The following is a 72,089-nucleotide window of genomic DNA, read 5'->3' as shown; positions in this document are numbered from 1 at the left end:
GTCCCCCATGCCTGCCAGGAGCTATTTCTGAGCAGACAGCTAGGAGTAACCCCTGAGCATCGCCAGGTGTGGCCCAAAAACCAAAAAATAAAAAATAAAAATAAAATAAAATAAAATAAAAAAGAACACATTCTGTTCTGTAAGTCTTGAGCAGGGCCTCAAACTTTACTTTTCTGACTAGCTCTCTGGCACAGCCACTAGGCAGTTAGGCATAGGAGAACAAGTTATTTTGCCTTTTTTTTTTTTTAATTCTTCCAAGTTTTCCCATGTCACATATTGCTTTTCTTCTCTAATGTGTATTTGTGGGTTTCAAGTCCAGGAAAAATGCATTATATTCCTTTTTTCCCACTATATTTGTTCTCAGTCCTACACCTATTTATTTAAAATGTATAGGGACCAGAGATGTGGCTCAGTGGTATAGCACTTGCCTTATATATGTGAAAACCCGGGATTTGATTCTTAGCTCTGCAAGTTCTCCTGAGTAATGAGAGCACTGAGCAGGAATTATCACCCACACAGAGCTCAGAAATATATATCTCCAACCCCCCCAAATAAAACTATATATATTAACTAAATGTCAAAATAGAGTTTTAAAGTGATAGTATGAATATTTACATTGCATTTATCAGTAATCCATATCTCTTCAAATTTAATATATGATCTTATTCAGAAAGAGAGTCCTTCTGCTATACTCTGAGTGTAAGACCTGGGTGATTTGCCTTCCAGGCTCAGTTGTGTCCCACCCAAAGTAAATTGAATTATTTATGCAGAAGACTGATAGTGTCCTACCAGATCAAGGTCATGCTCTGCCAGGTCAATGTCATAATGCCATGTCTAGTCTTTGAAGCAAAGTGATCAATCTCTCAGCTTGAACTGTACTAAAGTCAGGCTTGGAGATATGGTGGGTATAGACAAAGACCTTGGTTGATTAAGTTTCTGATAACCAGTTGATAAGTGGGACCATGCCTTCATTTGCTCTGTCCTATTTCCTTTCCAATACAACAAGAACAGCAAAGTCACAAAATCAGAAATATCAAATGGACTGGTCACCAGGCTATTCAAGGGGCTTGGAAATGAGAAATCAAAGTGTCATGTGATTCCAATAGATTTTGCAGTAGCCATGGTGGAACGTTCTGTTCACCCTAATGTGTAGCTGAAACTATAGTCATCTCCTTTTGTCAAGTCATTTGAGGCCAAACGTGATCACTCATTTGTAAACTGGGCTTTCTGCCTGCTGAGTACCTTTCAAAAACAGAAGCTCTCTCCTAATTGCCTGGGTTGACCTATATTTAGAAACCTGAAATGTGCTGGTGTAAGTGCAGACGCCAGAAAAATGTTGGAGTTAATCACTAAATCAATTTGGGCTGACCCCAGGAGGACAGTGTGCACCAAAGGTTGTTGGTCAAGGAGCTTTTGGAGGCTGGACTTAAAAGAACTTTCTCGTTTCTCTGAAACAGGGAAAACTGATTCTAGTTGCAAAAAAGATAGCCTCAAAATAGAATCTGGCCTGTTCTAGGAGAGCCTTTTGAATGTCTCAGACCAAATCAAGGTGAACTTTGTTTTGCTGTTTTTGTTCAGTATCCAATGATGGAAGGTACTTTAGATGGAGAGATAAGAGCAGTATGCTGATTCTTAAGAGACATTCACAGAGCCTTCTTTTCTTTAGAGCCCCTTCTCACTGATAAAATATTTTTGTTTTTATTAATATTCTGGCTTATTAAAATTTATATTTTACATTATCTCTGTGTGTATTAATCAGATTATATTTTCTTCTTGCTGTTCCTTCAAACAACATGGTCTTGAGACTGCCATAAAGTTTCCACCTAGAGTTCTAAGCTTATGCTTTATTTTAAATTTAAAATGTCTTGAGTTCAAAGAAACACTAATATTGCTCTTCTTTCCCACATTTAATGCTTTTAAAGTACCTTAATGCTTTCAAGTGGGGTTTCTTTTCTTTTATAGAAGATCCTTCAATATATCTTGCAGAACTGTCTTAGTAGGCATGAATTTCTTCAATTGTGACTTATCTGAGAAGCTTTGTATAATTTCTTTGAGTATGAGTGATAAGCTAGTTGGAGAAAGTAGGCATAGTTGGAGATTTTTTTCCATGCAACTTTTTTTTTTTTTTGTATATTGCCCTCTGGCCTGTTCAGAGTTTCAACTGAGAATTGAGTGAGTATTCTGAGGGTTCCCTGGTATGTGTCCCTTTGCTTTTCTTTTGCTGCTTTTAGGATTCATGCTCTATCTTTGGCTTTTACTACTTTAATTTTTTGATATGTCTCCAATCTTTTTAATCTAGCTAGTGGCAATAACCATTACTTAAAATTTCAGAGTTGGAAATATTGGAGTAGATAACCAAAGTATTATCTATTTTTATTCTACCTAAAATTAACTATAGATGACATTTGGAAATGGGGATGAGGTACCTAGAAGGCTAGTAATTACCACTGTAGGAACACTGAACAGGAAGTTTAGGAGCTATCTGATTTTGTGGAGCCAGCATTCACCTCAATGTTCCAGCACCCATGACTTCTGCAACTTATGTTGAATAGTGTTGAATATTCAGTTTATGTTGAATATCGTTATTTTAAATAATGATATAAAGGGTATAAACAGCTATCAGGCCATTGGGGAGTACATAGAACTGTGACAGACTGACACTGAACATTTGATTCCTGCCAAAAATACTTGTCATATAGATGAGGGATGGAAAAAAAATCGTATCTAGTTTTGTAAGTTGAGTTCATTAATTTTAAGTCTAAATTAAGATATCTGGGTGACACACACATTTTTATTCTTGCATTGAATTTGACAGATCTAAGCTAAGAAATTAAAAAACTGAGCAATGTTGAAACAGAAAAAAAGTGATGCATTTATCATCAGTTATTTCTCAAATTATTTATAGACATTTTTGGATGATATGCAAGTCAAATACATTTTTGCCTCTAGGAAACCTATATTCTAGTCGTCAGGATGGTACTAAGTTATGAAAACAACCAGAATGATATAGATATGTTATGTATTAGAGGTTAGGACAAATGATATAGCTCATACAACAAAGCAAAGTATAGACACTCAGGATCAACAAGGGATCTAGAATCCAAAATAACTTAAAAAGGTTTTTTAATTGTGATATATTTTTAAATAACAATTTTAATGGAATCACAATGTTGTTAATTATTGAGTTTCAGTCATACAATACAATGTCCAACACCCCTCCTTTTACCAGTGCACATTTCACACCATCAATATCTCCAGTTTTCTTTCTGCCATCCCCTTCTCTGCCTGCCTCAATGGTAGACATTTTTCTTTCTCTCTTTCAGTCAAAAAAGATATATTGAGGCTGGGTTTCTGTAGAAATGAAAATTTCAAAGAAATGAAACAATAAGTGCATAGCCAGGAAGAGCAGCAGGGAGATTGGTTCCAGACAGCAAAAGCAACTGGTCAGTGACTGACTGGTAGGAGATCCAGAGGAACGGCTTACCTCCATGTCAAGTCAGTGTTCATATCCATCAGCAGGAAAATAATGAAATGTATCTTAAACAAAGGAGCATAAATATGGGAGCATATTTTAGTAAGCTTGGGAAGATGCCCTAGGTCTCCATGGTCAGGGAGCACTTGATTCTATCTGGGAGGCATAGTACAGACTAAGAGAAGGGGGATTAATTCTTAAACTTGATCTAGTAAGAAAATGGTATATATGACTATGAGTATAGCAACCATCTCTTGGCCCTGTCCCATATGGTTTTGAGATATGTGACTATCAGGAGAGCTATAATCATACATGAAAGAAAGAGGAGAAAGAAGGTAAGAAAGGAAAGATGGGAAGGACATGGTAGGGGGAGGGAGAAAAAGGAAAGGAAAAGAAGGGAAAAAGGGAGAATAGAAGAAGTGAAAGAAGGGGCCGGAGAGGTGGCGCTAGAGGTAAGGTATCTGCCTTGCAAGCGCTAGCCAAGGAAGGCCCGCGGTTTGATCCCCTGGCATCCCATATGGTCCCCCCCAAGCCAGGGGCAATTTCTGAGCGCTTAGCCAGGGGTAACCCCTGAGCATCAAATGGGTGTGGCCCCCCCAAATAAAAAGAATTGATAGAAGGAAAGGAAAGGGAAGGAAGGAAGAAAGGAAGGAAGGAAGGGAGGGAGGGAGGGAGGAAGGAAGGGAGGGAGGGAGGGAGGGAGGGAACAATAGAGGGAGGAAGGAGTGTGAGTAGGAAAAAAGGGAAGGAAGGAAGGGAGGACAGGAGAGGGGGGAAGGGATGTGGGCAGGAAAAAGGGAATTGAGAAGGGAAGGAGGGAAGAAAAGAAAGAAGGGGAGAAAGAAGGGAAATAAGTAAGAAAGCAATTTGTTTAAGATTCTGTGAACTTTGAGGAATATAAACATTAGATTTTGAGGGCTTTGTTTAATAGGCAACGGAGACACCACATAGACAGGTGGTATTTGAGAGAATGATTCCTTTCCACCTGGCAGAAAGAAAAATTTATTAGCAACACTATTGGCACATGATGATTAAAAAGGCAGACCAATTCTAGTTTTTAAATTTTTTTTTTATTTTTACTGTTTTAAAATGCTCTACTGGCAATCTACACTTTGGGTAGAAAGTGTGTCCTGTCTCGTGTCTCCCAGACTCCATATGCAATTAAAGGAAACAAAGACCAGCAGTTCTCTTTGGAGACCAATTCTGTTTCTATGTAGGGGAAATTTAGCAAGGTTGAGAGACATTTTTGGTTCTTAGAACTTGGGGGGTGGTGGCAGTATGCTACTGATAACTGCTAAGTTAAAGGTCAAGGATGCTGCTTAACCCTCTCCACTGCAGTTTTACAACAAAGAAGCCTCCAGACTCAAACATCTTTAGTTCTGAGGTTCAGAAATCTGGAGAAAGACAAAATGTTTTTGCATGTTTTGGGACCATACCTGGTAAAACTCAAGGGTTATTCCTGGTTTTGCACTCAGCAACCACTCCTAGCTTTGCTTGGGGGACCATATAGGATGCCAGGGATCAAACCTGGTTGGCAACATGTAAGGCAAATGACTTACCCATTGGGCTATCTCTCTAGCCCCTAAAGCATCAATTATAACATCTAAATATTAGAAATCATCTCCATTTTCAGCAGTAGGAGAATGCTTAAAGGAATGCTTATTAAAGGAATTCAAACTATCTACAATGTAATCCTAATTTTGTAACAGCAAGCATAGAACAGACATGCCATACAGATGAACAACTCTAGAAACAAGGTTGAGATGAAATTCTCAAAATGCCAACCATGGTTATCTTCAGATGAGGGAAAACTATTTATTCTCATCTTTACACTCTTCTGTATTTTCAAGTGTCTTATAATAGGTATGAGTCAAATGTTCCCTTAAATCATCTCAGTAGTTCGAAACTTAGGCCACTGTTCTCCATTAAAGACTAACTCTCATCTCACCACTCTTTGTGGCAATTTTCTCAATGGACTGGTTCTTCTGTCCCTCATCAAATGACAATGATAGTTGGAACTTATTACTCTGGGCAAGAACTGGGTACTGAAAGGAGATAAAGTGGCATGCATGGTACACCTTCATTAATGATAGTACAAATCAATGTGTCAAAAAGGAGAGAGAGAAGCAAAGTGTCTGCTCCAAAGATGGGTGGTTGGGAGGTAGGAAGGGAACTGGGGACATTGGTGGCAGGAAAAATATACTGGGGAAGGCTGGTATACATTCTATGACTGAAACTCAAGTATGAACAATTTCAAACCCATGGTGCTTAAATAAATAATTATATTTTTAAAAAAGGAAAAATAAACTTTGTGTCATGAGTCAGTTACATGAAGATGCTTAGACTTAAGGGTCCAAGGCAAAGGATAGTCTTTCATATGTATCAAGGACAAGAGTCAAATGAAGTTCAAAATCAAACCCAAAGGGCCTGTAAGTGTTGCTCCCCGAGCTATAATAAACCTCAGAAATCCAAGTTAATAAAGATGCGCAGGAATAAGTGGGCAGCAGACCTATAGGGGGTAGGGCAATGCGACCCATCAGGAGAGCTGTGTGCTGAATGTGTGACTTTCTCTAAGGTGTCTACTGCAAGTCTGGAGGAGGGCCAGCTGAGAGCAATCAATACAGTCAAGGGTTAGGGAACTGTGTTATGTGACCAAAGGGTGAGAGAACAGATGTTTAGTCTAGTGACAAAAACACTAAGGGAGAAGTGAGTGCCGCCTTCAGATACTTGGGGGCTGTCAGAGGGAAGAGGGGCACAATATACTTAGCATGGACCCTGACTCAGAGTTGGCACTAAGCACCAGTGTTCACAGATAACTCATCTTCTTACACACAACCCCCCCCCAAAGGGAAAGAGAAATAAAAACCAAAGTGTTGTCCAAAAAACGGGGTGGTTAATGTGGGACCTTTGACAGTCCAAACTTGCCTTCAGGATAGTGTTGTCAGGGTTGCTGTAGAAAAGATCGGGATGGGGGAGGGAGATTTGAGAAAGTAAGGGACCAGTTCTGCTGCTGCTACTACATTTTCCATGTGTTCGAGTCTCTGAAATGTGGTGTGACCAGCTTTCAAAAAGTGCAGTCTGGGGCCAGATACCCTGCAACCATCTAATCCATTACTCACAGTAACTTTGCAAGGAAGATTTGATCACACAGAACCCTAAGTCCCAGATGCGGGAATGCAGACTTGGGGACCCAACAGCCTTGCTTTTACCAAAATCTGATAAATGAACAGGTTCTGCAGGATTGTTAATATTAGTAATAGCTGCCATCACAATAGTCCCTAGAGTAGCAAACACTCTTTATAGTGTTTGAGTGAGCATCAAAAAATAGGTCAAAATGCTGTACTCGGTCCTCATTTTATAGAGCTCTTGCTTATATACACACAAGTATATATGCATTTGTATTTATATATTTGGGCCATATCAGGTTGTGCTCAGAGCTTACTCCTGACTCTGCACTCAGTGGTAGACTCAAGGAACAATATGGGATTCCAGGGATTGACATAGGTTGGCCATGTGCAAGGCAAATGTTCTATCCACTGTACTGTATCTACTTTGGCCCTGGAGAGCTATATTTTGGGGGGAGGCACACTTGATTCTGTGTTCAGGAATCAGTCCTGGTGGGCTTAGGAGATCATAAAGGATGGCAGGAATTGAACTGGGGTTGGTGCCATGCAAGACATATACTAGCAGAGACTTATTTCTTACATCTAGTACTTTTGACAGAAAAAAACAAGGAGCCAGAGACAAAAAATTGTTTCCTCTAAGTCCCTTGACTAATAAAGAGGTGAGCCAGGGTGCAGGGCCCTACAGTATGAACTCTTAGGTGAACTTCTTTGAAATTCTTTGCTCTCCACTGTTGTTCATTTCACAACTAGCAGGCATAAAATTAGAAGACACAAAGAGGTATCTTATGGCAGGAAATGGTAGTTGAAGAGAAGAGATGGCCCATATGGGTTCCCTTTCCCCAAATGGCCAGTTCCTTTCTTTAAGACAGACCCCATGACTGTGAGACTTTGAGAAAAATTCTAAGGAAACAGGGGGCACAATTCCTTTACTTTTAGTCCTTTATCACTCAATTTAGTGGAGAAAGAAGTCACTGAATTATTGTCTCTTTTTAATAGGTCAGAGGAACCTTTCTTGCCTCTCCCTAACCACATAGTGCTGGGTTGAGATTCCAGTGGGTCAGGCACATGGTTGACCTGAGTTCCATCACTGGCATCCCATATAGCCCTCTCAGTCCTTCTAGCATTGATCTCTAACCACAGGGTAGGAGTAGGCCCTGCATACTTCTGGGTGTAGCCTATCTGCACCTCCCACCTGGACTCATTTAACCTATTCCATTTCTTCTAGCTGGTACAAAAGTGAAAGTGTTTACATTGCCATGCCAAAGTTTTAGTCTCCCATGATCTCAGTAATATCTACCATAAAATTTCTACCTTTTGGTGGATGAATCTCTTCACTCACAGAAAATAAAGACCATATTAACTTTAATATCATTTTGCCAGATTTCTGTAAATCTCAGTCTCTCTCTCTGGTCCACCAAAGCACAATATCTCTTAGTGATTCACCTTCCATATAATTTCCAATCCAAAGACAATACAGACAAAAGCAGCATAAGACTATGCCTGGTAATGAGTATTAAAAGTAATAATAATAATAAAGCATGAAACTAGACCCAAACAGAAAAATGAAGGCTTTGTTCCTGGAGGCTTTGGCCATATGTAAGGAAGAAAAAGAAAGCAAGGTTATCAAAAAGAGGGAAGGTAAACAAAATGACTAACAAACTCAAAGTGCCTAAGGAAACCTGGTTTTCTTTGTAGCATCAACAAAAGCTCAGAGATGATTTCCCTAGGAATGTGTTGCTGCCTGTACTCACTCCCCATTCACAGTTTCACATTCCAGAAGCTTTTAAATCCATTTGCAGCCCCCCTGGGAGTTGTGAAGAGGAAGGTGTTACATCGAAAGGAGGTGATGCCAGGGCTGAAAGTCAGAGAAACGCAAGGCACCTTTACCCAATTCCTTACAGTGTTGTTTTGGGGTATTTCCATATGGCCTGCTCTGGGGAGAACTCAAGTGTGGGCACACTCTGGATACCCCCAAACTCTCGGAGGTCAATTGTTCTTTTCTTGGATATTTTACTACCAAGGAGGTGGGTAAGCAAAGAAAAACTATGCTGGGAGCCTCTACTCTAGCCTAAATTTTAGGCATCTTCTTCTCAAAGCTAAGCACATTCCTGGGTAAACCAACACCCCCACTGCTGGTCCATAAACACCAACAAGAAAAGCATAGCTGAAAACAGAGTTGAAAGAGTGTAAAGCGAATCAGTGAGACGGTGATGAGGTCTTGGACCCAGGCCCATGTGAACATTTTTCCTGCAGTCCCAATCTCTCTTTTTCTGATGGACTCTGTCCATTGTCCAGTTCTAACACCCTGTCCACCTAGTTACAATCCAATGAGCCAAACCAGCCTTCTTCAACCTTTCAATACCTGCATACTGGCACCTGTATTATAGACTAGTCTGTGAACTGGTAATTATAACCAAGGTGGTAGACTGGTGTTTTCAACCTTTCTATACCTGTGATACATTCTTGCTGATAAGGTCTGGAGAGAGCTCAAAGGACTGGACACAAGTATTACATGTAGGAGTTTTAGGTTTGGTCCCCATGTGATGCCAAGAGCAACTTGCAAGGACCACACAAGGAATAGCCCACAGCTATCGATCCCCAAACCCAAAAGCAAAGAAAAGATGAATGCATACTAGTAAATAAGTCTTGCTTCCAGGAATGAATTTCTGCTCAGGACTAAGCATTTACACCACGCCCCTCAATCTGTAAATCAGATACCCAACACACATAATCTTGTCTCAAAAGGATGTCACAGGTGGGGGGGGGAGCAGTTTCTGCATTAATATTTATTTTTGTGGAGGGGGATAAAGGGAAGGGAAAGCTGAGGAGTTGAGGGCCAGTTCCTTGGCCTTTTCATCCAAAGACCAAAACCATTTTGCTCAACCAATGAGAATAGTTGACACAGAATGCACAGAATGAGGAACCTTGAGACTAGACACACCTCTTTCCAGTAAACATAAAATATATATGAAAGACTTGCTAAGTGAGCAGGTCCAGGGTGATGGGAAGAGGTGATGCTAAATTTGTTTCTCAGAAAAGATTATTCTTTGAGGAAGGGAGATGTGTGAGCCATAGGATGGGGAGTTTCTTATTGGCTGGCAATTGCTGGGATTCAGGAAGATCCCAGGATGACATGCCAGTAGTTCCAGGTCTTAGGGTTGTTTTTCCTCTTTAAACAGAAGCAGGATGTGGGTTCGACAGGCGTGGGATCGCTATGGCATCATGATGAGTCTAGCTTCTTGTTCACCTGCCCTAGCTACCTGGAAGTCACTGCCATGCCTCCTTCCCCACTCCCACCCCCCAGTTTATTTATTGTGGCTATTTTACCAGCTATTGGCTCAACACACTCCACTCAAATATTCATCATTTAGCTCTCTGGGTAAATCGTATTTAATCAGCACAGGAGAGAAAATAGCATAATTATAGATGCCGGATGCCATTACACTCAGGAGAAATTAAACCCTGTCTCAGGCCAAACAGCGGTCGCTGTGATGGCATCACCGCTGGGGTTATAGAGAGGTGAGTGGCCATGCAGGGCTGGTGCAACCTTGTCAGAGGCCTGATCCAGCCATACTAGAAGGAGACAAACATGGGCACCTACTTTCTCAGCAGCAAAATTGCATCAAACACCTCCCAGTGAATGAGTCTTGTCATTATTCGAAGGGTGATCAATGAGAAGGCAAGGAAGTCCAGTTCTCACAGGGAGACAGGATGGCAGGCAAGACAGACTCATAGAATCCAGCCCTCCCAGTGGGCAGAGAAGAATTCCCAATGCCAGCCTCCTCCAGATTCTGCCCATCACACAGTGAGAGGAAAGGAAGAAGGGACATTTTCAGGGAGCATGAGAGCTGGTGAAAGTTCCTCCCCTCTCCAAAAGTGCCAAAGAAAGGACCCAACCAAAGTACTTCTCTGTCTGGGCTCATCCCACCAGAACATTTGATTCTTATATGAGCCCAAATGCCCCATTGAGATTGCCCATAAAGGGTTTAGTTTTGGGGAAATGGACAAAGTGGGAAAGTTGTTTAAAATAAAGTAAGCAAAGCTCAGCAATAACCAGGTCCTACCTGCCTCCTGTCTCCTGACATGGGTTTCTGGAAAAGGTTAGAACCTTGGGTCGCTTCCTTCCAGCCATGCAGGCCCAGCCCTTCCACTCCCATCTCCAGGGCTACCCGCGATTGTCCAAGGGACAGGAAAAGAGAGACTTTTCATCTCCCCACAAAGCTTTCTCTCCCCTGGACCTAAACTCAGGTCAGCCGCCCTTTCCACTGTGGAGCGCTGTTTGTAAAAATTCCAAACTGTCCAGAGATGCAATTAGACTTTACTTATTACTATTGGGTGATTGGTTTCGGCTTCATCCCCACCCCCGCCCCTGCCTCTCCTTTATTTTTTTCCTTTTGGCTAATAATGCTTCTGAGGTTTGGATAAGTAACTAAGAGGAAGGAGAGCTCCTTCTAGTCCATCCTGCTGCCGACAATTAAGAAACCTCAAAGTAATTTTTGAAAATGTCAGCGTCTCATTTAGCAAAAGGATAAATAATAAATGAAGCGTAATCACTGTCCTGCGCTGGTGGTAGAGCCTCGCCGTGTCATTAGTAAACTAACGGTATAATATCTTTGTGTCACAGTTTAATTATATCTTGTAATTAGTTTCAGCAATGGATTGCACCGAGTCAGGGCCCCTGAGCTAAACAAAAGGTAATAGAACTTTCAGCGCCCCTGCATAAATCAATTATGAAAGTGTCCCGAGTTATTGGAAGCTTGTTTGCTGTAATTTTATGCACGGAGCTGAACCAGTATTTCTGGCTGAGGGAGGGTGGGTATTCAGGTCCTTTCCTTGCCACCCCAAATCCCTCAGCCTGCTGGAGGGCCCCACTTAGCATGGCCTGTGGGGGCATCAGTCAATCCACTCTGCAGTAAAGGCCAGGGAAGGGGTGCCAGGTTAGGTGGAAAGGGCTGGGGGGGGGGCAGAACAGGTAATAGATATGGAGAGAGCACGAGAGAGAGAGAGAGAGAGAGAGAGAGAGAGAGAGAGAGAGAGAGAGAGAGAGAGAGAGAGAGAGAGAGAGAGAGAGAGAGAGAAGAAGAAGTGTGTGTGTGTGTGTGTGTGTGTGTGTGTGTGTGTGTGTGTGTGTGTGTGTGTATTTCAGGGGGAGGGACTTAAAATGGGGAAAGACTAGATTGGAGCCCTGGAAGAATGATTCTCTCTGCTTCCCTGGACAAAGATGAGGAACTTCAAAGGGTGCACAACGCTGATGTATCTGGGCAGGCAGACATGACCCACGTCCCTTCATCATTCGTCCTTCAGCATTCCTGTTCTTCCCCAAGCGGTTGGAATTGGAACCAGTACAGGGTTCTTGACCACAGGGGACAGGGAAGGAGTAGCCCTGGGTTTTAATTGGGTCTAATTCAGATCCGACCAAGCTCAGAAAGCTGCAAAGAGCTTCTGAGCCAAGTGAAGGGCTTAACTGTGGTCCGAGGCTCGGCAGAGAGTTCCTGGTAAGGGCAGCTAAAAAGAAACTCAGGGGCTGAGGTGTATTTGCCTGTGTGTGTGTGTGTGTGTGTGTGTGTGTGTGTGTGTGTGTGTGTGTGTGTGTGCAGGGGAGGGGGGTAAAGTACAAATGCCACCCTGTGTGTCTTTTTTTTTTAAATCTCACTGTCAGGCATGCTGGAAAGTGGGGGTGGGGTCCCCATTCCTCGTGCTCATCAAGTCATCTCTGAAAGTAAGCCTAGTGCCTTGCTGCCCTTTCTGTTTATCCAACAATTTACAGGTTTAAACGAACCCCCGCACACCCCCCCCCTTGAAAAAGCAGACTGAATCTTCCTATTGTGAGCACTTCAGCAAATTTAACAAAAGAAAGAGCCCAGGCGAGGAAGGTGGGGGTGGGTGGGCTGGGGGGGGGGTTGGGGAGGATGAAAAGGTCCAGTTCTCAGACTGGTGTGCTGCAATCTGGCTGGTTGCTATGGTGACGTGATGGCTTGTTCACATGGCAACATACCTTAGGTCCACTATTAAAATGATGAGAGTGAACTCGGTTGCATTAAGGAGAGCACACTGTATGCTAAAGCGAGTCTTTATCTCCGCAGAGAGCTGGCCAGAGACTAGCAACCAGTACAAATGAGGGAGGAAAGGAGGAGGAGGGAAAGGTTGGAGGTCTGAGAAGGGGGGAAAAAAAACAGGGAAACAATAACTAAGAAAACAAAGCGCCTGGGCTCTGAGTCTAAGTTGAGGGCCTGTGATACTATGGCTGGAGAATTGAGTTCTGCTGAGGATAGACTGCAGCACGGTTCAAATTAGCATCTGTCTGATGCCCCTGATAAACACACACACACACACACACACACACACACACACACACACACACACACACACACACACACACACACACAGTCCCACCATACGTGGGCTTCGAGCAATACTTGGCCAACCCCAAAACTAATCCACATGCACAGCCCATCAACAGCTACTTGAGTCTAACACACTCCTATTGACCATGGGGGCAACACACTGCTTTGTCTGAGGGTGGAAACCCTGGGACAGGATAGGTAAACCATAGACCACGTCAGTGTGGGCTGGTGCGTCCCTTTGGAAACTGGAGTTTCTTTCTCTCTTGCATGGTGGGGCCAAGTTCTCCAGCAAGAGATGGTTTTAGAGTTAGATCCCTTCCTGCCTGGCATGCCAGGTTTTTCTCTGCTGTCTAGCAGCTACGACATGTGGCCACTTCTTTCTCCCTGAGATAGGGGGCTTTGGGGGAACTGGTAAAACATTCAGGGATGCCTGGGATCCCCAAAGACCTGCTCTGTTCACCCATTTTCCCATCCCTGCTGAACTCTCTCTCTCTCTCTCTCTCTCTCTCTCTCTCTCTCTCTCTCGCTGGCTGTGCTTTATTTGAAAATCTCATTACCATTAAGTGCAGCAAAAGCCTCTTAAGCAGCAAATATCTTCTGCTTTGGATTGGGGCAGAAGAGAAGATCCTTGAGGTTGTTTTTTAAGTTTTTTTTTTTTTTTTTTTTTTTTTTGGTTAAAAGCCCCACTTTTCTCTTACCCTTATTTGTAGTTCTGTGGCTTGAACACAGGTTTTTAAACCAGTGAGGCAGAAATGGCTCAAGCATGGAGCCATATTTCTGGCCCTATCCTATGACTGGTTGATAATTGCCCCCTCCCCTCTGTCAGCCATTGACGTAATACAAGCTGGGGATCAACAGAGGGACTGGGAATTTTTGTTCTGGAAGGAAAGTGGAAGCACAAACCCTGGCAGAGACAGCCAAGTCCAAGAGACAACTCATACATTCATTCCCTTCTCTCCATGTTATGTTTCTCTCAAGTCCATGGAATATTGCACTCTGATATTTCTTTGGGGAGTCTCTCTCATTCTTTCTGTGTCTACAGATCAAACCCAATCCATGTGAGGAAACAGTAGATCAGGGGTTAAAAACTTGGATTTTTTTTTTTTAGCAGAAATGTGCTTTGCCCCTGGTCTGATAAGGAGACCTTGCGGGGCTTCCGTTTGTCCATCAGAAGAGAGGAGGGTCATAGCAGCCTCTGACACTCCCCCCATACACACACAGTTGGGAGAATGACATGAGGTCAGCAGAGATGCTCCATCCAGGCTGTTTCCGTGTCTTAATTACTGCAAGTCCCCATTGCGTCAGTGGCAGGCGGTGCTATTTCTATGACTATTTTAACAACAGAGAAAAGCCTCGTTTTAAGCTGATAAACAACACACTAATAGCCTTTACACCTGTTTTTGTTTTTTGTTTTGACAAGTCACAGCTTGGACCTACTTGTTCTAAAATCGTCCTCATTCATTGCCTCTAGAGAGGCAGGCCTGGCTTCGAGAACTAGCAGCCTTTCCTGGCTACAGGCCTTTACTTGGATTCTATATTTTGATGATTAACAGACTAGCTGTCACAAGGGTATCAAACTCAATTTACCTGCGGGCCGCAGGAGGCAAAGTCGGGGTGATCCTTGAATGCAAAGTCTTGAACATTGGGGGCATGTGACCCAAACAACTAAAACAAAACAAAACAAAAAAAGATTCCTCTAGGGCAGGGCCACAAAATGTTGTATGGAGGGCCTCAAACGGCCCGAGGGCCTGCTAGCCTAGCAGCTCTGTTCCTCTCCCCAAATGGTGGGGAAGCATACCATATTGTGGGGTTCAGTTTTTTTCTACTTCTGTGAGCATAGACACAGTCAACGGAATACATGAAAAGAGAGAGTAGAGAAAGAGAGGAGAGATAAGGAAACAGAAAGGAGGAAGAGAAGAGGAGAGAGAGAGAGGAGGAGAGAGGAGAAAGAGGAGAGAGGAGAAAGAGAAAGAAGAGAGAGGAGAAAGACAGAAAAGAGAGTGAAACCGTGTGTGTGGGAGGGAGGAAGGAAGGGAGAGGGAGAGAGAGAGTGAAAGAGAGAGAGAGTGAGAGAGAGAGTGAGTGAGAGAGAGAGAGAGAGAGGGAGAGAGAGAGAGAGAGAGAGAGAGAGAGAGAGAGAGAGGAGAAACTTATGGTACCTATCAGTTTTCCATGACAGCTGTGTTCGTGTTTTCCCCTGAGGACCAAAATAACTGCAAAGTGTATGAAATTGTCAGGCACATAAAAATCTTAGAGGTAGAGGCTGAGAATAAAACTTGTGATTTCTTAGCCTAAAGGCATCAAACCTGGCCCTCAGTTTCCATGCTCCCCTCTGCCTCACAGAAGCAGACTGGACTTTGAGTGAGGGAGCATGGTGACAGGAGGCATGCCAGGCATTCAGGAGCTGGGGAATAGGATGGTGTTGGTCCTGGGCTGTACCCTCTACTCACAGAGGCCCAGGCAGAGAGAAAATCTGTCAGCAGATACTGGAGAGTCCAGATTTCTGGATCCCTGAGACTGCCTGCAGCTGACAGATGGCCAGGGAGGCGGCATGGCAGAACCAGACCTATTGCCACGTACCTTGGCTGAGTATGATAGTGAGGCCATAGGATTGACGGTGATGCCATCTAGGAGCATGGGCTAGAAGGGTGCTGAGAAAAAGCGGGGATGGCAAACTTACTGAGGCCAAGTTCTGAGGTCAGGCCAGCTGCAAACGTCATGAAGCTTTTTGTCCTGTGTCCTTCACTCATGAAGGAATACAGGGCTATGGACCCTGATTTGGTTGGTTAATGAAATGAGAATAGGTGAGACCTATCTCACTTCTTAACTAGGTCACTGACCTCTTAGTAGGAAAGACTCCAGTATTCTTGAGTTCATGTTGGCATGCAGGGAAGAACCATGCTGAGATAGCTTATAGTTTTGAGGAGGTGTGGCCATTCCCTCACCTTCTGCAGGCTTTTGGGGGAGAGTGGTCAGCTGAGGCTGGAATAAATGTATAGTAGGTGTAAGATGACATCCCACTATTAACCTAAAACAAAGGCATTCCCCCATCTCCTATTTTCTGTAAATCTCTCCTTTGATATGTAAAAATCCACCTGGATCACTCTGCCCTGCCCTAGTGGATTTTGTTCTGGGATAATAAAGAAAAGTCAGTTCTGGCTTTTGGCTGATGAACAGAGACATTGAGACAAAAAGCAAACTGGCTTCATGGCTCTTTCCTGACTGGCTTGGCTTATTTCTTTGCAGCTACCCTGCATCTTCAGACCCTTACACCTAAGGGGTTAGAAATGTGGCATGTGGGAGGAGCTCCCAACTTGGGGATTTTTATTTTACAGTGGGTACACATGCATGCAGCCATGCATGTGGCTGACCTGGGTTCAATCCCCAGTGCCACACATGTTCCTTGAGCCAGAAGTGATCCTTGAGCAGAGAGCCAGAAGTAAGCTCTTAGTATCACTGGGTGTTGGCCCCAAACCCAAGCAAAAAAAAATTCAGGTCAACCCTAATCCCAGTATCTAATGTGCTGGCACAAGGTCTTCACAGAGATGAGGGGCAAATGTGAAACCATATGTCAGTCTCTCATCCAGCCATCCAGTGAGAAGACAGATGCTGCTTCCAAACGAAGGGGAGAACCTCAAGAGAAACCAGACCTGCCCAGGGTTTGGCCTTCTGACCTCTAGAGGGAAGTCAATGGAACAGAAACAATGTCATGTTCTTGACATGACCCAGCTTGTAGTACTTGGCTTTGTAATTTGTTCCTGTTAAACCACAGAGATGTTGGGGTTATCTGGTCTCATAGTTAAACCTTAGTCTAACCAATGCAGAGGAATGCTGTAGGGGGGTGGATAAAATATTTTCTTTGAAAAGATACTTGTATTCAACAACATCATGGCAGGTATAAGCTAGCTTGCAGAGTCTGTTTGGAAGTAGAATATGTCTGGAAGAAGGAAGAAAGAGATCTGAATTCCTGGTTGACTCTAGCAGGAAATGGTTGTTAAGGTGAGGCAGAAAGCTGCCAGCTACAGCCATGTCACCCAAAGGTCAGAGATGAGGTTAGGGTGTTGGAACTCTGTTTTATTAATATGGGGAGACATTATGTGATTTCAAGCAACGGAATGTCTTGTTTTTTTTTTTTTTTTTTTTTTTTTTGAGAAGACCCCTCGGAGTTTTGTCTGAGTATAGTAGCTAGAGAGAATGCCAGGGATGTGACCTAGTGGTATAGCGCCTACCTTACATGTGTGAGATACTGTTCTTCCTCCCTCCCAGACACTATAAAAATGGGGTATTCTTGTAACACGGAGCAAAACCAATGGATGTAAATGTGCTAAACCCAGCAGCTTTTTCCTTTGATAGGTATATCAAAGTTGGGGTCCCACGTATAGGCCACATCATCTAGTCACAGTGTTTATTATGAGAGGATGCCAGTCATTTAGGAATAAGAAAGAGTTTGGTGTTTTTTCAGAGAAGAGTCTTCACAGAAGAAACAGTAAGTGATATGCATTTAGGAGCTTTCCTACAGCAACTGTGGAGGGGGCACAGGAATGGGGGAGTGCTATGATGGAAGAGGCCAAGGAACCTAACCTGTCCTGCAGGTTAGGCTGGGTGGGTAGTCAGTCACACAGAGTAGAGAAGGTGTAGAAATCAATGGGGCTTGTGATTTCAGGGCTGCAGGCAGGACTCTGAATTCTCCTTGGAGATAATCACAGGAGATAATCGCAGAATATATCCATAAAGACTGGGAGGGAAAATCAGAGTTTCCAAGCTCCAGGTGTGGAGCAAGACCTGGGAACTCCTTTATGCAGCCTAGAGCTCCAGCTCCAGTCCTATGGCAACCCAGCATTCTTCCAATGATGTTTAGGGAGGCAACATGTACCTTCCTCTTGATCACTTTTATGCTAAGCTTCAAAATCAGACAGGCATAAAATTAAACAACTCAAACCCTTCTATGCAGTCAGTGCTGTTAGAATTTTCCAATCTCTTTCATGTATATGAGGTCTCTTGACTTACACTCTCCCTGAAATCTCAGTGTCAGATGGATTACCAGAGGGGAAGGGGAAAAATGGAGGTGAAGTGGGTGGAGGAGAGGCAATATGGTTGCCATATAAGTTTGGTAATCAGAGCACTGAGTCATGGACCATGTGGTAACTTTTCCCATGAATGAGTTAGTCAGTATTAACCAATATTTATGGGACTTGGGGCTATCTTTTAGCCGTAGTGCATGGATTTGTGTGCTGGCAATGCTACCCAAGAGGATTGCCCAAGATTTGGTGTGGGTGGTGCTAAGGCAGAGATGGAAACAAATAATTATGGCTTGATAAGGTAATGACTCTAACTGAAGCATGAATTAAGTGCCCTAGGGACTAAGGAGAACCTGAGATGTGTGTGTGTGTGTGTGTGTGTGTGTTGTGTGTGTGTGTGTGTGTGTGTGTGTGTGTGTTAGGGGCATGGAGGAGAGAATTTAGAGAACTTTCCTCAGGTGATCAGGATACCTACCTGTACAGGGCCTAAAAGGAAAAAAAAATTATTCTGGAAAAAAAAAGGCAGGAGAATATGTCAAAGGTAGGGAGAAGTACATCCAGGGGTGAAATCAGAGAGTTAAATCCAATTCTGGGTACTCTCAGGAGAAATATTACTGGTCAAGTAATCAGAGACTATGCTATAAGAACTTCAGTTGAAGAGATAAGAAGTTAGCATTTGGTTCCCAAGCATGCAGGTACTGTTGATGGGCAAAGCCAAAAGAGTTGGTTATTTTGCAGCAGAATTACAACGTTTAGACTCTACCTGATGGACTTATGGTCTTGGAGTCTGTAGAGGTGGGAGGAATTATAAGGTGGAGCTCACCTTACTCTGGCTCTTAGCACTTCTTTTCCCTCACTGAACTGCTTGAGGTTTAATTGCATGTCTAATGGTGGTAGTGGTGGTGTGGTGATGGTGATGCTGATGGTGGTGGTGGTGGTGGTGTGTGTGTATGTATGTGTGAGTGTGTGTGTGTGTGACATTTCTGGAAGCAACTTTATGTGAAAAAAGCTCACTAAATCTAGATATTGGGACAGTCAATCTAAGCATTTAGATCAAAGATGCTTTCTTTGATGATGTTTAGAAAATAACAATATATATGAGTCCTAAAGAACTGCTCCTTTGATAGAAAAGAGCCATTCAAGAGTGTGGGAATCTGGGTCCAGAGCAGTGGTGCAGTGGTAGGGCATTTGCCTTGCACATGGCTGACCTAAAACGGACTGCGATTTGATCACCCCAGCATCCCATATGGTCCCTTGAGCCAGGCGCGATTTCTGAGTGCAGAGCTAGGAATAACCCCTGAGCATCACAGGGTGTGGCCCCCCCAAACAAACAAACAAACAAACAAAGAGTGTGGGAACCTGGGAGGGATCTGTATGACAGGCCAGAAGACACAGAATAGGATAAAGTCTCAAGTCCAACAACATGCTAAAGTCTAATAGTGAACAAATACATTCTAATCAGACATTCCAGCTCTCCATGCAATGAAGTGTTTCAACATGGGCGTATGAACCAAAAGCAATAAGGGGATGAAGTAAGTACTAAGACCTATTCAATATGGATCAACATTACACAAGTAAAAGCAGTCAGTTGCAAAAGATTACATAGTCCAAGATGCCATTTATATAAAATGGCCAGACAAGACCAATATATGAAGACAGAAAACAGATTAGAGAATGTTAATGGTTGAAGAAAGGAAGAGAAGGGGAATGACTGCTAGTAGATAAGAAATTTCATTCTGAGCTGGTAAAGATGTTCTCAACTTAGATTATGGGGACAATTGTACAACCTTGTAAATACATTTAACAGTCTGGATTTTATATTTTAATTGGGTGCATTTTATGATATGTGAATCAAATTTTAGTACAGTTTTTTAACAAACCAAAGAACCTATAATTTTTGTTTGGGTCTTTACTACATCCATGAACCAACTAAAACAATATAAAATGCCAACAATCCTTGGGTACAATGTAATGGATCCCTGTGCCAAATGCATCAAACTATGTATTTTGACCTCTTAGGTAGTTTTAAATATAAACCCAGTTCTAAAGAACTACCGTGGAACATAAGCATTTATGTGGAAAGGAAAGTCCCATCCTCAAGAAAAAAAAAACCTCACTAGTGCTCTCTGAGTGGCTTTGTTTAAATGTCTCAATTTGACTAGAAAGAAATCTAGATAAATGGTTAGGGGCTCAATGCTCAAATTATTTCTGATTCTTATTGGCTGACATAGATTTATCATAAGCCTGATAGCTTGCTTGTTCTTGAGTTCTATGAATAGCCTATATTTCTCATATTCTAAGGGGTTACTTGAAAACCCAAGGAGTTTTTTTTTCAACTGCCATGTCCTACTCATGACTAAAGTATATCTCAATGGCTCCATGAGATTAGGTCCTGAGATCCATTTCCTGACCTCATTACCACCCCTTAAAGAGTTACCACTCAGTTGCATAACCCTCTACTATTTATTTCCCCAACATCCCCAGGAAGGAGACTTGGGCCCTGTGTTTTGAGCCCTTGACTTGATTGGGTAAAAGCACAGATTCTTTTCCAGTGTAACTCTCTTTATTTACATGTATCCTTGCAAAGGTGACAGGTAGATGAAGGATGCTTCAGGGAGAACAGAGATCGGATGTCTTCTTTACAAAGACCCAAAAGGAGAAAGAAGTATCTGGCCTTCTTACTAAGGAATAGAGTTTTTATGTCAAACTTTGACCTGTTAATCTGGTTGTGTCCAATGCTGAACTGGATTGCCACTGCCATCTTATATACCATTGCAGCGTGGCTTAACAGAATTTTGTGTACTATGGACATTTTGCTTATTATCATTTGGACCTGGGGATCTTTTAGGATCTGTATAGTCTTGCTGACATGGAATAACCCAAACTCCAAAGGATATATAAAATCCCAGAGAAAGCACCATGCAAAGACAGAGTAAGATATGCCACAAGCATTTAGCTTTCTTTCCTGGTCATCAACCTTTCCACTCAGAATGTAAAACACTTATCAGCCAGAATGTTGAACCTGTTTTACCATTTTAATAACCTGATTTTTTTTAAAGGCAGAGTGCCTCAGGGTATTTTTAACAATGGTGTCTTAATAAATTATTTAAAAAAGAAAATAAAGCGCATGCCCATCTGTAGTGCATATGCTTATCAATTGAAGGTACCAGATCTTTGATGGGAAGTAAGACAGGATCAGTGATAGTGTATATTATAGTAAATTGCTTTCACCTAAGCTTCCTTAGGTCCTTATTGGTCTAGAGAGGCAAATCTGATCAGTTACAGGAAACAAGTACTTTTGTATTTGCCAGTAAAACATTTCATTCACAACAAGATCACATTCCATAAAGCATTTGCAGTCATCATTGTTTTTGAACATCTATCATGAATGTTACGGATTTGGTGCGGATTAACAGTCTTTACAAAATGCTCATGAGTTATGTATTATTGGGAAAAGGAAATTCTGAAAAGTCTTACTGCTTGAATGAACGAATGAATGAATAAGGGTTCAGGCGCCTCTGAGTCCTGAGTTCCCACTATCAGTCATTATTCTACCAATATCCCAATGAAACAGACAGACCAATTAAGTACAAGGAGGGGTGGAAATGCCAGGAAACTTGCAACAGAATTAAAGATAAGTGCTGAGAAGAATGAGACTAGGTTTATTGCTTCAACGGTGATTTCTTATGAAAATATGCCATTTGTTCCCTTATTGAAATAGACTAATAAGGGGTAGGCTAAAAGCAAACATGAGCTGGCAGACACTTCATCTTTCTGATCTATGCAAAACCCATCCCAAGTGGACAGACTGAATCCTCACTGCCTTTCGCTTTTCCCCCTCAGTGAATCTGCAAGCTGGTGGGCCACCATGGCCTCCTGATATTTGCAAAAAGCTGTATTAGTCTATCTTTCCTGCCCCCCCCCCCAGGATAGTTGGTAACAGATACTTGAAGACTCCACCATCCTCTCTGCTTGTGCTCTTTTTCTTTTAAAATCAGCTGTGTCTGTCGTTTGCAAGCACACATCTAGCCGAAATGGAACCTTTTCAAAGGGCAGAAAAGTAGGTTTTTCTCTGCGCTTTTGATTTCTAAATTTAAGGGTGCTGAACTAGATTCATCTATAGTGTTTCACTAGGGATCCTGCACTTCATCAAGCTTCAAGCAAGTGGTGGTGGTTGCATGGGGATTCCCAAGATTTTTAGGTGAAGCGGGTGGCGCTGATGAAATAGTTTCCTACCCTTTCCACCCTCTTGCTTGTGTTGACTATATTTTCGAGTTTCACTCAATGATGGAGTTGTTTCTTAGCGTCTTGTGCGCTTAGCCATTTAATTAAAGCAATCCATATTGAATTCAAGTCCAGATGCCTTGACCGGCGGAGCCAGATCCTCATTGGCATGCCAGCTGCTCAAAGAGGAACACAGCTCCTTGCATACTAATCAGGAGAGGAGGCAGTGATTCATCAGCCCATGATACTGCTCCAGCATCTACAAGCACTTATGACATGTAATTGGTGGTGCATAAGCAAGCCAGGCCACATTAAAAACCCTACAGATAGTCAGAGATAAAAATTAATGACTTTTGCTTTGTGTAATCCTGCAGGCATTGGTGGGAAAGGGGCGGGGGTGATGTTGGGGATTCATGGGCAAATCTGAACAGGCACCCAGGAACAAAGGGTTCCCTGGCCTTGTTTACATATCGCACAATAAAAAACCCAAGTGACAAGTTAGGGGAGAGGCAAGTGTGAATTTTCGGCACGAGTGAGTTGAGAGACTGCGTGCAGTTTATTATGGATTCCCAGTTTCCATATTCATTATTCCCAAACAAACGTCCGCAGTGAGCCCTTCTGGGCTGGGCTGGGGAGGTTGTTATTATTCACATATCACGGGGCTGAGGTTGTCATGATGAGGGCTGGGTGCTGCTCCCTCTTCATGGCATTGCCCCAGTGACTCAGAGGCACAATGCAGACCTTTGACAAGCCTGGAGGAAGGTAACAGGGATCAGGAAGGGTCATGTTAGCAGCCTCTGTAAGAGCAGGAGCTGCACACTCAGTAGGATGAAGATAGGGTGGGGTTACAGAGAAGCTTGTCTGACCCATCCACCAATGGGTTACCCTGGTGACCTTGGTAACAGTGAGTGACCCAGAAGGGAAGAAGGAGAGGCAAGTGGAAGGCAAGTGAAAATTCAGGAATGAACTGGATTTCATTATCTAGTTGGACAGATAAATTGCTACAATTGTTGGGGTGATGCAGGAGGCTCAGTGACTACAGGTATCCCAAAGGGTGTTGATGAAAAGCAGGTAATCTGTGACCCTTTGGCTTGTCTGTGGGTGGATTATGCGAACTGGAAGTGAGTGGTGTCTGGACCATCACCACCATGACGAGACAAACATCAGTGCTGAGTTGTCGTAAATACCTTGGATGATGATATTTAAGGGCATTCTAGTTTTGTTTTGTTTTATTCAAGTTGATGAAAATGAAACCCAGTTTCCTGCATGCCAGCTGTGTGTTTTGCTGCTGAGCCACATCCTCCAGGGCATTAAGACACAGATGGTCTGGCTAAGTTTTGCACACAAGCCGGATCATGAAAGAACTTTCAGGGGACTCTAGGTTAGGAGTCTGTGAATGGTGGTGGGATGGGTCAGTATTGGAAAGGAGAGGTCATTGTTAAATATTTACAGTTGTGATTTGGTGGAGAGGAGGGTGGTAGCCAAGACAATAGGCTTAATGCACATGTTTTCCACGGTCTGGCTTTGTCCCTTCTGAACAGAAATGTCACACCAAAGAGGATGGGTGCTTCTCCATCCTCTATATTTTGCGCCTTTCGATGACTTCCTATACTTTTCATTTTCTGGAGGAGCACAGATGATTGGTTGTCCTTGATGGAGCAGTCATAAGAAACTCTGGGAGAAACTGTATCCCAAGAGCAACAGCTCCAGAGGGACAGGGGCAGAGTTTCAAGTTGAGCCATCCTTGCCATTTGGTCAAGGGCTCTTTGTTTTCTAATTGCTATGGAGTAAAACTGTACTACCAAGTGTGTACCACAACTCCTTTGGTTTCTCATGTGCCATTATCTGCCCCCAAAAGAAGTTAAGAGCAGAAACTTGTCAACTTATTTCAGTGGGAACAATACCTAGACATCTTGGCATAGTTTCTGGAGAAACAAGACTATGGGTATAATAATTTAGAAGAGTAAATATGCTAATTCTGCTATGTTTACAATGATCTCAAACTCGTGTCTGTAACAGAGGATGGGAGAATTTAAAAACAATATGGATTGGGGGCAACTTAAAAATTATGACATTTCTTTTTTGTTTTGTTTTGTTTTGTTTTGTTTTTTTGTTTTTTGGGCCACACCCAGCAGTGGTCAGGGGTTACTCCTGGCTATCTGTTCAGAAATAGCTCCTGGCAGGCATGGGGGACCATATGGAATGCAGGGATTCGAATCAACTACTTTAGGTCCTGGATCAACTGCTTGCAAGGCAAATGCCGCAGTGCTATCTCTCTGGCCCATAAATTATGACATTTCTTTTTTGGTTTTTTAATATAATTTTTATTTTTAATCATAGTGGCTTACATATTGTTGACAATAATATTTTAGGTACATATTAACATAAAATCAGGGGGATTCCCATCACTGAATTGTCCTCCCTACACCTCCATTCCCGTCCTACCTCCCATATCCTCCTTCCTCACCCCCGGGGCTGCTAGAATAGGTGGTCCCCTCTGTGCCTAGCTTACTACTTAGTGGTCTTACACCTGTTTGGTCTTGGTACCTCCCTTATTTCCCCCTCTAACTGGGAGGCGGGACTAGATAGCTCAAGTTATGTGGTTTTGTTTGAAGAAGAGAAAAGTAATAAACTGGGGTAAAAATCAAATATGCCAAAAATAGGCAGAGTCCTTCTAGAGGCTCTCATCATCGGTTTGAGAGACAAAGGGGAAAAAGAAGATAAAATACCCCAACAGTACAAAAAGAAGTGTCAAATGAAATATCCAGTGAGCACTCCAACAATAAAGATAAGCACCACATAAAAGACATGGTCTTGAGATAAAAAACATGGCAGAGCACATAAAGAAAAGAAAAGAAGAAAAATAAATAAATATAAATGGAGACAATCACTTCAATAACCACACCAAAACAAAGAAATCAACAAAAAGTAGACAGATAAATAAAAAAAACCTGTTTTGTGCTTATTGCCTTTTTTCCCCTCCTGCACAGGCACAGTAAATATTGGGGTCATTCGAAAAGGAATTCCCTTGGCCTAAGAGATACAGGGTTTCTCCACCCTTGGAGTATATTGTCATGGGATTAACTATAGACTCCTTTCAGGTTCATTTACTCTCCCCTCGGTGCTTTCGTGATGTTTGGAAGACTTCTGCTTCATCCTGGGTGATAAAATCAGACCTCTGTATCTAGAGATCTCCGTATCTGCACAGGTCAAGGGGTGGAACTTATGAGGAAGCCTTTCTTTGTGGTTCTAGAAGTTCTGTTCCCTCAGTGTCATTTTAATCTGTCTTCTGTGGTTGGTGGTCTTGGTCTTTGCACTGATCCTAGGATGGAGCCTACGCTAGCATCTTTCGTTATGTTTCCAGAAGACTCAATCATTGCAATTGTCTCAGATGGACCTTTGGAACTGGAGATCATGGTTGTTGTGAAGGTCATAACTCAAACCCTAGACTAGGGCTTTTTTATTGGTCACAGGATACATACAGTCCAGTCGTGTTTCTATCAGCCAGTCATCTTTAAAATGCGATCTTGGCTTTTGGACAGACCAAAGGGTGACAAGTCTTCTAATTTTGTCTTATCATCAGCTGGAGGGGTAGGATAACCTGCTCTTAGGTCAAATTGTTCCTATTTTCCTCGTTGTCAGGATATCATATTAGAGCTGGCACTTGTTGGTGTCCGAGCAGTATTAAGGATGTCCCGGATGGGATTTGTTTCCTGTAGCTGTCGTGAAGAACTGTTGTTTCTATGTCTGGGATCCAGGGTTCAAAGCTGGACAGATGGTGTCTAATCACCTGGGGTCTAAGTTGGGTCCACGTGGGAGAAGTCCCTGTATTGTAAGCAAGTATGAGTTCTTATCCCTAGTAGATAAGAGCTCGTTTTTATACGTAAGATTTCCCCTTTTTTACTGTGTCTTTGCAGGGGGAAATGATGCTACATTATATTGCCGGTGCATTTGGGGTTGGAAAAAGGAGAAAACGGAAACAGGTCACACACCCAAAAAAGATAAAAATAGAAGTAAAAATATATGTGCTCACATATATATAAAAGAAACAAAGATTTAAAAAAATGAAATAACAAAGTAATTAAAGGAGCAAAATGATGCTATAGACTATCTTACATTTGGGGAAAAGCAGGTAAAGAGGTAGTGCAATACAGGTCTTATACTTATGATGGAAGTATAGGTTTCCTCATTGTCTTTTGAGATTTCCTTGTGGTGTGGTTCCCGGGCACCTTTTCATCACACACTTTGAATTTCTTGAGATTGGCAAAAGCTTTGTGGCAGGGAGGTCTTGGGAAGAGTTCTTGCTTTGGGAATACTTTTAGAGCTAAGTCTGGTTTCAAGTAACAGTCCATGTTAGGTAGAGTAAGGAGGTAAGGAGGTAAGGAGGGCCGCGCAGCTTGAGTCAGCAGAGGAGTTGGTTGCCTTTTCTTGCCGGGGACGAGGTGTGGGTTTAACTGGGTGTCCCTTCGGTTGGGTGCTGGGTACTGGTTCCTTGGGGTAGGAGGTTAGTCTTGATGCCTAATAGATTAAGAACTGAGGGTGAAGGGTTTTAATAAGGTGGGAAATCTGGATGGGATTGAGGAGTGAAGGGATAGTCGGATTTCCAAAGGGGGGGAAAGGGGAAAGTATATGGAAGGGGCAGGAAAGAAGAAAAGAGAAAATACATTAAAAATAAAAAGAGAAGAAGAAAGAAAGAAAAAGAAAGTAGCGAGAAGAGAGGAGGAAAAGGCAAGGGAATGCTAGTTTGCTTGAATGTGTTCAATGAGTAGGGCCTGTAGAATGTGTCTGTAGGTCACAGTTGCTGCTTCGGTGTTCTGACTGGTCATGTGTTTCAAGTCCTAAAAGAAGGTATAACCTAGAGATAAAGTGTATGTTAAGAGTTTTCTTGGGACATTCTCATAGTGCAAAGTTATGATATTTCTACTCAGTCATTGTCTTGCATCTGGAAGTTGGACAAAGGCCACTATCACTCAATATCAGCAGAGGTACCCTTGATTGGGAGGAGCAAAACCAGGGCACAAGGAGTGGAGTTGGTAGATTGGTGGCTACAAGTACTGCATCAAACACTAAAATAAAATTGGGTCGAGAAGATAGCTCAAAAGACTGAAGCACATGCTTTGCATGGGGAAGTGCTGCGTTCAGTCCTAGGAAGTGTCTGGTTCCACCCTCATTACTGGGGGTGGTCTTAAAATAATTAGCTGGGAATAGACCCCCAAGTGTTGCTCTTATGACTCCAAAATCCAACAACAAAAGAAAAGACAAAAGTAGAAGTCAGTCATTAAGTGCTCTGAAATTCCCACACCCACACTCCACACCCAGACCATAAATGCCTTGAGATAATTTCACAGGAAAACATGTATATACAGCGCCTGAGCCCTTGAAACTGTATGTGGATTCTCTCAAAGTTCTTTCTCAAAGAAGACTTGGCTGGGAGATGTATCTTGTGTCCTGAAAAGGTGGGCAGCATAAAATAGATGATAAAAATGGAATTAGAAGGAAATCAGAGTTACTGACTAGGAAGTGATTTGGGGGAGATAGGGATCATGCATGGAAATTATACATAGGGAGAAAGACTGTAGCCAACTCTATATTTACTATTACGTGTTAGAAAAGGACCCAAACTGGCTTGTGAAAGATGAAATCACTTAGATGATATTGTAGGCCCTACAATTTCTCTCCTGGGGAAGTGTAGAAAAGCTTAACTGCTCTATTTTACTAGCTCTAGGGTGTGTGATGCCCTCAAACATGACCTGGCTTTCCAGTCACACAGGACTCATGTTAGGAGCACCAGGGTAAAGCTTACTAGCATATTTTGTTTGTTTTTTCTTTTTTTTTCTTTCCTTTTCTTTCTTTTTTTTTGGGGGGGGGGCACACCCGTTTGACGCTCAGGGGTTACTCCTGGCTATGCACTCAGAAATTGCCCCTGGCTTGGGGGGACCATATGGGACACCGGGGGATCGAACCGCGGTTAGTCCTATGCTAGCGCTTGCAAGGCAGACACCTTACCTCTAGCGCCCCCTTCCCGGCCCCTTCTTTCCTTTTCTTTTTTCTTTTTTCTCTTTTGGTTTTTGGGCCACACCCGGTGATGCTCAGGGGTTACTCCTGGCTATGCACTCAGAAATCACTCCTGGCTTGGGGAACAATATAGGACGCCAGTGATAGAACCCAGGTCTGTCCTGGATCAGCTGCACGCAAGGCAAAAGCCCTACTGCTGTGCTATTGCTCCGGCCCCTCTTTTTTTTTCTTCTTTTTTTTTTTTATGCCTCTCTTCATTTACTTTGATTTTATGAGCCCAAATTATTTGAAATTCTCTTAAAATGCTTATCTGGCTAGGAGGAGAAATGAAGCCCTTATCTAGTGTCTGAAAATATTACAATCTGAAAGGTAAGAAGACTGTTCAACCAGCAAACTCGTGCTTTAATCTGAGACTGAGCAGAACCCGAGCAAGGGGGAAGAGCAATGGTAATAATGCACCTATGGCCATTTTTTTGCTATGCAGGGTCAGAGGAGGCAGTGAAGAGCAGATTCCATACAATGAGAACAAGGCCAAGGGTTCTACAGTCTCTGGGAAACTGGCGTGGAGAAGGCCAGAGATTTTCTAGAGCCAAAATTAACAACAAAACTAGAAATAAACCTTGAGTTGTCTTGAAGATCTTCTAATCTTCCTGCTTCCTTTATTCCCCCTTTTCCCTCCCTTGCTTCCTTCCTTCCTTCCTTCCCCATCCATCCATCCATCCATCCATCCATCCATCCATCCATCCATCCATCCATCCATCGAACTAGATAGTTGAAAATATATAGAGGAAAAAATATATTTATGTATAATATATTAATATATATAATATATATAAGATAGAGGAAAATAAATAGAGGAAAAAGGATCAAATAAATGCCAATAATATCAACTAATATCCAAATTGCCACTTTCTTTTAGAAATATTAATTTGATGAATGATGGGCTATAGTGACATTTCTCAACCAGAGGCCATCTTTCTTTCTTTCTTTTTTTTTGTTTTTTTTTTTTTGTTTGTTTTTGGGTCACACCCGGCAGTGCTCAGGGGTCATTCCTGGCTCCAGGCTCAGAAATTGCTCCTGGCAAACACGGGGGACCATATGGGGCACCGAAATTTCAACCGATGACCTCCTGCATGAATGGCAAACGCCTTACCTCCATTCTATTTCTCCGGCCCCCAGAGGCCATCTTTCAAGGAGATCATAGGTGACAATCACATAAATGAGAGCCACAGAACAAGAAAAGGATGCTAACCCATAGGAAAGGAGAGCCAAAGAGAAAAAGCAAAGGCAGAAGGAGGCCAACCTTGGAAAAAGGTTGAGGAAGCCTGGGTTAGAGAATGAGTTGATAAGGTGCAATTATGAAGGTGCTTTTTAAGATACATGAATTTCTCAGGAGTAATGAGGACCCTGAGGCAGAAGTTAATGGTATTTGTCATTGTGACTAGGATGTGTCTTGGGGTGGTTTTTCTGGGGTCTCTTTTGGTTGGTACTCTTCGGGCATGCAGGATTTGATCACATATATTCTTTAGCTCTGGAAGTTTCTCTTTAATGATGTTCTTGACCATTGATTCTTCCTGGAAATTTTCTTCCTGGGTCTCTGGGACTCCAATGATTCTTAAGTTGTTTCTGTTGATCTTATCATAGACTTCTATTTTCGTCTGTTCCCATTCTTTGACTAATTTTTCCATTGTCTGCTCATTTGCTTTAAGTTTTTTGTCCAATCTCTCCTGCTGTATGGAATTGTTATGTATCTCATCTTCCACAGCACCAAGTCTATTCTCAGCTTCTGATACCCTGTCCCAGAGCTTATCCATTTTGTCATTCACTTCGTTTACTGACTTTTTCAGTCCTGTTAGTTGACATGTTATTTCAGTTTGGAGTTTTGTCATTTCTGCCTTCATATTTTCTTGGTTCTTATTAGTGTTCTGTTCAACTCGATCCATGGTTTCTTGGAGTCTGTTGAGCACCTTCCATATTGCTAGTCTAAAGTCCTTATCTGAGAGGTTGATTAGTTGTTCAGTCATTATCTGGTCCTCAGAATTGTCATCTTCATTCTCTATGTCTGATGCTGGCCTGCGTTGTTTCCCCATTGTCACACTTGTATTGTGGGTTTTTCTACGTGTTGTAGTGGTATTCATTGTCTATATGATGTAGGCAGCACACTCCTCTGGCTCCTCCCTTTCTGGATGGGCTGACTTGCCTCTATGGGAGGGGAGTCCTCCGTGGATGAAGCCTCACACTGGGTCAAATCTTAGGCCCGAGCACGCAGCAGAGAAGACAGTCTGGAGAGAAATGTTTGCTTCTGTGATATAGCGCCGTTCTTAGTGTGATTTTTCCTTCTTGTTGCAATGGAGTTCTTTCCTTAGAAAGAGTGCACGGCCGCGTAGCGAAGCGGAGCGGCCGTGCTCCTCTGAGCCTCTTTTTGCCCCACTCGCAAGAGTTTCACGCAAGAGGACAGTAGACAGACATAGACAGGTCACACTCACAGTCTTTCACAGCTGAGCCCCACTGGGCCGGTGTACTTTCGCGGATTTTCCCCGCCTGGTGTCACACACAGGGAGCCACTGGTCTCTTAATTCTTAATTTTTGTTGTTGTTGTTTTGTTTTTGGGCTACATCAGGCAGCGCTCAGGTGTTACTCCTGGCTCTGTGCTCAGAAATCACTCCTGGCAGGCATGGGGGACCATATGGGATGCCTGGATTTGAACCACCTTTGGTCCTCAGAAGTTAATGGTAAAGAGAACAAAAAAGGAAGGTCCAAGAGCAACTAAAAATGGAATCATTGGGACTTGGTTATAAATTAGGTGGAATGAGGTCAAAGGATATTTTTATCCTGGGAAAACAAAACAAACAAAATAATAATATAATAATAATAGTGTGATGATGCCTTTTGAGAAGAAGATGTCCCAGAGGATTTCACAGTCAGGCTACTGACTTCCTCCATCTAAACAGTGAGTCCTGGCTCTGATGCTCATGTAGGTGCAAACCATTCAAAGCCTCCTGTATGTAAAACCTGGGATTACTGATTTGAGATTGGGAAATGGGAAAAACTGTCTAGGACACAACTGGAGTGAGAAGAGAATGGGGCCAAGGACATGTCTATGTGGGGAAGAGTAGCAGTGCTAGGCTATCCAGAAGACTCAGGAGGAGAGAGCTTGAGGGGCCTTTGCTCTGTCTCAGAGACAGGTCACGGCAGACAGAAGAGGCACAACCTCACAGACTCTCCTAACTGCTGCAGACACATAGATAATTAGGAGACCCCCATAGTGTTCAGGACTATGGGGTGACACAGTGCTTATCTGGTTCTAAGTGAGAGTCTGTCCCTTTCTGCCTGGGTGGCCCAGAGACCATTGTTCCACATTTGTACCCAAGTGATAAAAAACCTTGAGGGGCTCTAAGTCAGAAGGTGGCAGGGTTGTTGAGTCTCAGTGACCTTCTTTCCACTCCACTGTGAGGGAACCCCTTTATCTCCCTTTTTCTCCCACTCAATTTATGGAAACAAATACCTCAGAAGTTATTGACCCTAGAACTTTATTTGATCCATTGTCCTGTCAATAGCTCATGGTGTTTTTACATTTGCCTACTGAGTATACAAAAAGTTTAAAAACAAAGAAGTATGGAGCCGGAGCGGTCAGACAGTGGTAAGGTGTTTGTCTTGCCCGAGACCTAGGACAAACTGTTTCGGTCCCCCTTCGTCCCATATGTCCCCCAAGCAAGAGTGATTTCTGAGCACATAGCCAGGAGTAACCCCTGAGCATCACAGAGTGTGGCCCCAAAACCAAAATTAAAGTAAAGTAAAATAAAGTAAAATAAAAACAAAAGGTATGGACTAACTTATGTTCTATTTCAGGACCTATTTTAAAACAGTGAAAGGTAAATTCCTGGGCTAATATGGGAAAATTATGATATGATCTTTGTCTGAAATATTCCAAATGTGATTTTTTTTAACCACAGGAAAACCAAGAAATTCAGAATATGTTTCATGTCTTCATGTGACTTGAGCCATGGTGGTTAAAAAAGAGGGTCACACAATTCTAGCAAAAGTACAAATGCTTGCCAAGGGTGGAGTGCTAGAGTCTTCCCCAGAAAACAAAGGAATCCAACAACCAACCAAAAAGTCAAGTTTCTTTTCTTTCCAACTTCAAGTTTTTTAGAAATTTAAAAACAGAATTCAATAAACCCTGGAGTGGCTGAATGACAAATGATTCCAAACCCTTCAAAGTGTTTCTCTTGAGACTCAGTCAACTTTTCCTTTTTAATTTTTAAAAATTATTTTATTTAAACAGTTTTACAAAGCTGTTCATAATATAGCTGTTTTTCCCCACAGTTACAAGGTTGTTCATGATTGAGTTTCAGTCATACAATGTACAACACCCTTTACCAGTGTACATTTCTCACCACTAATGTCTTCAGTATCCCTCCCATCTTCACTCTGTGGCAGGCATTTTCTTCTCTCTCTCTTTCTCTCTCTCTCTCTTTATATATATATATGTATATATTTATCTATTTTTCCATCTCTCTCTTCTCCTTCTTGTCCCCTTTAGACACTGTGGTATGCTGGCTATCCCCAAATATTGACCTCCACTGCAACTTTTCCTGTGAGCTGAAGGCTCCTGCAATCTATAACACACCATTTTCTCTGAATGTTTTCTGGGCATCAACTACTTATCAAATTAGAGATTTTCATATTTTGAGCAGAAATGACAGCTGCCTTCTGGCTTCCTTCTATCTCTCTGACATTGGTTTAATTTATTGGCAACTTCTTCTGGGTCCATTGTCAATATTTACCCAGAATCTGAGCAATCCTTACTACCATATATGTTCTCTTCTTGTTCTGTTCTTGTTCTTTTACACTTATTTCTTCATACTGGAGATTCAGATAAACTCAAAGATCATCTCTCCAAATTCAATACTCAGCATTGTAACAATAAATAAATAAATGACCTTCTTGCCCTGGTATAATGTTGCCCCATCTCTTCACTACAAGTCCTGCTGGTTTCACCACTTCTCCATCCTGGTTCTATCTCTAATCTCAAACACTCGTGGCCTGTACATGCCTCAAGGCCTTTACGCTGGTTGGTTTTTTTCTGCCTGTAACTTCCTGTCCCCCACCCCTAGATTCCTGTGTGCCCTCTCTAAACCCATTCATATTCCCTTCCAAAGTCATTTTCTCCACCAGTCCCTTCCAGCTGATTCTTTTAGAGAAACACATTTTCCAAGCTTTCCAATTCTCTTATCTTGAGTAATATTTCCACGAGACATTTGGCATATGCTACTATTGCATCATCTATTAATTTATCAGTCTCCTGTATCTTTGCATTAAGAACATGTGCCTATCTTGTTCTCTGCCATGTTTCAGCTCCTGCAACATGGCTCATATCCTAGTTGAAACTCAGTAAATACTTGCAGGGTAAATAAATTAATAGATGAAGGTCATCAGGAACTTTGCACTTTTTCTCAGCAGAAGATTATTGTTTGGCATTTTACCTCTCTCCTTTCCTTTGTACATTTGGTTTGGAAGGTATTGGGTCATATCCTGTAATTTCCAGATCTACCCCTGTGATTATGGTTGAGGATCACTCCCTGTGTGCACAGAAAACAATGTGGTACCATACATAGAATCAGGAGCGGCTTCATATAAGGCAGCCTGTGGTACCACTGTAGATTCTACTGTCTGTTTCAGTCATAATCCCTGTCACCAATTTTTATTCTAGAATGGCTATTTATTCACTATCTCACCCATGATATTACTTTATTATTTATTTATTATTATTTATTACTTTATTTATTACTCTTCTGTTTCTGGAGTTTCCAAGTACTCTTCTCCCCAATGGCCCAACCCACCACAAATATTACTGCAGGACTATCTTCCTGAAATATGACTCTGTCCTCACAGCTTCCCCAATGAGGAGGCTGGACATGCTACAGGGACTTAACATATAATTGCTAAATAAAACAAATGTCATGGAATAAAAGTCTGATTCACCTTTGACTAGGTCTCCCATATAGGACCTCTTATCTACACCAAAGTAACCCTGCAGTAACCAGGTGTACTACCTGTTTACTAACGGCCCCAAACACAATACATGTGATCGAATCCTTTATTTTTGTCAATATGTGATTGCTTTGACCTACAAAGGTCTTTTCTTAGAAATAATTCAATATCTATTTCTGTCTTTATCATTTTGGTTAAGCCATTGTCCATGCCAAATTATCTTCCTGAACCACCCAACTTAATCTTCAAATCTAATTTTAAGTCTTAGCTCTTCCAAAGGGGTTCCAGCACAGCTTTCCTTTTACATTCTCACAGTACCACATAACTCATCTTTATCTCCTTTCTATTTTATCTTGTCATGATATTTTTGGGGCCTCTTCTCCTATTTCTTCTTCAAGACCTTTCTGAGGTCAGAATCTTGTCTGATTCATCTTGAAGTCCCCTCTAGCTTTTGTGATTGTGCTTTGCACCAATACAGAAAGACTTGTCAAATGGGCTCAAAGAATGACTACCCTCTAGTTATTATTTGATACCTTAATGCTGGGAGAGGAGAAACCTGGTTTTCAATGAGATACTTTGCAATCAAACCAAGAGTAGGAGAGGAAATTCAGGTGGGGTGGAGGTGGAGGGCTGCTTAGCCACCTGAGATACATTTATCTCCTCAACCGAGAAGAGTTGATGGTGTATCATGTGCCTGCTTCTGGCCTCTCTGACACTTTCAAAACATGAACTGACCTACCAGGGGTTAGGACTTGGTCTGCTCCTCTGCTAGGGCTTCTCTTCTGAGAATCAGCAGGGACTCCTTTTGCTCTAAACAATAGGTGAGAGAAGGGAAGCAGCTGATGCTTCAGCTGATGATGATGATGATGACAAAAGAATAATGGCATTTAAATGATTTTGCAGTGCTTGACAAACTTAGCAAATTACTGGTAAAGTCGGCTATCAGCGCTGTCAGTGAGATAGTCACCTCTGGGCCAGAAAACAGTGGGCACATTTGCATAAAAGGAAAGTACTAAGGGCACCTGACAAGCCAGGCAGAAGTGTACAGGAAATGGGTCTTTCTCCCTCTCTCTCTATATATATATTCTTTCTCTATGTATATATTCTCTCTCTCTCTCTCTCTCTCTCTCTATATATATATATATATATATATATATGTGTGTGTGTGTGTGTGTGTGTGTGTGTGTGTATGTAATGAAAGTAGATATGAGGAAAGACTTCCCGAGAGAGACAACTGTATGGTTGGAGTGCCTGAGTAGATACACAGACTACTGGGAAAGTGAGAAAGGCTGAGAAGAGATCCAAGTTTATCTAAAATCTAGGTAGCCTAAAGATAAAGGTGGTATCAACAATTCCTGGGATACAGATGATCACTTCCGTAAGCGTGCCCAGACAAACATTCAGCCAGTTAGTCAAGTTACAAGTATCATTCCAATGACATAGAAAAATAAGTCTAGGACCTGGGAAGATAGCTCAAAGGGTCAAGTATATGCTTTGCATGCAGGAAGCACAGGCTCCATTCTTAACACCATGTGCTCCTCACCACTGATCATAGTGATTCCAAAAGCAGAGTCAGGAGTAGTATCTGAGCACTTCTGGGAACAACTCAATGTTCCCCACCATCCCAACACATAAATAAATGCTGAAAACAAACAGAAGTGGGTGCTTGAACATGAAGAAAGACTTTCTAATTGAATAATTAATACCTAGAGACAATAAAAAATAAAATGGATATATTTTACTGCATAAAAATGTAAAAAATTGCATGAAAAACAAAACACCAGTAGTAAAGTCCTCAAAGAAACCACAACATGGAGAAAATGTTTACAATATGCATCAAGAAAAAAATAGTAATTATTTTGGCAATATACCAAATTTCTTAAAATTGAGTGGGGGAAGATCAAAACCCAATCAAAAAGAGCGCAAAGGATATAAACAACCTGGAAATGAGGGACTGGAGTGATACTAAACTAGGTAGGGTGCTTGCCTTGCAAGTGGCTGATATGGGTTCAGTCCCCAGCAACATATGGCTCCCTAGACATCAGGATTGAGCCCTGAGCACAGAACCAGGAATAAGTTCTGAGCACTGATGGGTATGCCCCCCTGGAAAAAGAAAACAAAAATAAAAATAGAAATGATTTGAAATAGCCTTTAAATAAGAGAACAATGTCTGCTTTGCACATAAACATGTGAAATGCAAATCAAAACTAGACAGAAAAAGCCTTGGCAGTTCATCAAGCAACTAAACATAGTCTCACCACGTGATCCAGTAATTCCATATATATATATGTATACACACACACACACACACACATACACACACACACACGAGAAATGTAAACACATTCACACAAAAACCTATACATGAATGTTTATGGCAGGATTATTTGTAATAGCCAACTCGTGGAAACAGCCCAAATGTCCATCAGCAGGTGAATGGATAAACAAAGTGGAATTTGGCCACATAATTTAACAGTATTTGGTAACAAAAAGGAATAAAGTTCTGTACAAGCTACATACTGGATTAACCTTGAAAACATGCAACATAAAAGAAGCCAGTCACAAAGGACTGGAGCATGATGCCACTTATAGGAAATGAGCCAAAGAGGTCAAGTTAGAGAGAGAAAAAGTAGATTAGTACTTGCTTAGGGCAGGATGGGGCTTGGTGAATTAGGATTCTAGATAAAGGATACCAGGTATTGAAAAATCAGCTGCAGGGATGGTTGTGACTCTCTGGGAATATGTATTTGTAGTTTGAGTCTAGGTGAAGTGCACGTGCAAATTATATCACAATGAAGATTTTTTTTAACAAAACGCTGTGAAATGTTATTTCTTATCATTGGATTGGAAAATATCAGAAAAACAGAGACATTTCTCTTGATGAGGTGAGGAGAAAACAGGCACTTTCAAATCATGCTATAGGAAAGACAGGTTGGCATGGCAGCAAAAGAGAAAGATTTTTCAATTCCTAACAAAACTATTTATTTGACATTTAGTAATCCAATGGTCTCAGCTTTGGGATTTCATGTTGAGGAGGACTGTCCAGCTCAAAGAAAATACATAGAGATAAGGGTGTGTATTGAATCACTGTAATTGAAAAATTCTTGGAACCATTTGAAATGCTCATACATGGGAGGTGGGAGGAATGGATTGTGGTTATATCATTAAAGAATATATGATTCATCTAAATAAAGACAAAGCTTTATACATCAACTTGCTGGACTTAAAGCATGTATTGATGGGGGGGTGGAAGAAAAAAGATAATTTTCAATATATATATTTAAAATAATAAAGATAGGAAATAAGCAACATCTACATTTACTTATTTTGAAAATAACTCACTGGGAAGAATACCAGAAATGAATTTGGTTCTCTGCCAGGGTGGGTAGGAGCAGGGAGTAAGGGGGGGGTGCAACACTTCTCTGAATAAGCATTTTAATTTTGTTTTGACTTTTATAATCATGTTGATGTTTGACATATCAAAACATCCACAAGAATGGGAGAAAACCTCTAACAGAATCAGATGAACCCAAGTATATTTCAATGGATTCACATTTCTGCATGGAATAGAGACAACTACTTCCAGCAACTTCTGCAGACAATCCTTTAATGGAGCACCTTAGTCTAAAGAGAAAAAGAAGCATATAGAAATATCAAACTTTAGTTAGTCATTTCATTTTTCTGGGGCTATGTGTAACACCTTCCAAAACAATGTATTCTAGTATTGAGCAAGGAGATGAATTCTAATATTGAATATTAATTCAATATTGAATATGACTTATAACAGTGAGCAAGGAGCTAGATACCTCTTTATTGCAGAAGTACTTAAAAATTAAAAAGGAAAATCATAGAATGCTTTAAAAATCTAGAATTTTGTCGTTTCAGTATGCCTTAAATATGCTCTACATATATATGTACATGTAAGAGATATTTATTTCTTTTGAGGGTCTGGAAATAATAATGGTGCAGTGCCTATAACTTGAAGCTCAGATGCTAGTTTTGAAGTTCTATTCTTCACCCAAAGATCTCCAGATCACTGGAGAGATCACTGATTCATAATGTGTAACATACTAAAGGATTCTGAGCATCTTATCCCAGCAAGTTAGTGAAGAGAATGTGTCAATAGGGAGAAGGGTCTCCTTCCAATGCTGGGGTGTAACAATCCCTAGAGCTTACAACGCAGAGATCCCAACTCAGAGAATGAAACCTCAGAAGCTACATAATCATAATGCTATAAATAAATGAATAGTTAGTGGTGGGCAAGAGAGGGTCTTCCTTGCATAAGATAAGTTAGTCCATGTAAAAGAACAGAATTAGAAAATAAATCATCATTTGGCAAATGTCATAGTATTAATAACTGACTCTGACAAGAATCATCAATGAGGGCCCGGAGAAATAGCACAGTGGCGTTTGCAGCTGATCCAGGACCAAAGGTGGTTGGTTCAAATCCCGGTGTCCCATATGGTCCCCCGTGCCTGCTAGGAGCTATTTCTGAGCAGACAGCCAGGAGTAACCCCTGAGCACTGCTGGGTGTGGCCCAAAAACCAAAAACCAAAAAAAAAAAAAAAAAAGAAAATGGGTTTGTGAGGCCAGAGAGATAGCATGGAGGTAAGATTTTTGCCTATCATGCAGAAGGTCATCGGTTCGAATCCCGGTGACCCATATGGTCCCCCATGCCTGCCAGGAGCTATTTCTGAGCAGACAGCCAGGAGTAACCCCTGAGCAATGCCGGGTGTGACCCAAAAACCAAAAAAAAAAAAAAAAAAAAAAAAGAATCATCAATGCATGTTAAAAGTGGCCAGTGGACTTTGGATGAGGTTTGGATGTTTACGTAGTCCCAAACAATCTCCCCTTGAGTGTTTTATTAATCACAAAGAGAATAGAACCACCATGTAGCAGAGAAACTGACACAGAACTTGTTGGCCAAACAATCAAAGATAACATCACCAATAACAGCCCCAACCCAGCACCACATCCTTCTGGCTGAGCACTCAGAGTAAGGACCAACATTATTTCTAGGGTGTTTTTGCCTGAAATTCATCACCCAGATCAAATCTTGAGGAAACATCAGACAAACCCAAATCGAGTAACCTTCTACAAAATAAATGGTCTGTACTTTTCAAAAATGTCAAGGTTAAAGAAAGAAAAAGAACAGGTATAGATAAAGTATGACTGGAGAATTGTTTGGGTTCCAAAGAAACTAAGGTACTGTGACAACTTCAGTTCCTGGGCAAAGCGCATGATTGCATTATCCAATCAAGAGAAGACATTTGGCTTCAGGCTGTGGATTTGTTGATACTGTTGAATCAATGTTTGATTTCCTGACTCAGATCGTTGTTGTCCTATAGTTATGCAAAAAGAATGCCCTTGTTTTTAGAGATTATACAGACTCTCTTGTTTATGCTGAAACACAAGAGCAGAGACTCATGATCAAGTGGTTAAGAAAAATAACAAATATCTTCATATTTACACATCCCAGAAAGTCCATTTCAGAGTGATCCTGGGACAATGAAGACAATCTGTACCCCAGAAGTCTAGGTTTTTGGGGTTGGACCCCTTAGCAGTGTGTTCCCTCCCTTGCTTATGAACTTCCCATCCCCAGTCCTACCTTTAAGGGTGTGAATGATAGAGGTGAGGTAGGGGGTGAAAGGGGAAATACATGTTCCTAGTTCAAAGCATTTTTTGTAGTTCTGGCTTTAAATCCTTTTATTCTCTGTCTAAAAGGAAAATTATCCAGTTGGATCATCTCTTCTCAAAGATGATGTGAGTCTGTGTCTAGAAGTCCCAAAAGCTGCTCTGAACTACCTAAACTTTGGGGTCCTCTGCAGTGGGGGTCTGCCTCTTCTTGGGGGTACAGAGGTGTACCAGCCAGAGGTATAACTAGAATTTGGAGCTCTTTGACATTGAGTGGTGAAATGAAGGCTTCATAAATCCAGGGTTGCCTGTGGAGTCCCACTGGACTGTGTCACATCTTGAGGGAGCTTCCCAGGCCAGGATGAAAGCACAAGCAATGTTGTCTCAGCATCTGTCACACCAATGTTCCTTCTTGATAGCTCAGGGACACTGCATTTCACCATCAGTCCATCTCCTTAGGGTGCAGAGTCCCCTGCTGAGCCTGCCTCCTTGAAGCACCCTCAGAGAGCAGAATGGGTTGCCTTGGCTTGGCTCTAAAAATCTCCCATGCCCAGGACCCATGGGATTCATTCCCAGGTCAGGCTCCCCCAGCCTGAACCCCACTGTCTGAACAGTCTCTATGTCTGTGGAGCCCAGAAGAGGGAGGACAGCTGTGGGTACCCAATCAAGTTCTGGATTGTGAAAGCACAATGTGGTCTTCAGATGCCAGGGATGGGGACCATAGTCCTTGTCAGAGCGATGGGGGTGCTTTCAGGGCTCTCAGTGCAATCAGTGCTGAGTCACATCTCAGCAGAAACAGCAGCCATTTCTCCCCAAGTGGAGAGAGAAAATATTTACCACTGCCACCATCATCATCACTGTCATCATCATCTTCACCATTATAGTATCACCATCATCATTAGCATCTCATTTAAGGATGATGTGGACGAGGATGATTCCAATTAGCCCAAATGCTCACAATCTACAGGGAGGTACAACTGCGGCATTTCACAGAAGGAAGAGATATCTGGGAGGCGTGAGCAGCACAGTCCCACAGCTGCTACATTCAAGAAGTCTGTTCCCTGGGGCAGGTCTCGATGTTACCAGAGTTGTCCAGAGAACCACTGGATGTTGACTCTTTGCAAAGACTGTTTAGCAGCTCTGTTGACAAGCTCTGAATTCATGGCACCACCAATAAAATCTTGGGCATCTAATCCCACCCATGTCTTGACACAGCCAGATTCACAACTGCAACAATTCCTTTCCCCTCCAGTAACCTTTTGCCTCCAGGGTCCTCCCCTTCAAGCTGGGTAAACCCTTTTCCAGAAAGACACTGCAGTCCCCATGGTTTAGCCCATGCTCAGGGACAATCTTCCAGCCTAATGGGCTTTCTGGGCCATCCTCAGGTTTTCTCAGAGGTAGGGGTGCCAGCCATTAGGTGCTTGGGAGGCTCAGCGAGAGGGAATGTTGCAGGCAGGTGGCTGAGTCTGAGCAGGGAGCTGGCCGGCATGTTTAAGCATGACTGCTATGGTAAAACATTTGCTCGGAGCATGACTCTCTCTATTTGTTGGTTACAGTAGTTAATTTCATCTGTTTTGCAGAAATATTTACTAAGGGTGAGTGGTGGAGGCAGGCAGCTGTGGCTGCATTTGCTGCAACCATATGGTTTATTTACAGCCAGGGCTCTGTGGTGCAGAGAGCTCAAAGAGGATTAAATTAGACTTTGTAGATTAAAGTCCCCAACACTATACAACTCATAAGCCTTTGTATGCTAAGCAAGAACTTTGACTCCCATTGGGCCTTAAGCTGATAGTTTGCACATACACAAAAAAGAGGGAAAACTTTTGATATGTAAGCATTCCCCCCACCCTCGAAAGCTCGCAGAGCATCAAGCCTGTTCTGCAGTCCATCAACTGGCAAAGGGGTGCGTGTGTGGTGGCCGGGAAGTGGGGGAAGCAGCTTCAAAAACACCTTTTAAAGGACCAGAGTGGCCGACTCTATTCTCTCTATAAACAAGGCCTTCCCATCTGTTTGCTAATCTCCTTGAACTTGGGCAGGCAGCCCGCTTAAAAGGAAACTGCCCCCAACTTGCCAAAGCCTTGGTTTATTTTCAGCTGGTGGTCAAGGCATAGCCCTTAAGCGTAATTATATCTCGAACACTCAGCTACTCCAAGTTTACTTGGAGGTGGTTTGAAAAGGGTTCAGAGGCCAGAGCTGGGGAGGGTTTTGGTCTTCTCTACCACCAGGTGTGGCTCAGTGAATCTTTCTGCCAGGGCTATGTGTGAACAACCTTATGGAAGGGACCTTGGTTTTCAGGGATGAGCCTGGCACCCCTCCCTTTTCCCAGCCCCCCAGACCCAGCCTCCATCCTCTTCAGACCCTGAAAGAATCCGGTTCAATTTAGCCTCCTCATTGATCTTTAAAGTTTCCCTCTCCGTCACTTTCCACTTGAAGCCATGTTTGATGTCTCCCGCGGGCATTTCTAGCCATGGGCCTCACCTCGAGAGCTTTGTCGCTGACTTTGAGAGTCCGCTGTTCAGACGGTGTACTGATCTTCGCAGGTGTTATTGGCTGCACACTGTAATTAGTCACACATGCCAAATTGGCCCAAGCAATGTGCTCAGAAGCCCTTCTTCCTGCATTCGAGGGTGCTCCGTGGTGAGGCTGGGGTCTGGGGTGGCACATCTCCAGGGAAGGTGGGAATGATGTCCATGGGGGTGACTCACCTGCATCATGGCAGGCATGGGGGATCTCCCTGTAAAGTCAGCTGTCAGAACCCCGGCAATGTTTGTTCCTTGCTGAGCAAAGTGGGAGAAGAAATCTTCTGGAAACAGTTCCTTTGGTTTGGTGCAGAGCCTCAATTTGTCTTTAAAACCCAGAGCCTATATCTACTTTGTAAAGAACCCACTGTCATGGGGGTTGCATTATCTCATCCAACATTATTTACAGAATTTTGCCTTTTGAAGGCCTTCTGTGGGTGGGAATGAGGGGCACAAATAACACAGATCAAAGAAGCACAATAATTTAGGAGAGGCTAGTTTTTCCTTTTTTTCCTAATCAGGCATCCCCCAAGGCAATTCTCCTGATCCTTCAAGAAATATGGATGATGCAGAGGAAGATCTTGTGGGGGTCCTGTGCACATTGATGCCAGCAACACTGTCTTAGAATATTGTTTTGTTCTTTGCATCCCCTTCACTTCTGTCCTGGGAGCTGAAGTCTTGATCTCTTGGGCAGGATGACAACTAACCAAGGTCACATTGTTCCTCTTCAGAGGCCATTTGGTTCCCTGCCCTGAGGCAGAGCTGTCTCAGAGTGGTTGTTCACAGTCCTTAGTATTGGGGGTGATTGCCTCAAACTTCCACTTGCACTGTCTCCTTCCATTTTCAAATCTAGTTCAAGAGATAAGGAGACCAGGTGTTCTCTTGGGAAACTGAGCAGTTTAATCCCCTTCATCCTTTCACCCCCATCATCCTCTTTCTTCTCTTCTTCCTAATATCCTTCCTCCCTCCTCACTTCTTTTCTTTTTTCCTTCTTTCCCTCACCCTGAGTTCCTTCTTTTTCTGATCTTTGTCCCTTCTTTACTCTTTCTTTCTTTGCCTCCTTTGCCTTTTCTTTCTTTTTTCTTTCTTTCTCCTTCCTTCCCTTTTTCTTCTCCTTTCTCCATTTTACCTTTTCTTCCTCCTTTCTCTTTTCCTTCATCCTCTCCTTCCTTTGTTCTTCCTCCCTTCTCTGCTCTTTTCCTCTCTTCCTTTAATTTCTTTCCTCGCTCCAATCCTCTTTCTTTTTCTTCTCCATTGTCCTTTTCCTTTCTCCTTTCATCTCATCCTTTCTCCTGATTAAGTTTTTCTTTTCTGCCCTCTCATCTCTCCTTACCTCCCTCACTTTTCTTCTCATCCTCACATTTCTGTGGGCCCTAAGAGCTCAGGTCTGCTCTAGCCTTCCTGGCTGTATTTCAGACACTATTTGGCACCCCTGGCCCTAGGAGAGCCTGTATTCTTCACAGAAAGCCACGATGGAGGGAATGCTGTGTCTCTAGCAGGCAGATTCCAATTATAAAAGACCTATAGCAAGAGCCCTGATATCACATCTGATTTATTAAAACCCTTTCCCCCGATGATTACCTTCTCCATTCCGGACAAGAATATCTGCTCTTTCTGGGTGAGGGAGCAGCCTGATTATAGCTTCATTAGAAAATGGTGCTGCTCGTTCTTACAGTCTAATTGGTTGACAGGGTTTGGGATACGAAAATGTAAATCATGACAGCACACTGGGCCCGACGTGTCTCACAGTGAAAGTGCGGGGCTGTGTGGAACGGTTAATTTTATGTGTCATTAAAAGAACCATAATTGCGGCAATAAGTCTTTTCATAGATTCTTTCAAGGGGTGTGTGTGGGATTCCCTGGACTCCTCAGTAACTTCCTGTCCCCCTTGTCTCTCCTTCATCCCAAGCTACAGCTCAGGGGCTATAGGAATAGGGGGAAAACAGATGATCCAGAAACATGGTCGAGGGCAGGAGCCTGAGATGGCTTCTTGTGGGCACCTAGTTCAGCTGCCATTTCTCCTGCATTTCTGACCCCTCTTGTCTACAGGGCTCAAGAGACTGGAGGCAGCTGTGGTCCATGGTCCTGTTGGTGACCTTTCCTGGGGATACTGCCAGGTGAGAGTCTGCAGCCCCCACGAGTGCCTTGAGATTCATTCGTTAGGCAGGAAAAGCAGTGGGGAGCATGCGTACTACTCTCCTTGGTGGCTTCTCCAGGAAAGCAGAGCACAGACTGGCTAGCCACAAACTCCAGAACAGACGGGTTCCTCCCCTGGGTCCCAGCCTCTTCATCAGTCCAACCAGTGACCTGAAAAATGCAGGTGTCAGCACCAGATGACCTTGACCCTGTCGCCAAGGGAAGTGACACTGGTGGCATTAGGCATTAACTGTCCAAGAATACGCAAGGGTGGCAAGTTAAACAGTAATCACTAGGTAACCATCTCAGACAGATGGGAAGAGAGGGGAAAAAACCCAAGAGTGGCTCTCTTTAAAGAGAACAAGCAGATCTGAGTAATCCAATTTAGGGGAGATAAGAGCCTGCTGCTAGTACTGTCCTTTAACTGGACAAACGCCTTCGTTCAAGTGTCAACCCCAATCCGGAAGAGGTCACCGCACTGGGCCCGCTGCCTAATATACTCCTGAATTGGCTGAGTGGCTTTCCGAACAAACACACTGGTCCAACAGAATTGATTTTCAACAGGCCGGATTGGTCCCTAACGTAATTATCCGGCAGCGGGTGAGTTGGCGGCAGCTCCTGCATTTAAACACGCCTGGCGGCCCGGCAGTGGGACAGCCGCACCCAGGTGTATTCCTTGAGCAACGCTGGGAGAACTGTTTCCTCTTTTGGTTGCTTAGATCCCTCTTCTTCCTTGCTCAGCTTCGTCTTTACTGGGCATTATGTTGTTGATATTTTCAGGGTGCAGTGTGGAGGCAGGGGTCTCTGCTGACATGCAGCTCATGAATAGTAGTCCTGAATGTTTGACAGGTGAGCACAGTTTATAACTAAGGGTGGAAAGGAGGGTTCAAGAACTAACACAGGGATGAAGGCATTGGCTTTGCATGTAGCTGACACCGAAATGATTCCTGGGATATGGTCTCCTGAACAGGACTGAGAATAGCTGTCAAATATCTGCCCTCACCATCCTTCCCAAAAATATTCACTGGAATCCTCTACTCTCCTAATTAACATCTTCTCTTTCCCTGAGCCCATACTATACCTTGTCTATGTGTCCAGCCAGTCAGGGATAGGCCTATGGACCCATCTTTAGGTAAGCACATTCTCTCACTTCACTCTCATCTCAATCACACCTGAGCTCTGGTGCTCAGGTGTTAAAGAAGACCCAATCTTTGAATGTGCCACTGAAAAGGTTGACATTCTTTAGACCTTAGTGGCCCCCATATAGGGTAGTCTACAGGTACGAGCCACGTTCTATTTCTGCCAGGACACCTGATAAAATCCCTGCTTCTAGATTGCTACTGGATTCATGGCCAATCCATTAATCTCAACTTTCTTCCCTATACTTTCCTCCTGCAGTCACTTCATTTCTTGGGACACATTTCCTGGGAGACACTTACCATGGTGTAATACTGACTGAATGAACCCCTGAGTGTGCCCCAGATCCCAGAGAGACAAGGAAAGAGCTCTGGCATACAGGGCACTGCATGGAGTACACAGAAAGCTCTTTGTGATGGTTCCTGATGGTGATTTGGAGACAAAAGGATAATATAAGAGCTGTGTGAGTGTGGGCTATTGCTTTACCTCTCTGTGGCCATATTTCTTCCTCTGAACCATGGAGTGACTGTAGCACTGTCTGCTGTGAGTTGTAATAAGGCTAAATTGAGTTAATATTAGTCCAGCTTTTGGACACCTATAAAATTGATTAAGCCTGACACCTATAAAAGTAAAGGATGTGATTGGCTGTTAGGCGGTATTAACTGAGAGTGGCAGAGAATCCACTGGCTTGAATGTTTTTCCTCATTGGGGAGCACTTCTGCTGTGGAGGGGATGGATAGAGATGCTGTTGGTTATAGCATCATATTAATACCAGTAAGATCATTTACAGTGAACAAATGCAAGTTGGAAGAGAGAAAGAAAGGCACAGGAAAAGAAAGAGAAGGATGAGATGGGGGAAAAAGGACAGGAGAAGAGGGGAAGAGGAAAAGAGAGGGACCTATTTAGTATCACTGCTTTTTCCACTAAAGAGTATTTGCTCTAATAATCATCAACATTTTCAGAGGACAGAAAAATGTGCCAGGCACTGCTTTGTCAGGAGAGTTACCCATTCAGTCATCAGATTTCATATTCACCCTGAAACGACCAGTTCCAAAGAGGAATCTCATTCAGAGAGAAGAACCAAGACTCAGAGTAACAAGAGGGCCAAAGTATACTCAGAGTAAGGTGGCTGAGATTTAGCCAATAAAAATACAGAAAAGTCTGTTACATTTGAATTTCAAAGCAACCCCAACTCACTGAGGACATTCTTATACTAGAGCAACAAATAACCTAGGACATACTTATACTAAAAAATTTCCTTATCTGAAATTCTCATTGAAGTGGGCATCCTGTGTTTGATCTGGCAACCCCAAAGCATGTCATGCTTAGGTTGTCTCCAGTCTTGAGGATCTCAGCTGACATACACCTGCAGTGCAAGGTCCCAAGTGGAGTCATCCTAGCCAGATCTACAGGGCTACCTGTAGAGAGTCTTTATAGGATCCAAATTCTTGGATCTTAACTGGCTTCAAATCCCAGTTGCAAAGAATTGAGCAGAATCTCAGGGGTGCACAAGGCTCACTTCTGCACCACCTTTTTGTTCAGGCTTTCTTCTACTGCCTGTTACCTCCAACCCTGCCATCCTGACCACATGTACTCCCTGGCTCTGCTAGACTACTAAAATCCAGCCTTTCATGTTCTCAAACAGGATGCCCAGGCTTTCTTGGCTTCAAGCAGACTCATCCGCCTGGCACATAAAGATGGCATTGGTACCCCCCAGTCCCCTCACCCATCCTCTTAAAGTGCTCCTGAAGTGGGTCAGGTTCTGTCTGTATTTTTCAGCCTCTAATTAGCAGATTCCAATTCATCACTCTGAGTATCACCTGGCATCAGCTCCGAGATTCCCTCCTCTCGCCGGGTGAATCGGTCTTCATTTAAAACCCTCTCTCTTAGCCCTAAATGGAAATCAATTCTGCAAGTTTAGCAAATAGTTAATTACTCCACAAAGAGGATTGATTGGCCTTTGATCACCAGAAAGCTCCGCAGTGTTATTAGTCTCTTTCATCTGTGATTAAACCACAGAGAGAGAGAAACAAAAACTAAATTAGGCTTCTCCTGTTATCCTACAAATATTTAATGACGGGCTAATCTCCAAGAGGTGTGTTGGGGGATTCACGCTCCATCAGGAGCCGCTTCCCTTCAACCTTGAACCCAAATTCCATCTTTGTGGTGAGCGCAGCAAAGCACTTGTCAGAGGACGAGTGCTGGGCTCAAAGAGACCCTTTGTAGGACACACTCTTGTCTGCCTTTTCTTCTTTCTTCTTATGTATGTTTTAATGCAGATAAAGATTTCCCCCGCGGACCCCAGGCATGAATAATAATAATAATAAAAGGAAGCCTGGCTTAAAAAAATTCTATATGAGCTTTGTAAACTCTGGGGGCTTGAAACAGCTGTCTGCCTCTGATTGGCCAAGGAGCTCAGCTCCTGGGCTGAGGGTTCTTTGTGGGGTACAGAAACCATGAGCCTACCTGGTGTGGATTGTGATAACCTTTTCCTTAGCAGGAATGCCAAAGAGTGGGGCAGGAGCTGGGGCATTCAGTTTCCTTCAATGGTGGATGTCAATATGTCTGACAGGAAAAGGGGTATGAATGATCTTCAGTGGAGATCTTGAGAAACGCCTGACATTACTGAGCCCTCTTCAGAGGGAGGGAGAAGGCTTGTGCTTCTTCCTCAGAAATCCCAATAGATCTCATGGGAAAGGGAGCACTGTGCAGCTATAGAGCTCACTCCTTCTCTCCGACTCAGGCAAAAGCAACTAGTTACAATATTGGAAAGGGGGGTCTTTGCCTGGGGCCATGGGTCTTTAGTACAGAAAGGCAGGCTGGGATGATTCTCTCCCCCATCTCATGGTCTCTCGCAGCCATTCATTCCTTCATTTATTCTTCTGTCTCAGGCTCACCCTGAGAGTTAGAATCAACCCAAGAGATCCATATTTCTGATGGATCTAGATTCAAAGACAGGATTTTGGCTAAGAGTAAAGAGGTGCAAGGAAAAGCAACTTACTCTTTTTCTTTTTTACTTGAATTCATCCTTTCTGAATGAAAGATGTTGAGGTATTGCTAAGTTCCATGGAACAGGTGCTTTGATCTCCAAGAACAAGCAAGACAGTGTCCCCTTGATTTATTTTTTTTAGCTGGCACATACATTTATTAGTTGAGGGGGCACATCTGGCGGTGCTCAGGGGACTATGTGATGGCTGGGACTGAACTAGGGGCTCCTGTATGCAAAGCATGAACTCTAGCCTTCTGCATCATCTCCTCAGCCAGTCATGGATTTTTTTTTTTTTTTTTTGGTTTTTGGGTCACACCTGGTAACACTCAGGGGTTACTCCTGGCTATGCGCTCAGAAGTTGCTCCTGGCTTGGGGGACCATATGGGACACCGGGGGATCGAACCACGGTCTGTCCAAGGCTAGTGCAGGCAAGGCTGGCACCTTACCTCTAGCGCCACCGCCCGGCCCCGGTCATGGATTTTTTTACCCCTCTTTCTTGTTCTCCCCATGTGCTCTGCCCTCCAGACCATCCTGGGATTTTCCCCTCCATCACATTATCTCCAAGACCTTACTACCGACACCCCCTATTGTGATCCTGGCCAAGTATTTCCTTCTTTCTTCCTGTTTCCATGTGATGTGTGTGGGTGGGGAGCCCCACCCCCCCAGACACAGTCCTTGTTCTACAGTCTAAGGACCAGAGGAGCCAGGCCTGGTGACCTGGAGGGGGTCCTGGGGCTGACATTAACAAGCTATACTGCCTTGGACAACAGAGCAGCAACACTAACAAGTTCAATTAACATTTGTTGAGCACCTCAAGTGTCAGGGCCAGAGCAGGCCTATCTGTGAGCAGGAAGGAGACTAATTATGGGCCAGTATTTGCGATGATTATCATATAGGGTTGTGTGAGGTTGGCTCCTCACTCATCCTGCACATAAAAGCTTCTTCACACTCATCCTGCACATGAAAGCTGCTTTGTGGCAAATATCAGGGGCAGGGAGGGGAGGGGTAGTATATTTTTTCTGGCCATGAGGACCTCTGCAGGCCAGGCCAGGCTGAGTTGTGCCAAAGGGTAGGGTAGGAAGCTGACAAGCACTGAGGACTCTGGAATTGTCTCTGCCCTCAGCAGGACAACTTTAGTGTGTGTTTTCCATATCTCTTGGGGATAGGGATCTTCTAGCACAGTTAAGCTCTATTTGTTCACAATGGAAATATTCTCCATGTACACACTTTAGGGGCTCCTTTCCAGAGGTTTTCTCCAAACGAGGTGGTTTCTCAAAATTTGATATCTGGTTTTATTTCTGGCAAGCCCCAAAACCTAAGTGTGAATGATGAAAATGATTAAAATTTGTTTATTTAGGTGATGATAATGAAATAAGTAACAAGAGAAAGGGATGGGAAAACAATGACAGGAAGAGCACAGGGTAAAAAAGTATGGTTGGGATGGTTGGGGCATCTCAGATGGCAAAAGAGGGGAGCAAAGCACAGAGAAATTTCTAGAACAGAGAGAGAAAGGGAAAAGAGAGGGAAAGTCAGAGGAGTGGGAAAGGGAAAAAGAAGGGTCTCTGTGCACACATGGCACCAGATTGTGGGCTTTGCATTGGAAAGCTAAATGGCTAGGTAGTGAGGTCACCTCAGAATGAATCTGGCCAATAACCTTGGTGTGAGCAGGAAGCTACCCTTGCTTCCTGCCTCCCAGGTCGGACACACGCCTATGGCTATAGGCTGGGGAAGAACACACAGTCATTGACCAGGTCCTGCCAGTGTTCCCAAGCTACAGGAGAGGACAGATATTGTTTTAACCTCCTGGATCTGGGGGCCATTTGCTATGAAGCAATAGATACAGTTATAAACTCAAGTTAAAGCTTAGCCTTATGTTCGGCCAGAGCAGAGACAACACACTCTTAGATGGTCAGAAACTCTGTGCCATGCTCTGGGGAGCTAAGGGTTAAGACCATGTGTTCTGCTTAGATTATTGGGATTGAAATTTGGGCTTCCTCAATGCCCTGATACCAGTTTTGTGACCCTCTTGGCTTCAGTTCTTCCTCCACAAAATTGAGGTAATAATAAGTCACCGTAGATAGTGACTGTGAGGATTAAACAAGCTAACACCTGCAAATTGCTTTACCTGATCCCATGTAAGGACTTCACAAGAGCTCTCTTATCATCATCCTTAGAAGATGATAAGAGAGGGCATAATACAATTTTTGGAAATGGGGACTCTTGCTTTCTACCCAGGGAGATGCCTCCAACTCCTAGAAGGGTCACATAGGTATTTGATAAGTAAATGCTAAATGGTGTTCCTTGAACTTGAACATTGGAAGCATTTAGAAGAGGTACAAAAAATTGGGACTGGACTCTTCTGGAATGTTCTGTGATAAAACATAAAAGCCTCATACATAGTGATGAGATTGGCCTGGCTGCAAGGGAATGAGCAAGGAGCATTGGCTCAAAGTAGGCTGAGGTTGGAAGGGCTTGGCTGGTGGAGGATATAGTTATTGGGGAGAAAGGGTGTGGTTAGCTGGGAAGGCCGTGGTTAGTGGGCATAGGGGCATCGATGATGGGCAGGGGTGTGGCTGGCAGGGAAAGGAGTGGCAAAATGAGGAACCACCTTCTACTGAAACAGAAACTTCCTGGAATCTCACAAAGTGCTCTGCTACATCTTCAGAGCAAACTTCATGGCTTGCTAAATATTTGTGTTACATGCTGAGTGCCAGAAGGTTTAGAGGGGACTTCTGAGGCTCAGAGGCTACTATTGAAATTATGTGCTTTGTTTCCAGGAACTAAGGGAGACACCCTGGGTTACAGAAGAAAAGGAAATGGGTGGTGACACTGGGGTAACTACTGCTGGGTGCTGGATCTGTGGTGGCATGGTCTCTATAGATCTGTTCTCTTGGACTGAAAGGGTAAGTCTGAGAGTTACTTCACTCTCAAGCCACCAAAGCCTGAAGCTTAGAGGCACAGTGTTTGCAGGTTGGTGCATGTTTAAAGTCAAAAGAACATTGATTTTGCCCCTCATTGTGGTGGAAGTGCTAATTTGATAAGACAGGGCATTAAAGATTCAGTGTGGATGGGTATTGATCATGGGGCAGGACTTGTGAGATGGGCTATTTTTTTTTAATGATCAAACAACTATTGGTAGAAAACTAAATAAGGATCATCTACCATAATCTATCTTGTTTGAGAGGCTGTAAACCTGAGTAAGATATCATGTACTGATTGAGTATAGCTGTGAAGATGTGTCTGTTTGATTATCTGTTGGGCCTGAGTTAAGTTACTCAACTTCTCTGTGCCTCAGGCAACTGATAGATATGTGTCAGGGATAATCTCTACAATGTGAAGTTGTTGGGAGAAACTAAAAAGATAAAGGTGATAATGATGAAGATGATGACAGCAATAGATTGTATCCCTTGAGCTAATGGATTAATCTCCACAACCAACCAATAAGAAAACTGAGGTACTGAAAGTTGTGGTCAAAGTTGTATGATAGTTGGGGCTGAGTAGTCTTTATAAGGACCACCCAAAAATATGACCTTACTGCATGCAGGTCAATGCCTGGTGTATAGCTGCTGAACCAAGGGAGAATAGCTGAGAACCATGCATGCTGATGTGGTTCTAGAAGTTCATGGAGTTCTAATAAGTGACTGAAATACTTTTTATTATCCTCATGAGAAAGTCCAAGGAGTCATTAAAAAGAAAGTACAAGAGAATCCTGAATTCTCCTTCACTTCTAGAAACCCTTCCCCTCATTCTGCCATCCTCCCCCCCCAGAAAGTAGAAGTGATAGAATAAAAAAGAAGAAGAAAAAGAGAAAAGCAAAAGCCATAGAGGAGCAAATGTGAAAATTTGGGTGGTTTTGTAAATCCAAATTTGAGATTTAGGAGAGCCCATTATAGCTTGGGAGGATGCACAGATGCTCAGTTTTTATGCCTGAGTTTTTTTGTTTTCAGGAAAATGGTTTGATCTGAAATAATATAAGGTCTCCGATGACCCTGATTCCCTTCACTCCCTTGTTTGACCCTTGCATAATGATACTGTTAATGTCATGTGATGTGCTTTGGCCAATAGAATTCCAGCTTTCATAATACAAGGCAATAGTTTGGCTAATGAATTAGATTTTTTTTTCATTGAACTATATAAACTAAAATTATGATAGTTAACTTTCTTTCTCAGACTAGTTGCCTCTCCACCCCACTGCTGGCAAATAGTTTATACTAGTTTAAACAAGAGTGCTGATAGCTTTCTCATCAGCCACAGAGAAGGAGGTGCTTTGAGAGGAGACTAATAGGCAACTTTTCATTTTTCATGTCATTCTGGAGTGAAAATCCCCAGGGAAAACTTGTTCCAATATGATTCAAAAGCATTTTGGGAACCCACTGATTTGATTCTCCACCTAGGGCTCCATGCCTCCCCATGATATCTGCTCCCTACTTTTCCCCATCTCAAGAAGACCTGCCTTGTGAGTAGAGGCTTTAGCAGAGGCTCAATTTGTGGGGAGGACTGCCTTTCATCACTTTGCAAACAGGACTCAGAACCTGCTACTGTTTCTATCATTTCTTTGCTGAAATATCTCTATCTATGGGCAACAGGGTCAGACATTACTGCCTAGAGGCCCAGTCTGTCATGGGATGGCCCCAGAGCAGTCAGGAGGCCAAAGAAACACTCAAAAATGTCTCTATCTAATTCACACCCTAACACCAGCTCTCGGAGGTTCGTCTTCCAATTTACAACAGGAGTGTCTAAAGGGTGTCAGGACACAGCTGACACAGTCACATGGCAGATGGATTGCTGAATTCCTGCAAATGAATCACAAGGAATCATCCAGAACTAAGAACAAGTTCATACAATATTTCAGTACTTGCAGTCTGGTCAAAGCATATGACTTGATACAAGACACTAAAGGACCAATGGTAGTGGTCCTAGTCAGTGATACTAGTCTCATCAATAGCTGTTGTTGAAGGCAGAGCTGTCTTTGTTTCCTGGAGAGAATCCGGAACTATAGCACTGTTTTTGTGTGGGCTTAGTGGGATGACAGGCAGGGTATGGGGCTTCAGGAATCAAAAATGATTGGCAGAGAATTGCCAAAAAAGATTTCTGGCAGCTATTTCTCTTTAAGTGCCCAGTTTACATACAAGTAAGAAATGACTACTGTAAGATGCAGACTTAAGGCATGTTTTGGTTAATGTGGTTGCTCCAGAGAACTAAAGGCGGGGGTGTCAAAGAGACAACTGTGCTACATCCCATAGCAGCATCAGTCATACAGCCAAAAGAAGGGAATCAACCCCCATATTTACTAATGGGCAAATAGAGAAGCAAAATGGAATATATACACTCACATACTCACACACAGAGGAATATTGTTCAGTTTGACATATGCTACAAGTTGGCTGCATCTTAAGAACATTATGCTAACTGAAACAGGCCAGGCCAAAAAAAGACAAATGCAACATGCTTCCACTTGGATGAAGTACTTAGAATGGACCAATTCATAGAGACTGAGAGGGGAAGAAGGATGAGTGCCAGGGGTGGAGAGAGGGGAGAATGGGGAGCCTGTTAAATGGCACAGAGTTCCGGTTGCACAAGATAAAATGAGTTCTGGAGATGGATAGTGGCAATGTCTGCCTGACATTATCAATTCACTGAACACCACTGAGCTCAACACTTCAAAATGGTGAAGAGGGTAAACCTTGTGTTTTATGTATTACATCACCATAACAACGTGTGGTAGGTTAATAAAACATAATGATCCCACTTTTTTGAATGCATTCCATTAAGAGGTGGCCTCTCTCCACCAACAGATCTAAGGGAGGCCTTTTCTTTTCTTTTTTGTTGTTTGTTTTTGGACAATGCTTAGCAGTGCTCAGGGGCTACTCCTGGCTCTTCACTCAGGGGTTATTTCTGGCAGGCACAGAGAACCATTTGGGAGACTGGATATCAAACCCAGGTTGGCTGCATGCTAAGCAAATACCCTACTCACTGTACTATTGTTCCAGCCCCCAGTGAGGCCTGTCTTAATCAGCAAAATGCAGTAGACATGATGGTATAGATTCTTCAGAGCCCTTGCACATTTGCTCAGGCTTCAGGGACCCTGATATCTTCACATGCATCATCTCCAACTAACTTGCTGGAAGCAGAAGTCAGGAGGGAGAAGGGAGGCAGCTCAGTGGATAGACAGCAGCTCACAGTTGATGCTCCTAGGAGCACACAGGAGCCTTGCTGTCAGCTGAACCCAAGGCCAGACCTAGGCACAATAGAACACATTTCTGACTCTTGGAGTCACAAGTCAGATGAAGTGTTGTTTGAAATCTAGTTTTAGGTACAGGCTTGTTATGCAGCAAAACTCACTATTTCTTCCTTTAAACATGACACCAGATATCCTCGGTTAGACATCATTCCAACCTTAAGTCTGAAGTCAACTCCATGAACTCAATCTCTCAGCATTGTTTCTTCTTATCTAACCCAGAACACAGAATAGGCAAATTAAAAATTCCTGAATCTTTAGGTGGAAGGATCATGTGAAATAGTCTTATTCTGACATGGCAAATGTTTGTTTCTGGATTTTTACTTGCTTATTGAGGTCGCACTGTCCTGGATACATTTTAAGAATCACACCTTGCACCTCAATTTTTCTCTCTAAATGAGACAGGAAATCATGATAACCACGAGACAAACAAAATGCTAAGAAAAACTCAACTAGACTGTCTTAATTACCCAGTGCTCTTAATTAATGGGGCATGGATTGATGCATCTTAAAGCATCCGCAGCTTCCTCCGATTTCCCGGCAGCAAATATTTACTTAAGAATATAATTTGTGCTATGCACAAGGCCATTCCCAAGGAGATGATATTCATATTCCAGTTAAACAGCATTTTTTGGGCTCAGAGAGGGGTCAAATGCATATTACTGGTTCTGGAGGACATGAGAAAGACAGAGTTTCATTTCAGAACTGTAGAGAAGAATTTTAAGTAAGGCCATGGGTGGGTACATCCATGGCATAAGAAGTGAAGTTTTTGTGTGAAGCCCTCATGGACTTAAGCTGGAGGTGGTCTCTACATTATATTTTTTAAAAAGTAACCTCATCTTAGGGCATTGGCTTTGCATGCAGAAGGACGGTGGTTCGAATCCCAGCATCCCATATGATCCCACGACCCTGCCAGGAGCAATTTCTGAATGTAGAGCTAGGAATAACCCCTGAGGCTACCAGGTGTGACCCCAAAACAAAAAACAAACAAACAATAAAAATAATCTCATCTTAATAATACCCAGAGACAATAGAGACAAAGGTAGGAGGTCCAGCTCAGGGTAGAAAGAGTGGTAAGTGTAGCTAGAGTAGAGAAGGGTACAGTGATAGTTGTAATTGATTGCTCTGGACAAGAACTGGGTGCTGAAAGTGGAAAAACTAACAGTCAAGCTACCTCATTCATTAACAATAGTTCAAACTGGTGTCAAAAAGGAGAGAGAGAGAGAGAGAGAGAGAGAGAGAGAGAGAGAGAGAGAGAGAGAGAGAGAGAGAGGAGACAGAAAGGAGTGAAAGGAGAGAGAGGAGACTGGGAGGAAGAAACAGAAAGAGAAAGAGGTGGGGAGGGAGAGAAACAATCTGCCTGCCCTAGAGCAAGGGAGGGGTGGGTATGGGAGGGAAATAGGAGACATAGGTGATGGGAAGGGTGCACTGGTGAAGGATGGTGTACATTATATGAATGAAACCCAGCGATGAACAATTTTCTTTTTAAGCACGGTGCTTAAATAAAGCAAGTAAAACAAAGTGACCTCATCTCAATGCAAAATATTCTTTTTCTGTGATTTGATGTCTGCTGCTCTTCCCCCTCTATTCCTTCTCATGTTGTACCTCACTCAGCCACTCGACAATAATTTCAGTGCTAGGGGGCTTGGTACTAGTAGCTTATCACAGGTCTTTGAGACCGCACAGATTTCTCAATCTGGATAGGGACCCCAGGTGTGTGTTTATAGGTATCACAGTGCTTAGAAACAGGTCAATCAGGAGTTGCCAGGAGAATGCTCAGGGTGTGTTTGAGCTTCTGGGCAGGGCATGCAGGCTGGCACTGATGGCTTGATCCCTGGACCATTTGAACCAGTGTGTTTGTGGCCAGTCTTGCTCAATAAGGTCTTGGGACTGAGTGGATGCATGATTAGCTTGTGGTTTTATCTTCTCCGCCCTCCTATCTCAGAGCTGTGGGGCTGGTGGACAGCCAGCAGCAGCTGACCCAGGTGGGCATGACTGCCTCGAAGTGCCCAGACACAGAAGCGATGGGGAACCTAACTGGCTCTCAGCCTCACCCAGGGGGGAAGAAGGCTTTCGGGCTACTGGCATCTTCCTCCCACCTGTGGAATGAGCACGCGTGCCCCTCCCCATCCTTTCTCATTATCAACCCGCCTTTGCCCATGCCCACGGGGCCTCTGACAAGCTGTGCAAGCTCTCGTCCCCTCGTAGGAGCGCAGCGACAATCCCTGAGCCGATGTCTGTGAAGTGCCACATGTTCCGAGACGAGAGCTGCTCTCCAGAAAGAGCACGGGGGAGTGTAATTATCATTGCGCCTCTGCGGAGAACCGTGGGGACTTGGCACCGTGCCACCGGCGTGTCTCTCGAGACAGCTGCTGGCTGGCTGCGCCTGCGCCCGCTGTGTCGCAGCTACAGGCTGTTCTGCGTCACACAGAGACCGCCCCAGGTGACAGCAGGCACTGCCGCTTTCCTCCACCCGGGTTCAGTTGCAGAGGGGGCACCAATGCCCACTCCTTGGCGCCATCAGTCACTGTTTACTCACTCAGCAAATAGTTATTGAGTGTTTGCTATGAGCCTGGCATGATGCTGGACACAGTTGGGATGTGCAGAAGAGAAGATTGTGGAGCGAAGCAAGCAGAAGTGAAACACACCCGCTCTCTCCTTCCAACACCAAACCCAATCAGGTCTCATCGATCCTTTTACTGATGGAGAGGCTGCTTGAGAATAGCAAGCTTGCTTGTGGCAGGCTAGTAAGTGGCAGAGCAGAGACATGGTGCAATGCCAGTCCAATTCTAAACGCAGGGGTCTTCCCTGCCTACTGTTCTGGTTCAGGAACTTAGAAAGAACTCAGAGATCTCTACCACCACATGTTGTGTGTGTAAACATTTTATGGGATTATTATGTTACTGACCCTACCCTGATCAGTGATTGTGCCCTACCCTAGGGTGTGACCTGGCATTCTGCCCCCACCCTAGGGTGGTACCTGATTCTGCTTCCACCATTGGGTGGTATCTGATCCCACCATTGAGTGGTACCTGATTTGGGGGGATAAAAACAAGGGTCTGTGGAAGGCGAGGGGCTTTTTGGCTGGAACTGATGCTGAGGCTTTGGACTTCAGTCTTGTCCACCGAATAAAGCTAATATTTTCACAAGCCTGACTGTCTGCGAGCTGTTTACCCGCCGCTTCACCTCAGAACCGCTGGCTGAACAGGGTGGCAGACACGTGCTCAGAGCTGAAGGGGAAAGACCTCATCCCCATCCCTCCATCAGTCAACCTCTCCAGGGGCTGACTTGCAACAACCACAGACACCGATGCTCCTAGACTGGACAGAGGGAGTGCCACTTCAGCCTTCCAGCCCTCTATGATTGTCCCTGCAGAAAAACATGTGGCCCCCACCTCCAGACAAAAGACATGTGGCCCCCACCTCCAGACAACTTGTTACCATTGTCCAGCCTCTGTTTCACATTCTGTAGAATTTCTCTGGTGCCAGAGGAAGGAAAGAGAATTCCAGGTATAGGAAGCAGCACATGTAAATTTTGAAAAGTAGAAGTTTGTCTAAGCAAAGAGGACCCAGGCATGCTTGGTCCAGGGGAAAATCAAAAGACAAGGAAAAAAAGGAATAGTTGATGGAGGCAAGATGAAATAGACTCAAACATCCAGCTGCAAAGGTAAAGAGAGGTACTGCTTTCTGACCAGGGAGAAGGAACAGGCCAAGCACTTTTTTTTTTTTTTTTATTGTGATCAAAGTGAATTACAAATCTTTCACAGTAATATTTAAGGCACATGGTGATAATGAATGAGGGGCATTCCCACCACCAGTGTTGTCCTCTCTTTACCCCTGTTCCCAGCATGGATCCAGCTTCTCTCTCCTTTACCCCCTGTAATGCTAGTGCAACTGTTTCCCCCTCGTACAGCTTGATGTAGATTGGGTATTGATTCTGTTGTCGTTGACTTTGGATTTGGTATTCAAGTCTGATTATTTTGTATTTTCCACCAAATGAACATACGACTGTCTTATCTTGGTACCATCCATTTTTGTCACTCCAATTATGATGCAGGCCAAGTACTCTTTTTTAAAAAAAATATATAAGGATTGAAACTACCATATTTCAAGAAAAAGGACATTTGGTAACTTTCATGGGAAATGGAAATTACTGCTGGAAAACTGCTGCAATATCCCATCAACTAAGAAAACATTGAAAACCTTTTCAGTGTCTGGAGAAAGGGAATGCATAGGGAAATTCTGAGACAGCTACTCAATGGGACATTATGCAGGCATCAAAAATGATTGGTACATGCTGTTTGTTTGTTCATTTGTTTTGTTCCTTCACCAAACACACATGAGCCAAATTACACAGTGCTTTGTTTTTCAGTGTTTGACTTATTTCACTCAGCATGATACCCACCTGATAGGTTCATGCTATATTATTGAAAAGGCCAGGATTCCTTTTGCTTTTATAACTTGGTAGTATTCCAGTGCTATAGATCATGATTATTTCAATGGGGAAAAAAGATCACAATGAAGATCTTCAACAATTATAAAAGGACTTAGGATACAGAACAGTAAAAAATAAAACAACTATAGATAATACAAATCCTAACCTATGATAGAAAGAGATGGATGAAAAGAGGAAGATAGTGGTCTTAGATCTGCTTTTGAGACCAGAGAGAGTCTATTGAATGGTGGTTCTAAAGGTCAATCCACAGATTTCCTGAGCCATTGATGTTGCTGAAATAAAAAAGTGTGTGTGTGTGTGTGTGTGTGTGTGTGTGTGTGTGTATGTGCGTGTGTGTGTTATGTTGTTTTTGGGGAGGAGATGAGGGTACCACGTTTTTATAATTTTGTAGAGGCCTCTTTGATCATGCCAGAGACAGATCAGAGGACAGTTCAAATTATAATATGCAAATATCTTCTGTTTGGGACTGTCCTTTCACTTGGGATATGAAGGTATCTCTGAGATCATCTCTGGGATTATTGGTATCTCTTAGTCTCTAGGATTAAGACCCAAATTTGGGAGCCTGTGTCCTCAGAGTCTTGCCTGTGGAACCTGCGCCTACCCCTCTGGAAGCTGCACTATACTTTCTCCCTCTGAAAGCAACCTCCAAGGAAAGTCTATTGAGCAACCGTGGGACTCCCTCCATCCCACACTTACTTCCTACCATAAATTCTCTCAAAATGAATGGTCCTCAGGAAAATCAAACTGTGTGTCTTTGGAGCCAGATCTGAGAAACACAAGACAGAAACCAATCTGGTGAGATTGCTGAACCAAGATGGCTGACTGCCCAGAAGACCACATGCCTGGCACAAAGGAGAAAGAATTGTCTGCAGTGAAGATGGTTATGCAGTGAAAAAAGGTGGCTATTTAGCAAAAGATATTGCTTTTCAACTTTAGAATAATTCCAAACAATGATATCTTTGATGAGGCTTGTGTTCAAGCCAGGCCTGATGGACAACACAGCATGCTAGTGCTCTTGCTCATAGATATTCACTCACCAAGTATTGCCAGTTCAGCCTGGTTGGAATGCACCACACCAAACATTCCACTGAGCCTAATTTCCCTCGCCTGTCACAGAAAGGAGAGTGTCACTTCTCTTGAGGTGTGGGAGTTGTATGAGGACTGTGAACAAATGCAGAGGTAGCACAGACCCTAGGATATAAGCACTGTGAGTTTCTGTGGAGGATGTGGATGAGATCAGGAAGGGCAAGCAGATGTCACACTGTGTTTTTTTACATCAATGTTTCTTGAATTCTTGTTGTGTGTGTGTGTGTGTGTGTGTGTGTGTGTGAGAGAGAGAGAGAGAGAGAGAGAGAGAGAGAGAGAGCTTTGGAATCATGGAAGAATTGCAAGCACTAACTAAAAGCTTAAAAGAAAAAAAATCCAATCCTATAAAGTGGTGTTGAAATCTCATTGTGAGGAGTGAGCTGCTCTCTGGTGCCTGTTCCTCATGTGGAGGGTACCAAAAGCTGGTTTTTCCCAAAAGGCATTTGCTGGGCATTGACTCCCAGTCTTGCCCTGAAATATAAGAGACACTGTTCTGTTGCTCTGGTGAGCTTTTTTCTTGGCCTGCTGCTGAGCCTGGGCTGAGTCTTCCTCCAGTAAGGGTCAACGCGTCCCCAGACAGAATAGTATTTTAATTCAACAGCATTTGGTAGTTATTAAACTGTGATAAATGCTAAAGTGGGAGAGATTACACTTAGACATAAGAAGTGTCACTTGAATCACTTAAAAATATTATAATGTATGACTAATTGCACCTTGACTATATTATCCAGTGCTGTGAAAACACTTGAGATCTTTAAGTAAGGTACCATTTAAATACCTATTTCAGAATGTAATGGGTAATATTCTTGAGTGCAAAGGTTGTTGAAGGCCCCACGTTTATTGTATGTCTGGTATGTGCTGGACACTCTGTCCAAATTCATTCATTTAATTCTTCAACCAACTCTCTAAGGCTGTTTTTTTTTTATCATCTCCATTATTGCTGGATGAGAAATTGAAATCCAGAGATGTCAGGTAACTGGGCTAGTGTCACAGAGCTGAGAAGTAGAGAGCAGTAACTCAAATTTGGAAAAGCCACTTCCACAATCTTTCATTGTCTTGGACACATATCCTCACAGTCATATGGACTCTTGCCTTGCAAGACTGCTCTGTGACTCAGTTTCTTCACATATTAAACAAGTATATAGTATTACCCTGGGCTCTTATCAGAATTGAGATGATTTGTGAGAGGTTCATAGCACAGTGCTCAGCAAATGGACACATTATAATGTATTGCTATGATGTTCTTCTTGATCAAGCTAATGATTCTAGAGCCATGGCAGCAATAATCTCTCCTTTCTGTGGTTAAAATAACACAGGAGTGAGGCCTCTGTTGCTGGACAGGCCACATTATGTGTGTGTGTGAGAAAGAAAAAGAGAAAAAGAGAGAAAGAGAGGGAGAGAGATGCAGTAAAAATGATAATAAGATACCTTGTTCAAAAATAGTGAAGACTACAATGAAGGCAGCAATCAAACCAAAACTAGGCACTGGGCTCCAGAGACTATACTCTATGGCCACACAGGTCATAAACCTAGGAAGAGAGGTTGACTCTAGTCTTATCAGCTTCAGCTCTACTTAACCATGGTGCAAAGTATTGCAGCTTTTTGAGGCTCTCTGATTTCTCATGAGTAACTTAGAGCTCCAGCCCTGCACTGGGGATAGAATCAAATGAGACACTAGGTGAGAAAGTGAAGTCCTGGATTTCCCACAAAGTTGGGTAGTTCTCAATCCTGAGCCACACCTAAGAAAATCTCTCTGAGTCTGCTAAAAATGGAGAGGGCAGTTGCATTGGAAGATTCAGATCCAGGAGCTGCCAATGGTGCGCATGCATTATTAACAAGTTCCGGGTGATTTGGGTGCCCAGCCAGAATCAAGAAGCAACGCACTGCCAAGCATAAGCTCCTATTTGGTACAAAAACATTCAGCTTAATTACTTAGAATGGTCTTGTGTTGGTTTTGAGATTACAGCCAAGGCATATTTGAAGCTCCAAGTGCTTGGAAAAATCACCCTGTAAAGTGTTTCAGTGTATATCATTCAGTCCATCTGTCAGCGATAGGGCTTTAGGACATACAAAAGATTCCTTTTATGCCACCAGGCAAGGAATTATTCTGCACTTGAAACTGTAACTTCAAGGCCAAAGTTTTCACACTGAGCTCCCAGCTTCCCCCCACCAACTCCCAACCTACAGGCTTCTGGTTGCCATGTAACCAGGAAAGACCAGGGCCATTGAAATAGATATGCCGCCATCCTCTGTCTTTGGAAAGACTTCATCTGCAGGCAGAAGGCTGATTGTGTGGTGGTAGCTTTCATGCCACCTGGTGCATATCCCTCTTACTCTGCTGCAGCCTCATATGGATGTCTGTTTCAGGAAAAGGCAATGGTACATGTGACAAGTGGTATCAAAGCCATTTGACTTTTTTTTTTTTAAGCAGATCATGCTCTGCCTGAACAGGAGTATTAATTAAAGCTCTATAATATGGAAGGTAGTTTGGGGTCATTAAGAGCTGCAGGGCAGCGATGACAGGGCAAAGTGGGTACATGTGTGTAGTCATTAATAGGGTGTTAATTGGGTGGTGCAGGAACATAAATAGGATGCTCAGAGGTGCCTGGACTGGTGAGCTGGTAGCCAGAGAAACCCCTGTTTTCATCCCACTTTAGAATGTGGGTGAGTCCAACTCTGCATTTTCTTTCTGCACCTGTGTTCTTGCCATGGCCTGAGAGGAGACAATCCTTTGGCAGTTGCATATAGCATAATGTTTCTACTCAATTGAGGATTCCTTTGGGTCTGGGGGCTCCTTTTCAACTGCATCTAATTCCTTTGAAACTCAACTGGCAGGTGCCTCATGGGCCACAGCAAAGTCTATGTCAGGCTCTTCATTGCTGTCCGGTTGGCATAGACTAGTGGGTCCTTACCTGTTTCCAGAATAGTCTGGGATGGTTGCAGAAACAGGGAAGAAGAGTGGATCCAGCTCGAGGGCAATGCTCATCTTGTAATCCTTTTCAGGGTGGGAGTTAAAGAAGGAAGCCAAGCTGTCTCTACTCTGGGACATCACCAGGGAATGGAAGATGTGGTTTCTGCAACGGTTCTGGTCACCAGCCATGCTGATTGCTAACCTCATGGGCAATGAGACAAAAGCCCAGAGGAGCCGAATATGCTGGTGCAGGTAATGGAAGGCAAAGCACTACAGACAGGGCATAGCTACTCCATCTGCCCTGGAACCAGAGCGCTCACCCCCTTTGTGGCCCTCTTGGGATACAAATAGCCAGATCTAGCAAGATTCTCTAGCATCTCAGCAACCATCGTTAGCTTTTATCACACTGCCTTCAAATATGGTGCCTGTATCCCCTGTGGAGCCCGCTTTCCCATACCTTGCTCCAGTTCTTGGATGATTGCTGTCGGGTTTGGGGCTCTGAAGTCAATGTGGCTGGCAATCAGTTCAAAGTCTGCCTCACTGATCTGGATGCCCTTTCCCTCCCATCCGAGGTCTCAGTCCAGCCCCTCTGGGCGAGCAGTTAAGATTTGTAGTGGCGCGGAGCCCCCTTCCTAGACCTCTTCGCTCTTTTTCAAGCCTAAACATCAGTGCTGCGTTCACACACACATGGCACACACATTTTTCTACTCTTCTCACTTCCAACATAGCTTCTATTTCCAAGGAGTCAAAGGGCTTTTCAGAGTCCATAAAAGTCTATGTACACAATGGCATTTTATACTCAGCAGTCTTCCCTGGGACTTTTTCATTTTCTGCAGGTGATCCTGAGTTGAGAAATGACTTCTAAATCCTGCCTACTCTCGTGGCTGATTAAAGTGGAGAAGTCCCATGTAGTCTGCCCACCAGTACTTTTGTGAAGATTTTGCATAACTACTGAAAACAGTTTAAAAGATCATGTCTGTGATCTATTAAACAAGATTCTTTAAAGGGGAGATAAAGGGTTTAAAAAGAACACATGAAACAGAAATGGCTGGGTTCTGCTTATTATACGCTAGAAATGGCAAGAATCACACACTTACTGCTAATGAAGCAAGGCATCTATCACCAAAGCACTTGCCAGAAAACATATTTGAAATCCTCCAAATTCAAATAGTGAATGGGTAAATAATTTATGTTCAACTCATTATTTGCGAGGCTTTATTTAAACTGAGATTTAGTGAGAGAAATTTGGGAAAATCATCCCTTGCATCAATGTAATAAGGGTTGTTGTGTGATGAGCACAGCACCCAGTCCCTTGAGGTAGGGAGAAAAGGGACAACAATAGCCCAGAGAATATTCTCTGGGTAGCCTTGAAATATTGTGGTCAAAAATGGAGGAAGCTTTGAATGACCCAAAGACTGAGGAGAAGCAACAGAGTTGCCAGATACAACACTCTTTGGAGCTTAGGGGAATTTGTTCAGCGGGAATGATACAAAACAAAAATAGAAATGAAACCCTCCCAAAGCCCACACTGCACACACAGAGCCTCTTGCACCTGAAGCAGCTGCTCTTGCATGCAAACACCTTCACACACACCTCTTCTTGGCTAAAAGCACTGATGGTGTCAGCCCCCAATCTCATTCCCCCATGACAACACACGTCCCCACCGCTGTCAAATTGCTTTCACAGAGTTTAATGAGTTGAGCATCCAGAGACAGACTTGTGGTTCCCGCCTGTCCTGAGGCTCCTAACTTTTCCAGTGTAAAGAATTAGAGAGCCTTGGGCTTGGGGACTTAAAATTGTTGGGGCTGGAGGCTTCCTAAGTCCCCAGATCCATTTTCTTTAATTTAAGAGAAAGCCATTGTCAGAGTATTTCTCAGTTTCCATTTCTCACCAGTTGGGTGTCTATTCATTCCCAAGCCCCTTGGTTTAGTTGTGTGGCATACTATGGGACAGAGCTTTTGGGCTGGAAAGGGTGGGCGAGAGGTAAGTCAGGGGCAGAGCTCAGCTATAGTTAGGTGGTCACTGAGTGATCTCTTGGTCCCTGCTGGTACTTGCCAGTATATTGCATCTGGATTCCTATGAGCATACCTTATGATACTACAAAAACAGCAGTTGATATTTTCTCAGAGCATCTCCATTGATAGGAAGGAACAATGGTTTAGTTCACCCTAATCACTTCAGTTCACTTCAATCCAGAAGTTGCGAAAGTCCCTCACAATAAAGAAGTTCCCTGACTGTAACACTGAGAAAAATTTCTGTAGGGGGAAATCATTCTCAAGACTAGGATGCAGAAACAACACGGGCCATTCCACACTAGAAAACCCAGATGCTGCATGTCCAATTGGAGAGCTGATGGCAAAAAAGGAGGAGCAATAAAGCATAGATTCTGCAGAGGGTTGGAGCATGGGAATATCTGAGTTCCAAGAACAAAATGAGGCCATGATAAAATTCACTGTCAATGCCTCAGGCCATGCCTCTGAGTACTCTTTGGTCTAGAAATTTACAAAGAGAACTTCACAAACTTCTCTGTCATTACTACCATAGACAATACAATAAAGTGTAACAGGAAATTTTAAGTAAACCCTTCCCACGATCAGTCGATTGACTAGTCACAGGCCTTGGAATGACTGAGCAAGCTACTGGCAGAGATGATGCTGAAATAAACTCCACATTGGACCTTCACTAGTGAAATCTATGGAGTCGGTGGAATAGAAATAATACACTGCTTTGGGAATGAGGTTAGGGTAGAATGAAGGTAATGTTCAGGTAGGGAAGTGAGCCAGAGCTGGTTTGGCAGAATCATCATTGGCAGCTGAGAGTAAAGAGTTAGTGTGGGGAAAAATGTGAAGAGCAAGTAAGGAAGGTTTTTTTTTTTTTTTTTAATTAAGAATGACAGAATCTGGGGCCAGAGTGGTAGCAGAGCGGGTAGGGCGTTTGCCTTGCACGCAGCTGATCCAGGACAGACTCAGGTTCGATCCCTGGCATCCCATATATAGGAATGATTTCTGAGTGCAGAGACAGGAGTAACCCCTGAGTGCCACAGGTGTAGCCCCCAAAACAAACAAATAAAAAACAAAAACAAAAAGACAGATTCTGGGGTCAAAGACAAGTTTCAAAGATTGAAACACATGCTTTGAACCCAGCACTGCATTTGGTCTCTTGGGTACCACTGGGAAGACATTTCTGAGCATGGTATTGGGAGTAGCCTCTAGCATCACTGGGTATGGCCCCCAATCATAAAAATGACATGAATTAAATATTACATAGTATACAGTGTATAATTTACATAATTTCAAATACACGGAAATAATATCTTTGGAAACTTTTTGGTAGAAATTGCATAAGCCTCCAAGTACCTATCCTTCAACATTATAAAAGATTAACCCTGACCAATATTGCTTGGCTCTCATCCATCCTTCCCTAATCTGTTATTTTGAAGCAAATCTCAGGTATGTCTTTTCATCTCTATTTTAGTATGTACCTCTGAAAAGTGATATGTGTTTAAGAACATGGCCAAAATACCATTTTCACTCCTAAAGTTATTTCCTTCACATCAATAAATAAGGGATTAAATTTCCCTGATTGTCTTATAAATTTTACTGGTAAAGTATTTTATCAGGAAGCTGGAGAGATGGGTTAGGAGGTTGGGTACATCTTTAGTATGTACAAGATTCTGCCCTACTCATTTGATCCCTGGCATTACATGGACCTAATAATTATATAAGACCAAGTTATGGGGCCGGGAAGGTGGCGCTAGAGGTAAGGTGTCTGCCTTGCAAGCGCTAATGTAGGATGGACCGCGGTTCGATCCCCTGGTGTCCCATATGGTCCCCCCAAGCCAGGGGCGATTTCTGAGCGCATAGCCAGGAGTAACCCCTGAGCGTCAAACGGGTGTGGCCCAAAAACCAAAAAAAAAAAAAAAAGACCAAGTCATGCTGGGAGTGGACCTTAGTGGGGAAAAAAAGTTTAATTTTTGATTCAATAAGCTCATATTCTAACTGAGTGAGGTTTTTAACCAGCAACTGGGGATCCACTTGAGATCTCTTTTTATCCTTGGAAGGGTTGGTTTGTAGTTGTTGCTAAGAACACTGGGTCTTGAGTCCTATCACATATAAGTCCAGCTTTTGCTGACCATATTCTTAGATGTTCACGGGCTCTGCTTCTGCTTTAGCCTTGGATAAGTAAGCACCTCAATAACTCACTGGAGGCACTTCTTTGGGATGATTACTGCTAAGCGAGGCTGTGTCCTGCAGGAAGTATCTGATGACCTATTAGCTCTCTTTTCCCAATGCAGAGAATTATTGATGATCCATAAGTTCTTTAAGAAACAGAAGGTGGAAATATTCTATTGCCCCAAGATTCTCATTTTATCTCCTCTTTAAAGTAAATCTGGAATATTTCTCTAGAAAGGCATTTCCTTTCCCTTGGTTGCCATGGGCTTTGAGGTTGAATTGATTTTATTTATTTTTTGAATTGATTTTCTAGTTTCTGCATTTTTTTTAATGATTATAAAGTTGTAAATCTAGACTAATATGTTTGTTAAATTATATTGGTTATCATTGTCATCATCATCAACATGACTATCAAAGCTTGTCATTTTTTTCTTTTCTTTTAGGGCCACATCCAGTGGCACTCAGAAGATACTCCTGGCTCTGAGCTCAGAAATTACTCCTGGCAGGTTCAGGTGACCATATGGAATACTGGGAATCAAACCCATGTTGTTCACATGCAAGGCAAACCCACTGACCATTGTGCTATTGCTCTGGCCCATTGCTTGTCATTTTTAACCAGAAAGTACTTTTTGTTATGATAACATATTCCAGGATGATCTTGGATATTTTCTGACCCAGATTGGATCAGCCATCTTTAAAGGAGCCCTATGATTTAGAGATCACTGTCTAGATGGGATAAAAAACTACTGTCTCTAGTGAATACAACAAAGAAATACACCCATATATGTATATACACAGCAAATAATATGTAAAACTTACATAAAGAGTCTAGGCATATATATTTAGTATAAAATACGTAAATATTACATACTGACAGTTTTCATTCAAATTTAGACAATTTTTATTTAACTTCACTTGTCTTTTGAAATATGTATCTCCTTGTTTCTATGCTGAAAATCAGCACAGATTGTTACACAAATATAAGAGTTGCTTTGTCTCACACTATACACACAATAGTAACCTTAGGTAATAATGAAACTACAATAATCAACAACATTGTTACAACTGAATGTTTCTTTGCAGTTCTTTTCCCCTAAAAGATAGACCCTGTTGTATGAACTCTCTCTTCTCTGTAAGTCCTGCCAACCACTGGACACATAATCTGATTTTGATTTTAAGGATAGTTTTTATTTTAAGTAGCAACAACAAACACTTTGGTTACACACTTATGTACTTACACAGGTCCAAATTCAAACATAAATAAATCTATATCCCAAGAAGGTTAGGTCCTATTCATTACAGTCCTATTTACAGGTATTTTTTTTTTGTAAAAAGTATGTTTGATTCTTTAACTTATTTTTAAAATTTTACAACTGCCTTTTGATCTGCCTTCTATAATTTCTGGTATAGAATGAATTATCTATGCTGGTGTTAGATCATAATACTAGAGTTATAGTTACACTTCTTTTACCTGGTAGAGATTTCCTAAAAAATTGTTTTAGATCTTCAACCATTTTCTACTCTTAACCTTAAGTCAGCCCCTCCATTTCCTTTTAAAACCTTGTCAGCCAAGTTTCCCCTACCTATTTGTTCAAATTTAGTTCATTTTCTCAGAAGAAAAGAAACTCCTGGGAATAATTTATTAGTAATAAAACAACAACAATGCCTACTTGGGATTTCCTAGAGTTAGTACATAAATAGCCATGCTGCTTCTTCAACACTGACTTGAGTCCATGGATGGTATGAATTTATAGTGTTTTTACCAGTGGACAGTTTGAAGTGATCTACTTATGAAAAATATGGTAGAAAGAGTCAAGGATGGTGGTAGTTTGAGGGGACAGGTGCCTGCTTCTCTGTTAGACATGGAAGGGTATTGAGAAATGTGTAGAGTGTTCAAAGTTTCTGAACCAAAGCTAGAGCCAATCCATGGATATTATCCCAACTGGTCTTGATTTTGCAAGAAACAGAAAGACTCTTGCTTTTTTTGTCATTGCATGAAGCAAAGGACTAGATCCTCTGGAGCAAGAATGAAAACCAGGCATGCTGAAGGTGGTAAGGAACAGAAGCTGGGGGTCTTACTTGAGTGCTACTACTAAAGCACTTGGCAGAGCACTAAGTTCTGTGCTGTTTTATGAGTAGCTCTAGCATGGAAAGAGCAGGGTACATGTGTGATGCCTAATTCTGATAGATGGTAGCATGCAGAGTGGCTGAGATCTACATGGAATGACAACTGGAGGTGTGGGAATCTAGAAATATAGTAAGGGGAACATTCTGACAGTTATGATGGTGTGGTTTTATTGAAAAAGGAGAGGTAAAATGGAAAATCTAGATAAATAATAGCCAGATCAAAAGAAAGTAAAAGTAGGACTTTAGATTTCAGAAAAGGTAGATTTTTAAGATTTTAATTTTAGTGGGTCATAAAGAAGAGCGACCTCATATGACAGTTATAAAGGACATAAATATAATATTCAGAAACCTATATGCACCATACATTATTACTAAAACTTAAAAATTAACCCTATTAACTATATCAGTGGATTTTAATTAAAATAAGAGTTTGAGCTCTCCACACACATCTCTCATAATAGAACGTATTGCATGAAATCAAAAATTAAGAATAGAGTGAATTTATTAAAAAAAAGTAGTAGAACAGATAAATTGCCAAAGTTAATATTATCTGAGTAACTAGTGAATTCACTGAGGCAAGAAAATGAAATCATTGATATCAATATTGAGAAAAATAGATAAAATGATCTCTTTTGTGCTGATATGTTTGAATACCTAGAAAACCCAAGAGAGCCTAATGAAACACTAGTCAGATAAATGAGACAATTTACTAAAGATAGTAAAGATATATATGTAAAAATCAATATTTTCACTCTCTACTAGCAATAAGCACCTAAAAATGAGAATGAGAAAAAATGACAATGGGGATTAAAAAAACGATAAAAATACGTAGAGACAAATTTAACATAATAGGAACTTAGATCTGATCTATTTTTCTGGTGGCAGCAATGCCCTGTCCAGCAATGTCTGAATTGCAGCATTGGGGTTTAGGGAACCCAGCTCCAAGTCCTTTGTTTCATCCACCCTGTGATCTCTTTTTTAGCCAAAAATATAGGAGAAACTTAGAGTATTTGTTACCCTTATATGCCTTTGTGTCTTCTTTCAAACTCCTCTAAAGTTCACTACCTTCTCATAGCTAGAAAGTTATGATGGACATTTTCTCTGTTTAAAATAATGCTGTGATTTCTGTTTATGACCACAGCTTGGCTAATAGAGATCATCATGATAAAACAAAATTCTAAAATACTATTAAAAATCCCAAACAAGAGTGAAAAGAATAGCAAAAATTAATACAGAAATTAATTCACATATACATACATATATATTTACATATAAATTTAGTGTATTTTTGGTGATTTGTAACTGCAGTTTTTTTCTACATTATTTCAAAGCTAAGGGATATTTTTAAACCTCTCCCAATTGACACAAAATGTTCAAATGTATTCTATATATTTGTAAAGTTTAGATATTTAAATACTGTTCATAATAGTTTCATGCATACATTGTCCCACTAACAAACCCACTATCAGAGCACCCACTTTCTTCCATCAATAGCTCAAAGCCTGCCCATCCATCCTCCAGGAAAGCTTAGGTGTGAAGAACCAACTTTCCAGTTCTATTGCCTTTGGTCATTTGAAATTTAATGTAGTTTTAATTAGCATTTCAATAAACTTTTAATTTGGGTGTACATATGGAGATGGATATACAAGTATCTTAAGTACTAATGGAAGAGAACAGTCAAGAATCAAGAAAAGCATGAAAAGACAGATTTTGAAGGAGGAACCAGCCTTGTTAGATAGCATGTCCCAACAATCAAATCTAAGTGGTATTGGCAGAGAGACAGAAAAAAGGAGATCAAGGAACCAAATAGACAAATTACAGAAAAGTCCTTAAGACACATGAGCATCTCATACATGACAAATACAGAATTTCACTTCAGAAATTCTGAAATGTGAGGGTAGTTTATTGAACCAATTGTGCTAGCACAAAAGGCTAGCCACAGAGAGCAAGGGGCGTCAAAAGTTTTCAAAAAAAAAAAAAGCCAGAGTGTATATACATATTTTTTGGTTTTCGGGTATACTGGGGTTCTACTCCCCAGAAAGAAATCTGCCCATGAAGTGGGAAGAGAATGAGTGGGAGGCACAGACATGTGTGAGTTATGTCAATGACAGATGTGAGTAGTCATAACTCTGTTCCAATAAAACAGTATTTATAAAAGCACAGTCAGCCAGCCTGTGGGCCATAGTTTGTCCCTGCCATGGTCTAGAGGAAAAGAAAACCAGCCCTCATGGCTCTGATCAAATTAAAATAGTAAGACATAAGTTCTATTGAAACAAAACCTAAATGTAAAAAATACATAAGCTATGAGAACCTCTTAGAAGAAAAATCCAGGTGGACCACAGGTACTTTCATAGTATAAAGGATATTTATCTTAAGGCAAGAAACCCAGCAGCCATACCCCCAAAGTGGGACACATTTGGCCATAAGAAAATGTAAAACTTTTATGGAGCAAAAGACAGCATCCATGAGTCTAGAGACAAAATCGTACATTTG

This window comes from Suncus etruscus, chromosome 14 (assembly GCF_024139225.1).
Source record: "Suncus etruscus isolate mSunEtr1 chromosome 14, mSunEtr1.pri.cur, whole genome shotgun sequence".
In the NCBI taxonomy this organism is placed as follows: Eukaryota; Metazoa; Chordata; class Mammalia; order Eulipotyphla; family Soricidae; genus Suncus; species Suncus etruscus.
Note: the sequence above shows the minus strand (reverse complement) of the source record.